This window comes from Nerophis lumbriciformis, linkage group LG32 (genome assembly GCF_033978685.3).
Source record: "Nerophis lumbriciformis linkage group LG32, RoL_Nlum_v2.1, whole genome shotgun sequence".
In the NCBI taxonomy this organism is placed as follows: domain Eukaryota; kingdom Metazoa; phylum Chordata; class Actinopteri; order Syngnathiformes; family Syngnathidae; genus Nerophis; species Nerophis lumbriciformis.
Window position 1 is genome coordinate 4,300,422 of NC_084579.2, and position 72,089 is coordinate 4,372,510.

Here is a 72,089-nt window from a genome sequence, read left to right on the forward strand (position 1 = left end):
TATGATGACGCCGGCTGGAAAGGTCTCTTTTGGCAAGGTCTTCCTTTTGAATATCACCATGGGTGGAAGTTAGCATGGCAAGCTAGAACCACAGTGAAGGATGACTTCTCATTCCCTGTGGTGCGAATATTCACCGTACGTGCTCCCGTTCCACAGTGCGGGTCACAGGAATATCAGTTGCTGTGAAATACGGTAGTAATCCGTGTGCGGATGGAGAGATTGCGTCTTTTTATGAACCGGATCGCTTAGTAGGAGCCATTTTGTGGTCTTTACAGATGTAAACAGGAAATGAAACGTACGGTGATATCCGCGCGTTTTTTCTTCTTCTTCCGGGGGCGGGTGGTTGCTTAAAGCGCTTCCTGTTCTATGGGGGCGGGTGCTTTCCTTGGCGGTTGCTTGCGTAGAAGAAGAAGCGCTTCCTGTTCTACCGGGAAAAAAGATGGCGGCTGTTTACCGAAGTTGCGAGATCGAAACTTTATGAAAATGAATCGTAATAAAGCGCACCGGGTTATAAGGCGCACTGTCAGCTTTTGAGAAAAATTGTGGTTTTTAGGTGCGCCTTATAGTGCGGAAAATACGGTACTATTAATGTTGTAAATACACATATTTATTTATATATATATATATATATATATATATATATATATATATATATATATATATATATATATATATATATATATATATATATATGTATATATATGTATGTATGTGTGGGGAAAAAAAAATCACAAGACTACTTCATCTCTACAGGCCTGTTTCATGAGGGGGTTCCCTCAATCATCAGGAGATTTATAGGAGATATATATATATATATATGTATATATACAAGACTCTGCAGCATCGCGTGGACATCGGGGGCGGTACCTCTGGATTGGCAGACCGGGGTGGTGGTTCCTCTCTTTAAGAAGGGGAACCGGAGGGTGTGCTCTAATTATCGTGGGATCACACTCCTCAGCCTTCCCGGTAAGGTCTATTCAGGTGTACTGGAGAGGAGGCTACGCCGGATAGTCGAACCTCGGATTCAGGAGGAACAGTGTGGTTTTCATCCTGGTCGTGGAACTGTGGACCAGCTCTATACTCTCGGCAGGGTCCTTGAGGGTGCATGGGAGTTTGCCCAACCAGTCTACATGTGTTTTGTGGACTTGGAGAAGGCATTCGACCGTGTCCCTCGGGAAGTCCTGTGGGGAGTGCTCAGAGAGTATGGGGTATCGGACTGTCTGATTTTGGCGGTCCGCTCCCTGTATGATCAGTGTCAGAGCTTGGTCCGCATTGCCGGCAGTAAGTCGGACACGTTTCCAGTGAGGGTTGGACTCCGCCAAGGCTGCCCTTTGTCACCCATTCTGTTCATAACTTTTATGGACAGAATTTCTAGGCGCAGTCAAGGCGTTGAGGGGATCTGGTTTGGTGGCTGCAGGATTAGGTCTCTGCTTTTTGCAGATGATGTGGTCCTGATGGCTTCATCTGGCCAGGATCTTCAGCTCTTGCTGGATCGGTTCGCAGCCGAGTGTGAAGCGACTGGGATGAGAATCAGCACCTCCATGGTTCTCGCCCGGAAAAGGGTGGAGTGCCATCTCCGGGTTGGGGAGGAGATCTTGCCCCAAGTGTAGGAGTTCAAGTACCTCGGAGTCTTGTTCACGAGTGATGGAAGAGTGGATCGTGAGATCGACAGGCGGATCGGTGCGGCGTCTTCAGTAATGCGGATGCTGTATCGATCCGTTGTGGTGAAGAAGGAGCTGAGCCGGAAGGCAAAGCTCTCAATTTACCGGTCGATCTACGTTCCCATCCTCACCTATGGTCATGAGCTTTGGGTTATGACCGAAAGGACAAGATCATGGGTACAAGCGGGGGGTGGGGCTCTCCCTTAGAGATAGGGTGAGAAGCTCTGCCATCCGGGGGGAGCTCAAAGTAAAGCCGCTGCTCCTCCACATCGAGAGGAGCCAGATGAGGTGGTTCGGGCATCTGGTCAGGATGCCACCCGAACGCCTCACTAGGGAGGTGTTTAGGGCACGTCCGACCGGTAGGAGGCCGCGGGGAAGACCCAGGACACGTTGGGAAGACTATGTCTCCCGGCTGGCCTGGGAACGCCTCGGGGTCCCACAGGAAGAACTGGACGAAGTGGCTGGGGAGAGGGAAGTCTGGGCTTCCCTGCTTAGGCTGCTGCCCCCGCGACCCGACCTCGGATAAGCGGAAGAAGATGGATGGATGGATGGATGGATATATATATATTAGAATAACCACAGTCAGACCCTGGACTAATGAGTGATAAACAAAGGTTAGGCACTCTTACTTTTTTGGATTAAAATAGTATAAAGGGGACAATGTGGGTGTTATTTCATGTCTGAAAGACTCACATAATGCTAAAAATTGTATTTACAAGTTCGTAAAAACTTTTTTTAATGTTTTAGCTATGAATATATTTGAATTAGAATGAGAACGGTCAGGCCCCGAACTAATTAAGAGCGATAAACAACGTTTAATCAATGCCAGTGTATTGGATTAAAAGAGTGTAAAGGAGACAACGTGGGTGTTATTTCATATCTACAAGACTCACATAATGTTACAAAGTGTATTTAGAGAGTTGGAAATGCTTTAACTATGAAAATATTTGAATTAGAATAACCACGGTTAGTCTCGGAACTAATAAAGAGCGATTAGGTTTACCGACTTGACTTTTCTCTTGTTGCTGACGTTGCCCGTGCAGACAAACATTTTTATGATGATGTATTTGGTCTTCAACAAATCAACACAAATGTTTGCACTTTAGTTGATATTTCCAAAGAGTTTGAAATAGATGACAATATTGTTGGCTAACAGTAGTTAGCGTAAATGATCAAACACTTGATGTGGGTGTGTCCCCCCCCACACACTCACACACCGTGAGAGATAACAAATGAGGCCGTAATACGTGTGTGCAAATGGCGCTGAGGTGACTCCATTTAGCCTTTAAAGGATTAATAGCATCAATGACGACCCGCTCGCTTTAATAAGAAAAGGACGCCCTGACACTTCCCCCTCCACCGCCGCCCCTAATAGATTATTATATGTTCAAAGGACACGCCAATAATGTGTCCTTTTTCTGCACTGAAATGTTTGAAAATAAATGTTTTTAAAAGCTTAGATTCACAACTTCGAGACCAGGAGTGTCCAAACCTTTTCCACTGCACACTGAATGTCCAGTGGAATATATATATATACAGGTAAAAGCCAGTAAATTAGAATATTTTGAAAAACTTGATTTATTTCAGTAATTGCATTCAAAAGGTGTAACTTGTACATTATATTTATTCATTGCACACAGACTGATGCATTCAAATGTTTATTTCATTTAATTTTGATGATTTGAAGTGGCAACAAATGAAAATGCAAAATTCCGTGTGTCACAAAATTAGAATATTACTTAAGGCTAATACAAAAAAGGGATTTTTAGAAATGTTGGCCAACTGAAAAGTATGAAAATGAAAAATATGAGCATGTACAATACTCAATACTTGGTTGGAGCTCCTTTTGCCTCAATTACTGCGTTAATGCGGCGTGGCATGGAGTCGATGAGTTTCTGGCACTGCTCAGGTGTTATGAGAGCCCAGGTTGCTCTGATAGTGGCCTTCAACTCTTTTGCGTTTTTGGGTCTGGCATTCTGCATCTTCCTTTTCACAATACCCCACAGATTTTCTATGGGGCTAAGGTCAGGGGAGTTGGCGGGCCAATTTAGAACAGAAAAAGCATGGTCCGTAAACCAGGCACGGGTAGATTTTGCGCTGTGTGCAGGCGCCAAGTCCTGTTGGAACTTGAAATCTCCATCTCCATAGAGCAGGTCAGCAGCAGGAAGCATGAAGTGCTCTAAAACTTGCTGGTAGACGGCTGCGTTGACCCTGGATCTCCGGAAACAGAGTGGACCGACACCAGCAGATGACATGTTGGTTTGCATTTCCTTTGGAAATCGAGGTCCCAGAGTCTGGAGGAAGACAGGAGAGGCACAGGATCCACGTTGCCTGAAGTCTAGTGTAAAGTTTCCACCATCAGTGATGGTTTGGGGTGCCATGTCATCTGCTGGTGTCGGTCCACTCTGTTTCCTGAGATCCAGGGTCAACGCAGCCGTCTACCAGCAAGTTTTAGAGCACTTCATGCTTCCTGCTGCTGACCTGCTCTATGGAGATGGAGATTTCAAGTTCCAACAGGACTTGGCGCCTGCACACAGCGCAAAATCTACCCGTGCCTGGTTTACGGACCATGGTATTTCTGTTCTAAATTGGCCCGCCAACTCCCCTGACCTTAGCCCCATAGAAAATCTGTGGGGTATTGTGAAAAGGAAGATGCAGAATGCCAGACCCAAAAACGCAGAAGAGTTGAAGGCCACTATCAGAGCAACCTGGGCTCTCATAACACCTGAGCAGTGCCAGAAACTCATCGACTCCATGCCACGCCGCATTAACGCAGTAATTGAGGCAAAAGGAGCTCCAACCAAGTATTGAGTATTGTACATGCTCATATTTTTCATTTTCATACTTTTCAGTTGGCCAACATTTCTAAAAATCCCTTTTTTGTATTAGCCTTAAGTAATATTCTAATTTTGTGACACACGGAATTTTGGATTTTCATTTGTTGCCACTTCAAATCATCAAAATTAAATGAAATAAACATTTGAATGCATCAGTCTGTGTGCAATGAATAAATATAATGTACAAGTTACACCTTTTGAATGCAATTACTGAAATAAATCAAGTTTTTCAAAATATTCTAATTTACTGGCTTTTACCTGTATATCTAAGGTAACACGCAAGGACATTAACACTTCCGACACATATGTAGGATTAACCGAGGGAGAGTTCAAAACCAGATGGAACAATCACAAGGCTTCTTTCAGGAACCAAAACCTGCGGAATACCACAGAACTCAGCAAACACATTTGGGACCTCAAAGACAATAATGTTGAATATTCAATAACATGGCAAATTCTTGCATCCAGCACACCTTACAATAGTGATGATAAAAGATGCAACCTATGCTTGAAAGAGAAACTGTTTATTATATACCGTCCAGACCTGTCATCCCTTAACAAGCGCAGCGAAATTGTATCAGCATGCCGCCACAGACGGAAACACCTCCTAGGTAACACATGAGCCAATCACCACGCCCCTACGCCAGCCTGTACCCACCCACTCTGTGCCCTATATAAACCATGGTATGTGAATGCTCCCATTAAAATCCCCTGATGATTGAGGGAACCCCTCATGAAACAGGCCTGTAAAGATGAAGTAGTCTTGTGATTTTTTTCCCCACACACATATATATATATATATATATATATATATACATATATATATATATATATATATATATATATACATATATATATATATTAAAAAATATATATAAATTTAAGTCTCCCCTCATGTTTGGTCCAATGGACCCTGAAGGGGTCTCAGTCATAAAAATAAAAAAAACCGAGTCATAAATTATTTTAAACTCACCATATTTGACCCACACATCAGGACCTGCGAAAATTGTCTTTTAATAAAAAATCCGAACCCCAAAACTCAAAATTGCGCTCTAGCCCCCCCTAGGAAGTAAAAAAAATAGACTGGCTGTAACTCCCACTAGGAAGGTCGGAGAGACATGAAACAAAAACCTCTATGTAGGTCTGACTTAGACCTAGTTCTCATAATTGTATATTCTCGGGCAAAAATCAACAGGAAGTTGGCAATTCCCCCTTCAAGACAAAAAAGTACTAAAAACAGTCACTTTTGCCTCTTTGAGCTGTAATTTGACCCCCTTAACATGTTTCAAAACTCACCAAACTGAACGCACACATCAGGACTGGCAAAAAGTGTGATCTAATAAAAAAACCTAACCCCAAATCTCAAAATTGTACTCTAGCGCAATTTTTTAATAAAACGCACAAAAAACTGCTCCTCGGATGAAAAAACGGACAAAACTGCCTGTAACTCCCACTGGGAAGGTCGGAGAGACATGAAACAAAAACCTCTATGTAGGTCTCACTTAGACCTACATTTCATTAATTGACAACCCCCAGCAAAAATCAACAGGAAGTTTGCTGTTCCCCCTTCAAAACAAATTTTTTGTAAAAACCGGTCACCTTCCTTCAAAAACTATTTCCTCTGAGCGCGTTTGTCGTTTCGGCTTCAAACTAACACAGGAGAGAGATTAAACCCTTGTGATTAAAAGTATAGATGGGATTTTTAATAACTGCTCCGGTTTTGATTTTATGACCCTTCAAAGACCCGCTGCGCTGATGCTGCTGCGCTGCTGTTTTTTTAAGATGGCTGCTTAAAAGCAGGAAGCACCAACATGCCCACACAATGCAGACAAGGTAGGTACACTAGACAAAAGTCTTGGGACACTTCAGACTAAAAGTAGACAAAAGTATTGGGACACTTAGGACTAGCACCTGCCAAATACGCGGGCCCGACCAATGCTGCTTGCAGCTTTAATCTTATATCTCTCAAAACACTTTGTGTTTAATCTTATATCTCTAGATCAACTTCAGGTCTTTCTGTCGATGTAAAGTTAAAAAACGTTTGTTTTGTTATATGCCATTTTAGTCAAAGAAAACCTTGTTTTTTTTTTCACAGCAAAAGGAGATGCATATATTCTTCCTAAATATTTAATGTGAAGTAATTGGAGCTTTATAAATAAGTCAAAAATTCATAACATTCATTTTGATTCATTGTTATTTTTTTGAGCAATGACATTTAAAAAAAAACAAAAACCACAAACTCTTAGGGATCCAAAGTGTTTCATGTCAACACTTAAGTGGCTAGATCACTTCAGATCTATCAGTCAATTGTTATTGTTATTTTCAAATGTGTTAGTTTTATGCCATTTTTGTCAAAGAAAACAAAATGTGCAATGTTTCCCCCCCCAAAAAATGTTTCAAAGTGGAATGTTTGCTGTGAAGTAATTGCAGCCCTGAATATGTTATTAATTCTTAACAACATTAATTTTGATTCATTATTTTTTTTTTTTTAGCAATGACAGTTTTAAAAAAAAAAACAGCTTGCACGGCAGCTGTGTCATTAGAGTCAACAATGCAACTTTTTCTTGTTACATTTCACCTGTTTGCCGTTTTATTCCACTTTTTTATTTATATTTTTTGAAGTATTTTTAGAGTGTGCTGTGGGCCATTAGAAAATAGCCACACCTTGGAAACATTGTTCTAGACAACAGTGATGCTGTTTTCCCTGGTAATCAAACTTTATTGAATACACACACACACACACACACACACACACACACACACACACACACACACACACACACACACACACACACACACACACACACACACACACACACACACACACACACACACACACAAAGTACAACGCTAGTGAGTCCTACTGTAGTCACCAATAATCAATATAACGATAAAAGAAAAACAAAATTCAATAAGAAAGCAGTTATTGACAATATCTGTCATTTTAAATCACAACACAATGCAATTTAATATACTAATATATTATTAGTATATTAAATTATATTAATTAATGTATTAGTATATTCAATAATACTAATAATATTTTAGTATATTGAATTGTACTAATTAATGTGTTTGTATATATTAAATTATACTAATAATGTATTAGTATATTAAATTATACAATCTAATTTAATATACTAGTAATCTATTAGTATATTAAATTAGATTGTATAATTTAATATATGTATAATTTAATACAATCTAATTTAATATACTAATAGATTATTAGTATATTAAATTAGATTGTATAATTTAATATACTAATACATTAATAAGTATAATTTAATATACTAATACATTATTAGTATGATTTAATATATACTAATACGTTAATTAGTACAATTCAATATACTAAAATATTATTAGTATTATTGAATATACTAATACATTAATTAATATAATTTAATATACTAATACATTATTAGTATATTAAATTGTACAATCTAATTTAATATATTAATACGTTATTAGTATATTAGATTGTATAATTTAATATATATATAATTTAATACAATCTAATATACTAATAATGTATTAATATATTAAATTAGATTGTATAATTTAATATACTAACAATGTATTAGTATATTTTACTAATAATGTATTAGTATATTAAATTATACTAATTGATGTATTAGTATATTAAATTATACTAATTAATGTACTACTATATTCAATTATAATGTACTACTGTATTCAATTATACTAATAATGTATTAGTATATTAAATTATACTAATTAATGTATTAATATATTAAATTATACAATCTAATATACTAATGTATTAGTATATTAAATTAGATTGTATAATTTAATATACTAACAATATATTAGTATATTCAATTATACTAATTAATGTATTAGTATATTAATTATACTAATTAATGTACTACTATATTCAATTATACAAATAATGTATTAGTATTTTAAATTATACTAATGTATTAGTATATTAAATTATACTAATTAATGTACTACTATATTCAATTATACAAATAATGTATTAGTATTTTAAATTATACTAATGTATTAGTATATTAAATTATACTAATAATGTATTAGTATATTAAATTATACAAACAATGTATTAGTATATTCAATTATACTAATTAATGTATTAGTATATTAATTATACTAATTCATGTACTACTATATTCAATTATACAAATAATGTGTTAGTATTTTAAATGATACTAATGTATTAGTATATTAAATTATACTAATAATGTATTAGTATATCAAATTATACAATCTAATTTAATATACTGATAATGTATTAGTATATTAAAATATACTAATACATATGAGTATATTAAATTACATTGTGTTGTGATTTAAAATGACATATATTGTCAATAAATGATTTCTTATTGAATTTAGTTTTTCTTTTATCATTATGTTGATTATTGGTGACTGCAGTAGGACTCACTAGCGTTGTACTTTGTATGTAATCTGTGTGTGTGTGTGTGTGTGTTTATTCAATAAAGTTTGATTACCACGGAAAACGGCATCACTGTTGTCTAGAACAGGGGTTTCCAAAGTGCGGCTCGGGGGCCATTTGCAGCCCACAGCACACTCTTAAAATACCCCAAAATTTATTTTTTTTAAATAAAAAAGTAATACTTAACTGATATAACTAATGTAATACTACTATCTATGTAGAAAAGATTGACAGTAGCTGTAATTGTAAATTATACAACCAAATAAGAACATTATTTACAGCAATAAATGATGTAATTTTACATCAATGATGTAATAAACAACAATGATGTCATGGTTAGTCCGGAACATGAATATAGGGAGGTTACATTGAAGTCAATGTTGTCCTGGTTGATGAAACACAACGGCTGAGGGATGGCTTGTCAATAATTGGATGAGGAAAGTGTTGATTGTTTAACCTGGGACTTTAATCCACTTTAATCCGGGATGATCCTCACCTTGATCCACTCAGCACTCGTTAGTCCTCAAATGCTTCGGTCCATATTGCTCACGCCGCGGAGACGCTCCGTCAGGATGTGGAGTATTTTACAGGGGGGGTGTGCGCGGGCTGAGGTGTGCCCATTATCTTTGAGGAGGCAGGAAGGTGGTGGGGGGGGTCCAGACTGAGTGGAGCCATGGTGGAACAGCCTCATTGAGGAGGAGGTGGGGGTGTCGGGGAGGGGACGTGGGCTTTGATGTGCCTCGAGGTGGGACGTGGCCTATAAAGTACGGGGAACCTCTTGAGGAACGCCACTTACCTGCACGCCAACCGGACTCAGCACCCTCCAGAAACCTCCTGAGGATTATTCACGCCATGAGGGGACACTTCTCCATCGAGTGGATGGCCCAAAGCAGCCAGCCCGCCGCCACCGCGGCCGCGGCCTGCGGGACCGACGCCGAAAGCCTGCCCGGTTTTTATCGCCGACCGAAGAGCAAGAGCGGACCCCAGTTGGAGCGCAGAGATGACCTCCATGGAGCGTCCGTGCAGCAGCGAGGTGAGCAAATATATAACTTGACCACTAGGGGGCGGTACTTTACACCAAGTGTAAATCATAATGTGTTTCGGAAAATCCACAAAATGGCTGGTGGGGTACATTGTTGTGGTCACATGTGTTAGTGTTCATGTACACAAGATGCCAGGTGGGCTACATGGTGCTTGTGCGTTCTTCCAGGGTTGGAGGCGGGTTTCAGCAGCGGGACTGAGGAGGAGACGTCAGGTTACGAGAGCGAGGGCGAGCGTGGCGTCTCGCCGCCGGCCGCCTCGCCGCCGACCCCCCCCTCGGGGAGGAGGCCCCGTACGGCCTTCACGGCGGAGCAGGTGAGCAGCTTGGAGCGAGCCTTCAAGAGGAACGCCTACCTGGGGACGCAGGACAAGGCGGAGCTCTGCAAGAAGCTCAACCTGTCGGACAAACAGGTGGGAAACTTTTATTTGGAGCCCCGGGAGGTCCGGGAGGTCCTTGTCCGTCGTCTGACCGCGTGTCCTCCTTTGTTTCCCAGATCAGAAACTGGTTCCAGAACCGGCGCATGAAGCTGAAGAGGACGGTGCAGGACGCGCTGGCACACGCCTGCCAGGCCAACGCCGCCTCCCACTTCACGCACTACCCCGAAATGCAGGCGTTCAGGCCGGCGCCGTATCCCAGGTACCACTCGCCGCAAGACGCCGCCTTGGCTCACCCTCACTGCCTTCAGTACGCCTCGCCTCTGCCGCCCGCCATGCCCTCGCTGCCTCTGGACTCTCTCTACCTGCCAGGCGCCATGTTGCCCGCCGCCACGCCCCCTCCTCTCATAGGCTCCTACCCAACCTACCCTCAGTACTACTGACCAATGGCCGAAATATGCTTTTATTTTGGAACAGGAAGTGTTTATTTTTTAAATCCGAATAGTTTAATAATTATGTCCGTAAAATTGAAGGGTTGTGTGCAATAATGATTGCAAATAAATCGATTGACACTGGCCGTTTACTTGTTCTTTTATGTCAAAATAAAACGGCACAAAAAGCTATAATTAAATGGATAAAAAATGATATAAGTATACATATATTTATATGTGTCACTGTTGGTGACGTCTATTTATAATAAATGATATAAGTGTACAAATGTTTATATGCGTTACTGTTGGTGATCTCTAAAAATATACAGTTCAATTTTTGTCCAAATATTGGGACATTTTTTTAATTTATTAAAATTCCGGTTGCAAATAATAATCTGTGATTAATCATGATTAATCCAAATTCCAAAGTCTGATTCACCTGATTTAAAGAAATTATTCAATTGACAGCACTATTGACTTTTCAAACATTCTCTGAAATATACAGTGCATTTTTGCATAAATATTGGTGTCTTTTTTTAAGTGATTTTAAATTACGTTGCAATTAATAATAACCTGTGATTAATCATGATGAATCCAAATTCAAATGTGTGATTAATCTGAAAAATGTATCAATTGACAGCACTTATATTCATTTTTAAATGTGTCACACATATGCAATATACAGTGCATATTAATAACTAATATTAATCTTTAAAGGTGTCAGTTTTCAAACAATCTCTGAAAATATAGTTCAATTTTTGTCCAAATATTGGGAAGTTTTTTTAAGTTTATTAAAATTCCGGTTGCAAATAATAACCTGTGATTAATCATGATTAATCCAAATTCAAAAGTCTGATTCATCTGATTTAAATAAAAATTGGCCCTACCGTGTGAGTGTGAATGTTGTCTGTCTATCTGTGATGAGATGGCGACTTGTCCAGGGTGTACCCCGCCTTCCGCCCGAATGCAGCTGAGATAGGCTGCAGCGACCCCAAACGGGACAAGCGGTAGAAAATGGATTCAATTGACTGTTGGTGACGTCTGTGGAAATGCTTATTTATTTGATGTCAAAACAAAACAGCAACAAACGCGAGAATAAAATGGATTAAAAACATGTTTAGAAATGTTTATATGTGTTACTGTTAGTGACGTCTGTTGAAGGTAAAAAAAAAAAAAAAGAAGCTTTTTAGCTGACGAGCATCGGAAACCTGCTTAAAGTCCACGTAGGACTCCGCCCACCGCCATCACGTGACCAGCGGCACTTCCTCAAACTTGAGGCAGCGCGTGGTCTTCTGCGTTTTCTTCATTTGGCTCGTGAGTCCGAAGGTTCGACGATGTTCGGTACCGTGAGTGTCGTCCTGCTCGCGGTGCTGCTTACCGGCTGCTGCGTCGACGGCTCCGGGCCCAGCAACATCCTCCTCATCGTCACGGACGACCAGGACCTCCAGCTGGGGGGCATGGTGAGACACTTTTTCTTCAACTTCCGGTCTGTACTTTGTGTACTTTTTGTTCCGACTCTTGACTTTGTGTTCAGTAATAATTCATAACGTCTACTTTTTGTTCCAAAGCGAGACAATTCACTCTTGACTTTGTGTTCAGTAATAATTCATAACGTCTACTTTTTGTTCCAAAGCGAGACAATTCACTGTTGACGTTGTGTTGAGTAATGATTCAAAATAACAACAACCTCTATCCACTTCCGGTCTACGCGATGCCGCCAACTTTGTTAGGATTCCAAACATGTCCTCATTTAATTGGGAATTACTGTTGTTTTAATTGTTATTGGCTACCACCAATGTAACCGAGGGTTTATATATGTCGCTTATACTGTATAAAACTACAAAATAACAAACACGGAGGCTCCGGTTTTACACGAGGACCACTTTATTTCGTTTGTTTTCAAAACTCCCGTCACCACTTCCGCTCTTAGCGCCTTCAAAATAAGAGCTCAAGGCAGATTGATTGAGACTTTTATTAGTAAATTGCAAAGTACAATACATATTCCGTACAATTGACCACTAAATGGTAACACCCGAATAAGTTTTTCAACTTGTTTAAGTCGGGGTCCACTTAAATTGATTCATGATACAGATACAGGTAAAAGCCAGTAAATTAGAATATTTTGAAAAACTTGATTTATTTCAGTAATTGCATTCAAAAGGTGTAACTTGTACATTATATTTATTCATTGCACACAGACTGATGCATTCAAATGTTTATTTCATTTAATTTTGATGATTTGAAGTGGCAACAAATGAAAATCCAAAATTCCGTGTGTCACAAAATTAGAATATTACTTAAGGCTAATACAAAAAAGGGATTTTTAGAAATGTTGGCCAACTGAAAAGTATGAAAATGAAGTGCTCTAAAACTTGCTGGTAGACGGCTGCGTTGACCCTGGATCTCAGGAAACAGAGTGGACCGACACCAGCAGATGACATGGCACCCCAAACCATCACTGATGGTGGAAACTTTACACTAGACTTCAGGCAACGTGGATCCTGTGCCTCTCCTGTCTTCCTCCAGACTATGGGACCTCGATTTCCAAAGGAAATGCAAAATTTGCATTGTTGGGTGATGGTTTGGGGTGCCATGTCATCTGCTGGTGTCGGTCCACTCTGTTTCCTGAGATCCAGGGTCAACGCAGCCGTCTACCAGCAAGTTTTAGAGCACTTCATGCTTCCTGCTGCTGACCTGCTCTATGGAGATGGAGATTTCAAGTTCCAACAGGACTTGGCGCCTGCACACAGCGCAAAATCTACCCGTGCCTGGTTTACGGACCATGGTATTTCTGTTCTAAATTGGCCCGCCAACTCCCCTGACCTTAGCCCCATAGAAAATCTGTGGGGTATTGTGAAAAGGAAGATGCAGAATGCCAGACCCAAAAACGCAGAAGAGTTGAAGGCCACTATCAGAGCAACCTGGGCTCTCATAACACCTGAGCAGTGCCAGAAACTCATCGACTCCATGCCACGCCGCATTAACGCAGTAATTGAGGCAAAAGGAGCTCCAACCAAGTATTGAGTATTGTACATGCTCATATTTTTCATTTTCATACTTTTCAGTTGGCCAACATTTCTAAAAATCCCTTTTTTGTATTAGCCTTACACAATATTCTAATTTTGTGACACACGGAATTTTGGATTTTCATTTGTTGCCACTTCAAATCATCAAAATTAAATGAAATAAACATTTGAATGCATCAGTCTGTGTGCAATGAATAAATATAATGTACAAGTTACACCTTTTGAATGCAATTACTGAAATAAATCAAGTTTTTCAAAATATTCTAATTTACTGGCTTTTACCTGTATATACTATCATCAGAGGTGGGTAGTAACGCGCTACATTTACTCCGTTACATCTACTTGAGTAACTTTTGGGATAAATTGTACTTCTAAGAGTAGTTTTAATGCAACATACTTTTACTTTTACTTAAGTATATTTATAGAGAAGGAACGCTACTTTTACTCCGCTACTTTTATCTACATTCAGCTCGCTACTAATTTTTATCGATCTGTTAATGCACGCTTTGTTTGTTTTGGTCTGTCAGACAGACCTTCAAAGTGCCTGCCTTACTGGTGACGTTTCACTTCGTTCCACCAATCAGATGCAGTCACTGGTGACGTTGGACCAATCAAACAGAGCCAGGGGTCACATGACCTGACTTAAACAAGTTGAAAAACTTATTCGGGTGTTACTATTTAGTGGTCATTTGTACGGAATATGTACTGTCCTGTGCAATCTACTAATAAAAGTTCCAATCAATCAAAAGTGTTAAGGAAAAAAGACCCATTTTTATTCCAACCGTACATCCCGTCAAAAGCCTAAAGACTGACTGCACAGTTCCTGTCTTCACAATAAAAGTGCCGCTCCATCGCGCCTGCGCTTTCAAAATAAGAGTCTCCGAAAGCCAGCGCAAACAAGCTAGCAAGCTACGGAGTTTGCCGCCAATGTATTTCTTGTAAAGTGTATAAAAACGAATATGGAAGCTGGACAAATAAGATGCCAAAAACCAACCACTTTCATGTGGTATTAGACAGAAAGGAGGAACTTTTTTTCTCCTCTATTTGAAAACGTGGACGTTATCAGCACTACTGTCTGATTACAATCAATGCAAGTCATCAGAATCAGGTAATACACCAACTTATATTCTTGTCTTCATGAAAGAAAGGAATCTATAGGTGTTAAACATGCATGTATATTCATTAAAACACCTTTAACATGCAAACAAAAACGGCTAAATAAATATAAATGATATACTGTATATATCAATGTATATATATATATATATATATATATATATATATATATATATATATATATATATATATATATATGATATGATGTGTGTGTATGTTACTCATCAGTTACTCAGTACTTGAGTAGTTTTTTCACAACATACTTTTTACTTTTACTCAAGTAAATATTTGGGTGACTACTCCTTACTTTTACTTGAGTAATAAATCTCTAAAGTAACAGTACTCTTACTTGAGTACAATTTCTGGCTACTCTACCCACCTCTGCTAAATGGTAACACCCGAATAAGTTTTTCAACTTGTTTAAGTCAGGGTCCACTTAAATTGATTCATGATACAGATATATACTATCATCATAATACAGTCATCACACAAGATAATCATCAGAGTATAAACATTGAATTATTTACAATCCGGGGTGTGGGATGTGGAGGGTTTGGTTGATATCATCACTTCAGTCATCAACAATTGCATCATCAGAGAAATGGACATTGAAACAGTGTAGGTCTGACTTGGTAGGATATGTACAGCAAGTAGTGGACATAGAGAGAGAGATCAGAAAGCATAAAAACAAGTATCTACATTTGATTATTTACATTTGATTATTTACAATCCGGGGGGGAGGGTGTTAGTTTAGGGTTGAAGTTGCCTGGAGGTGTTCTTTTAGTGCGGTTTTGAAGGAGGATAGAGATGCCTGTTGGGAGTGCATTCCATATTGATGTGGCATAGATACCGCTTATAAGAGGAACTTAACATCACAAAGAGGCAAGCCCATAAAAATAGCTTACATAAATGTTTCCTCAATCATATCACACGACTTTGACACGAACAAGCATGTTCACAAATCAGTCTTGAGCGAAATCATTAATTTACTTTAAAGTAATTCAGCATTTTAATGCCGACACTTTGGAAGCTAGCTTGCCTTTTAAAGGTGAGGTTTATGAGTCGGATCACAAGGAACCGTTCCTTTCGGCTTGTTATTATATTATCTTTTTAGAATTGACTTGTTTTTACCACGCAAACAATTGTTAGCCAGCAGACACAACATTGAGAACTTGTTGAAATAGGTCCTGACCATGAGGAACTCAAACCTAACGTTGAAACAACATGCTTTTTGACGACATTTAATCATACCTGCCAACTACTCCGGTTTTCCCGTAATTAGTACGGTTTTCATCAACCTATTCCGGGTTACGGTTGCAGTGATTAAAAATACGGTTTTTCATTAGTTAAATTTTTTTTTTTTTTTTTTAAGTTTTATTCACGAAATCGCGTAACAACAATGACAATCGACACTGCTTCCCGTAACTTCCTATCGAGCCATTCCGAATGCCATGCGCGAGGCTATTTATAGCACCGCTGCCAAGCACGAGGCACCAGTTGCCATTGTTTCCAAACGAGCGAACGATCATGGAATCAGCCGGAGAAAAATCGCATACGAGTCTTAAACCGAAAAGAAAACTGCAGTCATTCCGTGAAGAATATTCAAAAGCCTATCCGGGAATAATTATCCGTTCCAAAAAGGGTGAAAACTACGCGAATTGCACCTTGTGCAGACAAGATTTTTCGATCGGACACGGAGGAATTAGCGATGTAAAAGACCACGTTGGGACAAAAAAACACAAGTCTAATGCCGTTGGACCACGTTGGGACAAAAAAACACAAGTCTAATGCCGTTGCTAGCGATACAAGTGGAAAACTTTCAACGTTTTTCGTCGCCCAAACAGATTCTTTGGATGTGATAAATGCCGAAGTTTTATTTACGGAGGCAATAATTGAGCAAACAAAAAGGTAATGACACCAATGTTATCTATTGGAATTGTTTAGTACTGTTATACTGTTAAAAGTGTTTATACTATTTATGCTTTCAAGTCCAAGTTGAAGAAATCTTGTTAAATGTTGACAGCATAACTACCAAAATACAGAAGTATGTCCTTAATATTTTTGCAGTGCTATTTCTGTTGAAAAGTTCAAATGATTACATTAGAGATGTGATGTGCCACTTTTCAAGTGTCTGATGGCTTAAATTAATTTTCATTAATTTTTCATATTTGGAAGGCTTACAAAAAAACTACATTTGAATTGTAATTCCATAATAATAATAATAAGGGACGGCGTGGCGCAGTGGAAGAATGGCTGTGCGCGACCCGAGGGTCCCTGGTTCAATCCCCACCTAGTACCAACCTCGTCATGTCCGTTGTGTCCTGAGCAAGACACTTCACCCTTGCTCCTGATGGGTGCTGGTTAGCGCCTTGCATGGCAGCTCCCTCCATCAGTGTGTGAATGTGTGTGTGAATGGGTAAATGTGGAAGTAGTGTCAAAGCGCTTTGAGTACCTTGAAGGTAGAAAAGCGCTATACAAGTACAACCCATTTATCATTTATTTATTTAATTGTGATAGAAATGTGAATTTTAGGCACAGAATATTTTTTACAATTGAACAAGGCAGTAGATTATACAAGCTTGGACAGAAAGTTAATAATGACACCAATTTTTTTTTAATGGAATTGTTTAGTACTGTTTTACCATTTGTTTACTGTAAAAAGTGTTTATACTGTTTATACTTTCAATTAACAAATTGAAGTCTTGTGAAAGGTTGACAGGATAACTGGCATTAACTGTCAAAATAATTTCAAACTATTGAAGTTAGCTTACAGAATAAACATGTCAATCAACCCATATGATTTTTGCTGTAATATTTTTGTTTTGAAAAGTCACTGTGACTGATAGAAAAGTGATGGTTTTAGCAACATTTTAACCTGTCTGAATGCTAATAATCATTTTGCGTCGGGGGGCGAAGGAACCCCCCACCAGGACTTTGTCCTGGACGTACCGGGGCCTGCGTCCCTGGACCCTGGCTACTAGGTTTTTCTGATTTCAAAAGTTGGTAGGTATGTTTAATCAATGTTGGGTTCTGACGTTGATTCGACCGTTGAAATATGGTCATTTTCCAACCAATATTCTACAACACAAATACGACGTTGAAGCAAAATTCTTTTTGACAACGTTTATCCAATGTCAGGTTGTGACGTTGATTTGACCGTTGAAATTTGGTCATTTTTTCAACCAGTATTTTACAACGCTGAAACAACGTGCTTTTTGACGACGTTTATTCAATGTCAGGTTCTGACGTTGATTTGACCGTTGAAATTGGGCCATCTCCCAAACAACAACGTTGGACATCAACGTTGTCTCAATTTACAAATGCAACGTTGTTTCAAAGTCAGTTTTAAAGGACATGTACGTATAATCAACGTTGTATCCACGTCTTGTGTCTGCTGGGTATAAGATATGAGTTGGACCAGAATAATTCAACCCATTATGGACACTATTGGTAGGAATTATTCTGACACAATAATAAGAGGAAACTAAATATTAGTTAAAGTTAACTATGTTAAAATTTTTTAATAAAATATAAAAAAAAAGGGGGGGGGGGTTCAAAAGGTTTATATTTCTTCCCATTACCCTTTTGAGATATGTTTAATTTTAATTAAATTTTCTTTTTTTGTGAAATAATAATATTGCCATTGAGCACACGACTGTTCTCTAAAGATTATGTATGTATATTATGTACTACATATAGAATATAGCAGTGTTTTTCAACCTTTTTTGAGCCAAGGCGCATTTTTTTCATTGAAAAAATGTGGAGGCACACCACCAGTAGAAATCATTAAAAAATTAAACTCTGTAGACAATAAAAAGTCATTGTCACAATTGTTGGATATGACTTTAAAGCATAACTCTTGTCTCAAAGTAGGTGTACTGTCACCACCTGTCACATCACGCCCTGACTTATTTGGACTTTTTTGCTGTTTTCCCGTGCGTAGTGTTTTAGTTCTTGTCTTGCGCTCCTATTTTGGTGGCTTTTCCTGTATTGTCGGTATTTTCCTGTAGCAGTTTCATGTCTTCCTTTGAGCCATATTCCCCGCATCTACTTTGTTTTAGCAATCAAGAATATTCCAGTTGTTTTTATCCTTCTTTGTGGGGACATTGTTGATTGTCATGTCATGTTCGGATGTACATTGTGGACGTCATCTCTGCTCCACATGCTGTAAGTTTTTGCGGTCGTCCAGCATTCTGTTTTTGTTTACTTTGTAGCCAGTTCAGTTTTAGCTTCATTCTGCATAGCCATCCCTAAGCTTTAATGCCTTTTCTTAGGGGCACTCACCTTTTGTTTATTTTTGGTTTAAGCATTAGATACCTTTTTACCTGCACACTGCCTCCCGCTGTCGTCTGCATATTATGATCACGACAAACCATCGTCGTCTCACACGACGTGTTTCCGACATCTACAAAGCAATTAGCTACCGGCTGCCACCTACTGATATGGAAGAGTATTACACGGTTACTCTGCCGAGCTCTAGACAGCACCGACACTCAACAACACATTATTTTCGGATTATAATTACTGGTTTGGAAAAAAATATTTTTAACCCAAATAGGTGGAACTACATAATGTCCCACGGCACACCAGACTGTATCTCACGGCACACTAGTTGGAAAAACACTGGGATATAGAACTGACTATGACATTCTCAATAAACAATTCAATTTAATTTGGCATGTTTTCATTGTAAACATTTAATGAGGTGCCAATATGCACTGACAATGAGGTGACATTTTGTAAAACAAAATAAAAAATTGTGCAGTACATAAAGATATACCAATAACAGATAGGAATAATGTCTGTATGTATATAAATTATAATAGGAATTAAAGCTGCAAGCAGCATTGGTCGGGCCCGCGTATTTGGCAGGTGCTAGTCCTAAGTGTCCCAATACTTTTGTCTACTTTTAGTCTGAAGTGTCCCAAGACTTTTGTCTAGTGTACCTACCTTGTCTGCATTGTGTGGGCATGTTGGTGCTTCCTGCTTTTGAGCAGCCATCTTAAAAAAACAGCAGCGCAGCAGCATCAGCGCAGCGGGTCTTTGAAGGGTCATAAAATCAAAACCGGAGCAGGTATTAAAAAGCTGTTCTATACTTTTATACACAAGGGTTCAATCTCTCTCCTGTGTTAGTTTGAAGCCTAAACGACAAACGCGCTCAGAGGAGATAGATTTAGAAGGAAGGTGACCGGTTTTTACAAAAATGTTGTTTTGAAGGGGGAATAGCAAACTTCCTGTTGATTTTTGCTGGGGAATGTAGGTCTAAGTGAGACCTACATTGAGGTTTTTGTTTCATGTCTCTCCGACCTTCCCAGTGGGAGTTACAGGCAGTTTTGTCATTTTTTTCTTCCGAGGAGCAGTTTTTTCTCCGTTTTATTAAAAAATTGCTCTAGAGCGCAATTTTTAAATTTGGGGTTCGGTTTTTTATTAGATCGCAATTTCTGCTAGTCCTGATGTGTGTGTTCAGTTCGGTGAGTTTTGAAGCATGTTAAGGGGGTCAAATTACAGCTCAAAGAGGCAAAAGTGACTGTTTTTAGTAAATTTTTGTCTTGAAGGGGGAATTGCCAACTTCCTGTTGATTTTTGCCCTACATAGAGGTTTTTGTTTCATGTCTCTACAACATACAATATGGTGAGTTTTGAAGCATGTTAAGTGGGTCAAATTAGTGCTCAAAGAGGCGGCGGAATAATAATAAAACCTTAGAAAAACAATAGGTCCTTATGTCCCATTGTAAAAGGACTCCCGTTGGGATTCCTTTTACAATGGGCCATGCGGGCCCTAATTATAACTAGGTAATTGTAATGCCCTACTTGGTGTGTTTACACCTGAACTACTTTGCAAACCCACAGCAGAACAATTGACTACAAATGCTGCTCTCTTTAAAATCCAACTCATTTTCTTGTCGATTCAGGTACATTTTACTCAAATGGTTTGCAACTTGAGCCGCTCAAAAGACTCGACTCGTTTGTGAACTTCCCAGCTCTGATTTTTTGTTGTTGACAAGGACGCACTCTCACTTCCTGTTTTGCCTTCCTCAGACACCAATGAAGAAGACAAGGTCGCTGATCGGGGAGGCGGGAGCGACCTTTGTCAACTCGGTGAGTAATCTGGGATCCTTCTGGCTTCTGCATAATTTTTTTTTTTTTTAAATCCTTGTTTTTTCTCACTTCCCGTCGGCGTCTAGTTCACGGCGACGCCGCTGTGCTGTCCGAGCCGGAGTAGCATCCTGACGGGCCGCTACCCCCACAACCATCGGGTGAGGAACAACTCGCTGGCCGGGAACTGCTCCAGCGCTCTGTGGCAGAGCGGTGCCGAGGCGGACGCCTTCCCCGTCTACCTCAACAAGCTACAGTACCAGACCTTCTTTGCTGGGAAGTACCTCAACCAGGTCTGGACCTCATTCACTCTGGTTCCTTACAACATGGGCTGAGTCTTACATTAAGGAGGATAATATGTGCTAAACTGTGTACCCCGCCTTCCGCCCGATTGTAGCTGAGATAGGCTCCAGCGACTCCGAATGGATTAATCGGTAGAAAATGGATGGATGGATATGTGCTAAACTTGTGTTAATGTGGCAAAGCAAATGTGTGTAATATAAGATCAAATATTCTGTGTTTATATAATATATAAACACAGAAAGAAATGCAATACAAAATTAAAGCTGCAAGCAGCGTTGGTCGGGCCCGCGTATTTGGCAGGTGCTAGTCCTAAGTGTCCCAATACTTTTGTCCAGTTTTAGTCCCAAGTGTCCCAATACTTTTGTCAAGTTGTAGTCCTAAGTGTCCCAATACTTTTGTCAAGTTGTAGTCCCAAGTGTCCCAATACTTTTGTCCAGTTTTCGGCCTAAGTGTCCCAATACTTTTGTCCGGTGGTAGTCATAAGTGTCCCAATACTTTTGTCTAGTGTACCTACCTTGTCTGCATTGTGTGGGCACGCTGGTGCTTCCTGCTTTTAAGCAGCCATCTTAAAAAAACAGCAGCGCAGCAGCATCAGCGCAGCGGGTCTTTGAAGGGTCATAAAATCAAAACCGGAGCAGGTATTAAAACGCTGTTCTGTTATTTTATACACAAGGGTTTAATCTCTCTCCTGTGTTAGTTTGAAGCCGAAACGACAAACGCGCTCAGAGGAGATAGATTTTGAAGAAAGGTGACCGTTTTTTCCAAAAAATTTTGTTTTGAAGGGGGAATAGCAAACTTCCTGTTGATTTTTGCTGGGGGTTGTCAATGTATGAAATGTAGGCCTAAGTGAGACCTACATAGAGGTTTTTGTTTCATGTCTCTCCGACCTTCCCAGTGGGAGTTACAGGCAGTTTTGTCAGTTTTTTCATCCGAGGAGCAGTTTTTTGTGCGTTTTATTAAAAAATTGCGCTAGAGCACAATTTTGAGATTTGGGGTTAGGTTTTTTTATTAGATCACAATTTTTGCCAGTCCTGATGTGTGTGTTCAGTTTGGTGAGTTTTGAAGCATGTTAAGGGGGTCAAATTACAGCTCAAAGAGGCAAAAGTGACTGTTTTTAGTACTTTTTTGTCTTGAAGGGGGAATTGCCAACTTCCTGTTGATTTTAGCCCGAGAATGTACCATTATGAAATGTAGGTCTAAGTCAGACCTACATAGAGGTTTTTGTTTCATGTCTCTCCGACCTTCCTAGTGGGAGTTACAGGCAGTCTATTTTTTTTCCCTAGGGGGCGCTAGAGCGCAATTTTGAGTTTTGTGGTTCGTTTTTTTTTTTTAAAAAGGCAATTTTCGCAGGTCCTGATGTGTGGGTCAAATATGGTGAGTTTTGAAGCATGTTAAGTGGGTCAAATTACAGTTTAATGTGGCGGCGGAAGAATAAAGAATAAAGAATAAAACCTTACAAATTCAATAGGTTCTTATGTCCCATTGCATAAGGACTCCCTGTGGGAGTCCTTATGCAATGGGCCATGCGGGCCCTAATAATCACAACATTTAGACGAGACTTAAATGCATTTTATTGTCACTAGAGTCACCACGTCGCTCTTCAAATATTAGTCTTCAGATTAGTTTTTTTTATTAAAGCCTATTCTAGGTATCGTTGGCCTAAGTTAAAGGGGAACATTATCACCAGACCTATGTAAGCGTCAATATATACCTTGATGTTGCAGAAAAAAAGACCATATATTTTTTAAACCGATTTCCGAACTCTAAATGGGGTGAATTTTGGCAAATTAAACGCCTTTCTATTATTCGCTCTCGGAGCGATGACGTCACATCGGGAAGCAATCCGCCATTTTCTCACTTTCGTCGGTGTGTTGTCGGAGGGTGTAACAACACGAACAGGATTCAAGTTGCACTAGTGACCCAAAGATGTGAAAGTGGCAAGAAATTGGACGAAATTTGTTCAAAATACGGAATTTGTTCAAAATACGAAATTTGTTCAAAATACGAGGCTGTGGGGAAAGCCGACGAAATGGCCAGTCGTTTGTTCCGCACACTTTACCGACGAAAGCTATGCTACGACAGAGATGGCAAGAATGTGTGGATATCCTGCGACACTCAAAGCAGATGCTGACATCAACTCCAAAACTGGACAGATCAGCTTTCAGGAAAAGAGAGCGGATGAGGGTATGTCTACAGAATATATTAATTGATGAAAACTTTATTCATTACTCGCGGTTTTACGTAAATGATTATACATAAACTGTGTTTACCAGTAATTTAGCTTAAAAACATTTATTTTTTTCAATCATTCGAGTACATTCGGGTAGTCTTGTGTAATGCAGTATTTTGTGTCTATTTAGGTATGGTTAACCTGAGTGCTGAAATCGTGGAAAAATATATGTTCTTAGCGCGCCTGAAATGGGCTGTCTGCACTCTCAAAGTGCATGTTGTTGCCAAATGTATTTCATATGCTGTAAACCTAGTTCATAGTTGTTAGTTTCCTTTAATGCCAAACAAACACATACCAATCGTTGGTTAGAAGGCGATCGCCGAATTCGTCCTCGCTTTCTCCCGTGTCGCTGGCTGTCGTGTCGTTTTCGTCGGTTTCGCTTGCATACGGTTCAAACCGATATGGCTCAATAGCTTCAGTTTCTTCTTCAATTTGGTTTTCGCTACCTGCCTCCACACTACAACCATCCGTTTCAATACATGCGTAATCTGTTGAATCGCTTAAGCCGCTGAAATCCGAGTCTGAATCCGAGCTAATGTCGCTATAGCTTGCTGTTCTATCCGCCATGTTTGTTTGTGTTGGCTTCACTATGTGACGTCACAGGAAAATGGACGAGTGTTTATAACGATGGTTAAAATCAGGCACTTTGAAGCTTTTTTTAGGGATATTGCATGATAGGTAACATTTTGAAAAAAACTTTGAAAAATAAAATAAGCCACTGGGAACTGATTTTTAATGGTTTTAACAATTCTGAAATTGTGATAATGTTCCCCTTTAAGCACAAAATTGGCTGAAAGAATTAAAAATATAAATACTACAGTAGTATTGGCCACTAGATGCTAAAATTGTTGCCCTTCTCACGTGCTTTTGTCCATAAACCTTGTTTTACCAGCCCCACTTTTCGGTGTACGACCTTTTAGGTTGTGCCAAATTTGCCTTTGTGTGCCAACCACGTTTCTGCGTAAGTACGCTTCATCCGTTCATTTTGTGCTTGCTCGTATAAAAGAGTTTGAGGACGCCGGCTTCGTACCACAGCAAGTCTTTTTTGCACTTATCCGAAAAAAAGATGCCAAAGCTGACTTATTTCACAGCGGAGAAGAGGACTGTAAATACATCACAACATTTAGACAAGACTCGAATGCATTTTATTGTCACTGCAGTCACCACGTCGCTCTTCAAATATTAGTGTTCAGATTAGGTTTTTTTTATTAAAGCGTATTATATGTATTGTTGGCCTAAGTTAAGCACAAAATTGGCTGAAATAATTGAAAATATCAATACTACAGTAGCATACCTGCCAACTACTCCGGTTTTCCCGTAATTAGTACGGTTTTCATCAACCTATCCGGGTTACGGTTGCAGTGATAAAAAATACGGTTTTTCATTAATTAAAAATATTTTTTTTTTCTTTAAGTTTTATTCACGAAATCGCGTAACAACGACAATCGACACTGCTTCCCGTAACTTCCTATCGTGCCATTCCGAATGCCGTGCGCGAGGCTATTTATAGCACCGCTGCCAAGCACGAGGCACCAGTTGCCATTGTTGTTGAGCGAACGATCATGGAATCAGCCGGAGAAAAATCGCAAACGAGTCTTAAACCGAAAAGAATATTCAAAAATAATTATCCGTTCCAAAAAGGGTGAAAACTACGCGAATTGCACCTTGTGCAGACAAGATTTTTCGATCGGACACGGAGGAATTAGCGATGTAAAAGACCACGTTGGGACAAAAAAACACAAGTCTAATGCCGTTGCTAGCGATACAAGTGGAAAACTTTCAACGTTTTTCGTCGCCCAAACAGATTCTTTGGATACATTTGGATTTTAGCCACAAAAAGGTAATGACACCAATGTTATCTATTGGAATTGTTTAGTACTGTTATACTGTTAAAAGTGTTTATACTATTTATGCTTTCAAGTCCAAGTTGAAGAAATCTTGTTAAATGTTGACAGCATAACTACCAAAATACAGAAGTATGTCCTTAATATTTTTGCAGTGCTATTTCTGTTGAAAAGTTCAAATGATTACATTAGAGATGTGATGTGCCACTTTTCAAGTGTCTGATGGCTTCAATTAATTTTCATTCATTTTTCATATTTTGAATTCTTTTGAAAGGCTTACAAAAAAACTACATTTGAATTGTAATTCCATGCTATTGACAGGACTATTAATTTAAATGAAGTTAGCTTACCATGTTTACAGTATGATAATTGTGATAGAAATGTGAATTTTAGGCACATAATATTTTTTACAATTGAACAAGGCAGTAGATTATACAAGCTTGGACAGAAAGTTAATAATGACACCAATTTTTTTTTTTAATGGAATTGTTTAGTACTGTTTTACCATTTGTTTACTGTAAAAAGTGTTTATACTGTTTATACTTTCAATTAACAAATTGAAGTCTTGTGAAAGGTTGACAGGATAACTGGCATTAACTGTCAAAATAATTTCAAACTATTGAAGTTAGCTTACAGAATAAACATGTCAATCAACCCATATGATTTTTGCTGTAATATTTTTGTTTTGAAAAGTCACTGTGACTGATAGAAAAGTGATGGTTTTAGCAACATTATAACCTGTCTGAATGCTAATAATCATTTTGCGTCGGGGGGGCGAAGCCTGAACCCCCCACCAGGACTTTGTCCTGGACCTACCGGGGCCTGCAACCCCTGGACCCTGGCTACTAGGTTTTTCTGATTTCAAAAGTTGGCAGGTATGCAGTAGTATCGGCCACTAGATGAGACCTAACTAATCAGAGCGCGCTGTTCAGTATCGTGGCCTCTGATTGGCTCAGCATCAGGAAGCATTACTATATTGCAGCGGTTCTGAAACTTTTTTTTCCGCCCAAAGAGCCACCTCAGAAAAAACTTGTCTCTCCAAGTACCACCATAACGAGCAACATTAAAATACAGTAGCATAGTAGGCCTAAGTATTCATTAAAAAACAAGGCAGAGGTTTTTTTTATTTTAACAAGTATATTTAATATTTTTGGCCACAGTTTGAAGAGTAACACTTTGTTTTAATATAGGAAAATAACCACAGTTTTGGAATCTCTGCTATATTGGATGAAAAGGGTGTACCGTATTTTTCGGAGTATAAGTCGCACCGGAGTATAAGTCGCACCTGCCGAAAATGCATAATAAAGAAGGAAAAAAACATATATAAATCGCACTATGAAAAAAAACTGCAACTTATAGTCCGAAAAATACGGTAAATGTGGGACAGGGATGTTAAAAATGTATTTAATAGGTCGTGAACAGCTTTTTCATGTTCTAGCTGTGAAAAATTTGACTTCTGATTCCTACTCGGCGTACATCCGTGAACCAGCGACAAACGAGGGGTGACTGTGTAAAGCTCCTTTCTCAGTGCAAACACGCTTGTAGACTATTCACAACTTGGATCAAACGTCAAAATGAATTACAAAATGTATTAGAATTGTAAGAAATAGTCCAAGAAGGATACAAGTATCAAGGAATGAAGGTTTTATGTACAGTCTGGGTCTTATTGCACATCATAAAAGTATGGAAGGTACTAGTGCTTTTATTTTGAAGCCGCCTTCAAAGTAGTTTGGCCCCGCCCCTTTTATTATGTAACCAGGAATTCCTGTAGATGTACATGCATACTTAGACTGTGTGTCAAATGGAACACATCTAAATATAAACTGTAAATACTTAACTGTTATTGTACACTTACTGTATTGACCTTGTTTTGTTTACTACTTTTTGATTGCTACGCTTTGAGTCGCCATTTTTGATAGTTAGCCCCTCCCCTCATGTTTTGATAGTATTATGTCTCATTTTTGCACACCCATCATATTTTTTAAGTAAATACTTAACTGTTATTGTACACTTACTGTGGACAATATTGACCTTGTTTTGTTTACTACTTTTTGACTGCTACGCTTTGAGTCGCCATTTTTGATAGTTAGCCCCTCCACTCATGTTTTGATAGTATTATGCCTCATTATTGCACACATCATTTTTTTTTTTAAGTACAGCATCCGGTTACTGATGGTGTAGTGCAGTGGTTTCCAAAGTGCAACCCGGGGGCCATTTGCAGCCGGCAGCAGTGTAAACGGAAAAAAGTTATATAATGAATGAAAACGCATATATATATATATATATATATATATATATATATATATATATATATATATATATATATATATGAAAAAGGAAAAAATGTTAACTTCTACTATAGGGATGTCCCGATCCAGGTTTTTGCACTTCCGATCCGATACCGATACTGGCCTATCCGAGCATGTATTAAAGTTATTTAGCCTACTTAGTTGTCAGAATCATGTTGAAAAGGGTTTTAGTACTCTTGATAACAACTAGCCAGCTGAATTAGGGGACTTTGAATAATACCCAATGGTTGGTAACAAGAAACTGACCTGTTCATTCAAGGATAAACACAAAATAGACAAAGCTATACATGACAAACAGAAATGGCATCATTGAAACTAGGGCTGGGCGATATGGCCTTTTTTTAATATTGCGATATTTTAAGGCCATATTGCGATACACGATATATATCTCGATATTTTGCCTTAGCCTTGAATGAACACTTGATGCGTATAATCACAGCAGTATGATGATTCTATGTGTTTTGATTGATTGATTGAGACTTTTATTAGTAGGTTGCACAGTGAAGTACATATTTCGTACAATTGACCACTAAATGGAAACACCCGAATAAGTTTTTCAACTTGTTTAAGTCGGGGTCCACTTAAATTGATTCATGATACAGATATATACTATCAGATATATACTATCATCATAATACAGTCATCACACAAGATAATCACATTGAATTATTTACATTATTTATAATCCAGGGTGTGGAGGGGGGCGCCGGATGTAAGTGTCAAAAAGACAGCCAAAAGAGTTTAATATGAGAATAAATCTAAAGTTAAAATATAGGGTAGAAATGCACCCATTTGCAGGAAATGTAGTCTTGATTTTCAAAATGTTCTTTCAAGACTTGCATGTCTACATTAAAACAGTCTTCTTCATACTGCATTAATATATGCTACTTTTAAACTTTCATGCAGAGAAGGAAATCACAACTAAAAAAATCACTAATTTTCTCATACGGTGTTGATGTGGAAATGTTTGCCTCGGCATTTTGATGGTGTGGACGTGTGGCACCGAATGGAGATAAGCGTCTCGACAGACGTTACAATATTTGAACAATGATGACGAAAACTGTTTTCTCTGTCGTGTCCGTGTGTCAAAAATTGTTATGCGCTTATTTTTTAATTTGATTTTGTGCGTGGCATATAATTGCTATGCGCAGAGGACGCTTGAGCAGTGCGTAATTGCACAGGCGCGCACCTTTTAGAGGGAACGTTGGTCACACGGCTGCGCTAGCATCACAGCTAACGTTAGCCATGCTGCTACCTCTCTGCTGGGAGAGGGCGTATGACGTGACAGTATGTGACGTATGACGTGACAGTATGTGACGTATGACGTGACAGTATGTGACGTGTGTAAGAAGGTGCGCTTGCTGTCTGTGAGAGGGAGACACAGAACAGAGAGTGAGAAGAGTCTGTCGTGTAATGCCAGCAGCTAAAAGCAACTGTGTGATAATCCACAGACCTGTGGATGTGTTGAAGGTGTGCTGGAAAATGCGGAACGGAAATTAGGGAGCAGCAGAAAAGTGGAATGTATTATTTAAATCGGTGCGTTGGAAAACACGGACCGGAGTTTTTTTTAAAAACTGGATCTGGATCGGCATTTTCCCATGCCTTGCCGATACGCATTTTTCGGCAAATATCGGCGGCCGATCCGATCCAAATATCGGATCGGGACATCCCTATTCTACTACACAGATTTCACTTAAATTGGGTATTTTTTGGAACGTAACCCCAGCGTTAATGGAGAGAACACTGTATTGTATTGGTTTTGAAATGAAAAAATATGAAAATGGCCCCGCGTGCTTTAGTTTTTCAGTGTGCGGCCCTCAGTGCAAACAGTTTGGACACCCCGGGTGTTGTACTTTTTACTTTACTCCTCAGTGTGAACACACTTAGTACTCATAAGACTAAGTGTAAGTAAGCAAGAATGCCAAATGAGACCTAACACTGACACGTGACATACAAAGGACCCCTGGTGGACGTTCAGTCACATTGCAGCCGTACTTTCTTCTGTCAACAGTACGGCAAGAAGGAAGCGGGCGGTGTCGGCCATGTTCCCCCGGGCTGGGACCAGTGGCACGCACTGGTAAGGTTTGCACACACACACCCCTACACACTTGCACACACACTTAAATTGGCTGACGTCATTGCTCCTGAGTGCTCTTTTTTTTTTTTTTTTTTTTTGCCACAGGTGGGGAACTCGCGTTACTACAACTACACGCTCTCCAACAACGGAAAAGAGGAAAAGCATGGTGACGATTATAACCTCGACTACCTCACCGACCTCATTGTAAGCACACACACACACACACACAGACTTACAGTAGAGGTTTACGATGGGAAAGGTCGGAACCAGCAAGGGAATGAAATGTGTGGTTAGTCAGCTGACTGGTTAATCATCAACACGAGGGGCCTGGAAGTTGACATCCTTTACTGACATCCCTCTGACGCCTCTCTCGCCAGGCCAACAGGTCACTGAACTTCCTGGATAACAAGAGCCCGCTGCGGCCCTTCTTCCTCATGTTGGCGCCGCCGGCTCCCCACTCCCCCTGGACCGCCGCGCCGCAGTACCAGAAGCACTTTGAGGACATCAAAGCCCCCCGAGATGGAAGCTTCGACAAAGCCGCAAAGGTGAGTCGTACGTTTTGTTTTTTTGCAATCGTCGCGGCCTAAAATGATCCAATTTGCAGCTTTTTAAAGAATGTTGCGATGTTTTGAGGCTCTTTTTTTTTTCAATAACATTGAATCTAAGGGTGTAACGGTACCGTATTTTCCGCACCATAAGGCGCCCTGGGTTATAAGCCGCGCCTTCAATGAACGGCATATTTCAAAACTTTGTCCACCTATAAGCCGCCCCGTGTTGTAAGCCGCATCTAACTGCGCTAAAGGAATGTCAAAAAAACAGTCAGATAGGTCAGTCAAACTTTAATAATATATTAAAAACCAGCGTTCTAACAACTCTGTTCACTCCCAAAATGTACGCAAATGTGCAATCACAAACATACGTATATCAACATGGACAGAGCTGCGTGAAAAAAGCCACCCGGCCTCTTCGCGTAAACTTAAACTTACCTTAACCACTCGCTCATCTTTTCTTCATCCATCCCTTCGAGTTAGCTTTTATGATGACGCCGGCTGGAAAGGTCTCTTTTGGCAAGGTCTTCCTTTTGAATATCACCATGGGTGGAAGTTTCATTAGCATGGCAAGCTAGAACCACAGTGAAGGATGACTTCTCATTCCCTGTGGTGCGAATATTCACCGTACGTGCTCCCGTTGTATCCACAGTGCGGTTCACAGGAATATCAGTTGCTGTGAAATAGTAATCCGTGTGCGGATGGAGAGATTGCGTCTTTTCATGAACCGGATACCTGTCGCTTAGTAGGAGCCATTTTGTGGTCTTTACAGATGTAAACACACAAAGGAAATGAAACGTACGGTGATATCCGCGCGCTTTTTCTTCTTCTACGGGGGCGGGTGGTTGCTTACAGTAGAAGAAGAAGCGCTTCCTGTTCTATGGGGGCGGGTGCTTACCTTGGCGGTTGCTTGCGTAGAAGAAGAAGCGCTTCCTGTTCTACCGGGAAAAAAGATGGCGGCTGTTTACCGAAGTTGCGAGACCGAAACTTTATGAAAATGAATCTTAATATTTATCCATATATAAAGCGCACCGGGTTAAAAGCCGCACTGTCAGCTTTTGAGTAAATTTGTGGTTTTTAGGTGCGGCTAATAGTGCGGAAAATACGGTACGTGTAGTTGTACTGAACCGTTTCGGCACGGGGGTTTCGGTTCGGAACGGAGGTGTACTGAACAAGTTTCCACACGGACATATTAAGTAGCATAACACACGTTGTGTAAACAATGCACACCGAGGCACAACACACAGCATGCTAGCAACGACCGGGCTACGACAACATGCAAAAGCCAGAGCTGGAAGACCCTCCTGCCTCGTTAAGATCTCATGTTTGGGAACATTTCGGCTTCGCGGTGCGATACAACAATGGAGGACGAGAGCGGTTTGCCGACATTGTTCAGCAGCAGTAGGCAGAGGTGGGTAGAGTAGCCAGAAATTGGACTCAAGTAAGAGTACTGTTACTTTAGAGATTTATTACTCAAGTAAAAGTAAGGAGTAGTCACCCAAATATTTACTTGAGTAAAAGTAAAAAGTATGTTGTGAAAAAACTACTCAAGTACTGAGTAACTGATGAGTAACATACACACACATATCATATATATATATATATATATATATATATATATATATATATATACAGTATATAATTTATATTTATTTATTTTGCCGTTTTTGTTTACATGTTAAAGGTGTTTTAATGAATATACATGCATATTTAACACATATAGATTCCTTTCTTTCATGAAGACAAGAATATAAGTTGGTGTATTACCTGATTCTGATGACTTGCATTGATTGTAATCAGACAGTAGTGCTGATATCGTCCACGTTTTCAAATGGAGGAGAAAAAAAGTTCCTCCTTTCTGTCTAATACCACATGAAAGTGGTTGGTTTTTGGCATCTTATTTGTCCAGCTTCCATATTCGTTTTTATACACTTTACAAGAAATACATTGGCGGCAAACTCCGTAGCTTGCTAGCTTGTTGCGCTGGCTTTCGGAGACTCTTGTTTTGAAAGCGCAGGCGCGATGGAGCGGCACTTTTATTGTGAAGACAGGAACTGTGCAGTCAGTCTTTAGGCTTTTGACGGGATGTACGGTTGAAATAAAAAAGGGTCTTTTTTCCTTCACACTTTTGATTGATTGATTGAAACTTTTATTAGTAGATTGCACAGTACAGTATATATTCCGTACAATTGACCACTAAATGGTAACACCCCAATAAGTTTTTCCACTTGTTTAAGTCAGTTCATGTGACCGCCTGGCTCTGTTTGATTGGTCCAACGTCACCAGTGACTGCATCTGATTGGTGGAACGGAGTGAACGTCACCAGTGACTGTATTTGTTGAAACGCAGGCACTATGAAGGTCTGTCTGACAGACCAAAACAAACAAAGCGTGCATTAACAGATCGATAAAAATTAGTAGCGAGTAGCGAGCTGAATGTAGATAAAAGTAGCGTTTCTTCTCTATAAATATACTCAAGTAAAAGTATGTTGCATTAAAACTACTCTTAGAAGTACAATTGATCCCAAAAGTTACTCAAGTAGATGTAACGGAGTAAATGTAGCGTGTTACTACCCACCTCTGGCAGTAGGGTATGCTTCTGGCAACACGTCAAACATGCTAACCCATTTGAAGTGACACCACCCCCAAGTGAACATCGCTTCAACGAAGAGAAAGACGTACAAACACAGCTCACCACCGCATTCAAGCAGCCTCTCCTCGGCGAGTCAGGCAGGGCTAAAGCAATAACAAATGTTTTTATAGCAGCAGATTTAAGACCATATTACATTAAAAACTAGATTTTGAGCGCACCTGGGCACGATTGCGGCGTCGCTCCCGGCGCGCCCCGCCTCGCCTCACCGCTTGCTCGCCGGCCCCGCCTCTCCACAGCGTTAAACACTGAACAGGCACGCCAAACGCGCCTCTCAGAGCGAAACGGTGCTTTAGTTTATGAATTTACAACGCAGATACAAATGACACATTCATGATTTTGTGTAATGATGACAACGTATACTCACGCGGACGATTGACTAGTTGATGGTGATGGCAAGAACGCTGTCGGGTGTTTTCTTTTCAAATGTTCTTTCATAGCCGTTGTGCTGCTATGATAGGCCATTTCCGCTCGACACAGTGTGCATTAGAGATGCGCGGTTTGCGGGCACAACCGCGGAGTCCGCGGATCGGGCGGATGAAATTTAAAAAAATTTGATTTTATCCGCGGGTCGGGTCGGGCGGTTGAAATAAAAAAAAAAAAAGATTTTAAATAGATTCAGGCGGGTGGCAGTTAAACCAATTCGGAAATATATATACATAGTTAAATGTTGTTACCCACATACGAAAAACGAGCAGGCACCTGCAGCATATGCCACAACAGAAGAAGAAAAAAAAAAAGAGATGGACACTTTTACGGAGCGAAGAAGGGACGCCTCGCCGGGGTCCGGGACCGAGGCCCCTTCCCCCGAGAGGGTCTCACCGGGAGCCGTAGCTGAGGCGATCCGCGAGAAGGGCCCGACGCACGTCCAGGGTCACCACCGCGCCCACCGCACCGACACCCCGCCTCGTCCGCCTTCGCCGCGGCCGGCGTCACGCGCAGCAGGTAAGCAGCTTACCTGCCCGCCACCCCCGTGGCCGGGGGCTCGTAACAGGGTTCACTCCGCGCGCTCCGCCCGCGCAGCTTACCTGCCCGCCACCCCTGTTGCCGGGGGCGCGTAACAGGGGTCACTCTGCGCGCAGTGCGCTCACGAAAGGGGTGGGGCTCACCCTGGTTGATATAGATAGCAGGACGGTGGCCATGGAAGTCGGAACCCGCTAAGGAGTGTGTAACAACCCACCTGCCGAATCAACTAGCCCTGAAAATGGATGGCGCTGGAGCGTCGGGCCCATACCCGGCCGTCGATGGCAGCGAGACGCGCTTGGAGGTGCGCTCAGCGCGGCTCCCATATGATTGCGCACTGGTGTGCGTCTGGGTCGTGACAGCGTGGCACTCGAATGTCTGTGCTGCATTGGATCAGTCTCCTTTCTTTAACAGGCAAAAGCTTTATAACCTCACTAATGCCTTGCATCGTCTATATTAGATATATAACAACGGGCGGGTGCGGGCGGATGCGGTTCTGATTAAATGTTAGATCGGGTGGATGGCGGATGGTTGACGACTTTCTGATGCGGTTGCGGATGAAATAATTGCCTATCCGCGCATCTCTAGTGTGCATACAACAACATTATTAGGCCGTTTATTGAAATACTCCCACACTTTTGATGACTTTTGGCGTGCTTTTTTTCCCTCGCTCGCACCGCTCGCATCGTCTGCTTTGCGCTCCGCCATGACGGTAGTGTGACGTAAATATGCGACGCGTGGACGCACAAAAACGGCGTCAACGTATTTACGTAACCGATGACGTCGACGCGTCGTTTCAGCCTTAGACTAAATTGGCTTTGTGTGTGTGTGTTGTTGTTTTTTTTTTCAGGACAAGCACTGGCTGCTCCGCCAGCCCGTCAATCCCATGCCCAACACCTCGCTCACCTTCCTGGATGACGCGTACAGGAAGAGGTGTGTCACTCCCCGCTACTGGCGAGGGCGCCATCACTGACCCCTGTGTGTGTGTGTGTGTGTGTGTGTGTGTGTGTGTGTGTGTGTGTGTATCAGGTGGCGGACGCTGCTGTCGGTGGACGACATGGTGGAGAAGCTGCTGAAGAAGCTGGAGGCCACCAAGGATCTGAACGACACTTACGTCTTCTTCACGTCCGACAACGGCTACCACACAGGTCAGAGGCCGCCTCCTGTCGCCGTGACGACCGTGACCAGCTCACGCCGGATCCTTCTGTCTCGGTGACAGGTCAGTTCTCGCTGCCCATCGACAAGCGTCAGCTGTACGAGTTTGACATCCGGACGCCGCTGCTCGTCCGCGGCCCCGGCGTCAAGCCCAACCAGACGCTGAAGGTCCGGAACGTTCCCCTGACGGTCCAACCCGCAACGTCCTCAATCTTCCCGCTCCTTCACAGGCTCCCGTGCTGAACATCGACCTGGCCCCCACCATCCTGGACATCGCCGGCGTCAACGTGTCCGCCGTCAACGTGGACGGCCAGTCCTTCCTCTCGCTCATGGTCGGTCCTGATGATGTCATCGTCCTAAAACGCCTCTTGACGCGTCTTCTGTTGTCAGGCGCCGTCGCTGAGGAACGGCTCGGCGCGGCCCTTCTTCCTGGTGGAGCACACGGGGGAGGGGCTAACCAGCGGGGTCCCCGCCTGCCCCAAACTGGGCCCCGGCTTGTCGGTGAGTCCACCGCCAGGATCAATCAATCAGTGGGTTGATGAATGTTGTCGCCGTCAGCATTGTTTCCCCGACTGCGTGTGCGAGGACGCCGTCAACAACACGTACGCCTGCGTGCGAACGCTCGACGGCCGCGACGACCTTCAGTACTGCGAGTTTGCAGACAGCGAGGTAACAAGCGTTTTATTTTTGCGCCCAACGTTGGAAGAGAAACAGGAAGTGACGCCGCCCCTTTGTGCCCTCAGTCCTTTGTGGAGGTGTACAACTTGACCTCTGACCCCCACCAGCTGGAGAACGTGGTCAAGAAGGTGGACCCCAGCGTGCTGCAGACCATGAACCAGCGGCTCATCAAGCTCCAGTCCTGTCAGGGCGCCGGCTGTCGCTCCGTCACGTAGACGCCAGCTTCCTGTCCCTTCTGTTGTCATGACAACGTGCACAAACCTGCCATTTTGTTTGCACTAACAGATCTTTTAAAAAAAAAAGAAAAAAAGACATGAAGCTCGAGGGACGTACATCTAAAAGTCCACTCTTCACGGTGAGTCCGATTCTTCCCACTCCGCTTTTATTCTGAAAATGTTGTATGTGACGATGTGAAACATTTGATTTTACTCCTCAGGTTAAGCTCCACATTTAGCTCCGCCTCCTCACTTTTACTGATCATGTTGATTTTGTTGTTCAGACACTTAAAAAAAAAAAGAAAAAAAAAAAAAAAAAATCCTACCTATTTCAAGATTTTTTATGTTCATATTTTTTTTTTCCTGTAATTTTGCAGCCTTTTTGCACTGCTGAGGTGTTGACTGTGAACATTTAAACTGTGATCAAAGCAATCCAAGGGAATATAAATCCTCATGTTTACGTTTTGTCTTCGTCTTACCATACCATACCCATACCTGCCAACTTTTGAAATCAGAAAAACCTAGTAGCCAGGGTCCAGGGGCCGCAGGCCCCGGTAGGTCCAGGACAAAGTCCTGGTGGGGGGTTCAGGCTTCGCCCCCCGACGCAAAATGATTATTAGCATTCAGACAGGTTAAAATGTTGCTAAAACCATCACTTTTCTATCAGTCACAGTGACTTTTCAAAACAAAAATATTACAGCAAAAATCATATGGGTTGATTGACATGTTTATTCTGTAAGCTAACTTCAATAGTTTGAAATTATTTTGACAGTTAATGCCAGTTATCCTGTCAACCTTTCACAAGACTTCAATTTGTTAATTGAAAGTATAAACACTTTTTACAGTAAACAAATGGTAAAACAGTACTAAACAATTCCATAAAAAAAAAAAATTGGTGTCATTATTAACTTTCTGTCCAAGCTTGTATAATCTACTGCCTTGTTCAATTGTAAAAAATATTCTGTGCCTAAAATTCACATTTCTATCACAATTATCATACTGTAAACATGGTAAGCTAACTTCATTAAAATTAATAGTCCTGTCAATAGCATGGAATTACAATTCAAATGTAGTTTTTTTGTAAGCCTTTCAAAAGAATTCAAAATATGAAAAATTAATGACAATTAATTTAAGCCATCAGACACTTGAAAAGTGGCACATCACATCTCTAATGTAATCATTTGAACTTTTCAACAGAAATAGCACTGCAAAAATATTAAGGACATACTTCTGTATTTTGGTAGTTATGCTGTCAACATTTAACAAGATTTCTTCAACTTGGACTTGAAAGCATAAATAGTATAAACACTTTTAACAGTATAACAGTACTAAACAATTCCAATAGATAACATTGGTGTCATTACCTTTTTGTGGCTAAAATCCGAAAAACGTTGAAAGTTTTCCACTTGTATCGCTAGCAACGGCATTAGACTTGTTTTTTTTGTCCCAACGTGGTCTTTTACATCGCTAATTCCTCCGTGTCCGATCGAAAAATCTTGTCTGCACAAGGTGCAATTCGCGTAGTTTTCACCCTTTTTGGAACGGATAATTATTCCCGGATAGGCTTTTGAATATTCTTCACGGAATGACTGCAGTTTTCTTTTCGGTTTAAGACTCGTATGCGATTTTTCTCCGGCTGATTTCATGATCGTTCGCTCGTTTGGAAACAATGGCAACAGGTGCCTCGTGCTTGGCAGCGGTGCTATAAATAGCCTCGCGCATGACATTCGGAATGGCTCGATAGGAAGTTACGGGAAGCAGGTCGAATGTCATTGTTGTTACGCGATTTCGTGAATAAAACTTTTAAAAAAATATTCTTTTTTAATTAATGAAAAACCGTATTTTTTATCACTGCAACCGTAACCCGGAATAGGTTGATGAAAACCGTACTAATTACGGGAAAACCGGAGTAGTTGGCAGGTATGCATACCATACCATACCAACTTTATTTATAAAGCCCTTTAAAAACAAGCACAGTTGAAAAACAAAGGGCTGTACACCACAAAGAAATAGAGGCAAAGGACAGACTAAAAAATAACATTTAAAACAGAAATAAAAATACACAATTTAAAAAGCAAATATAAATTAAAGCTGCAAGCAGCATTGGTCGGGCCCGCGTATTTGGCAGGTGCTAGTCCTAACTGTCCCAATACTTTTGTCCAGTGATAGTCATAAGTGTCCCAATACTTTTGTCTACTTTTAGTCTGAAGTGTCCCAAGACTTTTGTCTAGTGTACCTACCTTGTCTGCATTGTGTGGGCACGTTGGTGCTTCCTGCTTTTAAGCAGCCATCTTAAAAAAACAGCAGCGCAGCAGCATCAGCGCAGCGGGTCTTTGAAGGGTCATAAAATCAAAACCGGAGCAGTTAGGAAAAAAGCGCTTCTGTCGTTGTAATCACAAGGGTTCAATCTCTCTCCTGTGTTAGTTTGAAGGCGAAACGACAAACGCGCTCAGAGGAGTTCGTTTTTGAAGGAAGGTGACCGGTTTTTACAAAAAAATTGTTTTGAAGGGGGAATAGCAAACTTCCTGTTGATTTTTGCTGGGGGTTGTCAATCTATGAAATGTAGGTCTACGGAGAGGTTTTTGTTTCATGTCTCTCCGACCTTCCCAGTGGGAGTTACAGGCAGTTTTGTCATTTTTTTCTTCCGAGGAGCAGTTTTTTTCTCCGTTTTATTCAAAAATTGCTGTAGAGCGCAATTTTTAAATTTGGGGTTAGGTTTTTTTATTAGATCGCAATTTTTTGCCAGTCCTGATGTGTGCGTTCAGTTTGGTGAGTTTTGAAGCGTGTTAAGGGGGTCAAATTACAGCTCAAAGAGGCAAAAGTGACTGTTTTTAGTACTTTTTTGTCTTGAAGGGGGAATTGCCAACTTCCTGTTGATTTTAGCCCGACAATGTACTATTATGAAATGTAGGTCTAAGTCAGACCTACATAGAGGTTTTTGTTTCATGTCTCTCCGACCTTCCTAGTGGGAGTTACAGGCAGTCTAGTTTTTTTTTTTCCTAGGGGGCGCTAGAGCGCAATTTTGAGTTTTGTGGTTCGGTTTTTTTTTTTTAAAAAGGCAATTTTCGCAGGTCCTGATGTGTGGGTCAAATATGGTGAGTTTTGAAGCATGTTAAGTGGGTCAAATTACAGTTTAATGTGGCGGCGGAAGAATAAAGAATAAAACCTTACAAATACAATAGGTCCTTATGTCCCATTGCATAAGGACTCGAAGGGAGTCCTTTTGCAATGGGCCATGCGGGCCCTAATTACCCTAAGAACAGTTTGTTAGATAAAAACAGTTTAAAAGTTGAAAACAGTTCAAAGTCTCATGCTGGGTTAAAAGCCAGTGAATAAAAATGGGTTTTAAGAAGGGTCTTGAAAATAGCCAAAGAAGGGGCCTGTCTCACATGGAGAGGGAGATCGTTCCAGAGTTTGGGACCCGCAACAGAGAAAGCTCTGTCCCCTCTGAGCTTGCGCTTTGTTTTGGGTACCTCCAGGATCAGCTGACCTGAGGGACCGGGTGGGGGCATAGAGATGGAGCAGCTCAGAGAGGTAAGGTGGGGCAAGACCACGTAAGGATTTACAGGTAAAAGCCAGTAAATTAGAATATTTTGAAAAACTTGATTTATTTCAGTAATTGCATTCAAAAGGTGTAACTTGTACATTATATTTATTCATTGCACACAGACTGATGCATTCAAATGTTTATTTCATTTAATTTTGATGATTTGAAGTGGCAACAAATGAAAATCCAAAATTCCGTGTGTCACAAAATTAGAATATTACTTAAGGCTAATACAAAAAAGGGATTTTTAGAAATGTTGGCCAACTGAAAAGTATGAAAATGAAAAATATGAGCATGTACAATACTCAATACTTGGTTGGAGCTCCTTTTGCCTCAATTACTGCGTTAATGCGGCGTGGCATGGAGTCGATGAGTTTCTGGCACTGCTCAGGTGTTATGAGAGCCCAGGTTGCTCTGATAGTGGCCTTCAACTCTTCTGCGTTTTTGGGTCTGGCATTCTGCATCTTCCTTTTCACAATACCCCACAGATTTTCTATGGGGCTAAGGTCAGGGGAGTTGGCGGGCCAATTTAGAACAGAAATACCATGGTCCGTAAACCAGGCACGGGTAGATTTTGCGCTGTGTGCAGGCGCCAAGTCCTGTTGGAACTTGAAATCTCCATCTCCATAGAGCAGGTCAGCAGCAGGAAGCATGAAGTGCTCTAAAACTTGCTGGTAGACGGCTGCGTTGACCCTGGATCTCAGGAAACAGAGTGGACCGACACCAGCAGATGACATGGCACCCCAAACCATCACTGATGGTGGAAACTTTACACTAGACTTCAGGCAACGTGGATCCTGTGCATCTCCTGTCTTCCTCCAGACTCTGGGACCTCGATTTCCAAAGGAAATGCAAAATTTGCATGGTTGGATGATGGTTTGGGGTGCCATGTCATCTGCTGGTGTCGGTCCACTCTGTTTCCTGAGATCCAGGGTCAACGCAGCCGTCTACCAGCAAGTTTTAGAGCACTTCATGCTTCCTGCTGCTGACCTGCTCTATGGAGATGGAGATTTCAAGTTCCAACAGGACTTGGCGCCTGCACACAGCGCAAAATCTACCCGTGCCTGGTTTACGGACCATGGTATTTCTGTTCTAAATTGGCCCGCCAACTCCCCTGACCATAGCCCCATAGAAAATCTGTGGGGTATTGTGAAAAGGAAGATGCAGAATGCCAGACCCAAAAACGCAGAAGAGTTGAAGGCCACTATCAGAGCAACCTGGGCTCTCATAACACCTGAGCAGTGCCAGAAACTCATGGACTCCATGCCACGCCGCATTAACGCAGTAATTGAGGCAAAAGGAGCTCCAACCAAGTATTGAGTATTGTACATGCTCATATTTTTCATTTTCATACTTTTCAGTTGGCCAACATTTCTAAAAATCCCTTTTTTGTATTAGCCTTAAGTAATATTCTAATTTTGTGACACACGGAATTTTGGATTTTCATTTCTTGCCACTTCAAATCATCAAAATTAAATGAAATAAACATTTGAATGCATCAGTCTGTGTGCAATGAATAAATATAATGTACAAGTTACACCTTTTGAATGCAATTACTGAAATAAATCAAGTTTTTCAAAATATTCTAATTTACTGGCTTTTACCTGTATGTGACGATGTGAAACATTTGACTTTACTCCTCAGGTTAAGCTCCACATTTAGCTCCGCCTCCTCACTTTTACTGATCATGTTAATTTTGTCTCAGAGACTTAAAAAAAAAAAATCCTACCTATTTCAAGATTTTTAATGTTCATATTTTTTTTTTCCGTAATTTTGCAGCCTTTTTGCTGCGGTGTTGACTGTGAACATTTAAACTGTGATCAAAGCAATCCAAGGGAATATAAATCCTCATGTTTTGTCTTCGTCTTAGACGCACGCCGGAGCCACTTTGAGAAAGTCAATAAAACATTAACAACCCTCGAGTTCTTTATTACGCACACAAAGATTGTGTGACCGTTCACCGCCCACGATGTTCCAAATATCATGTGAGCGGACACACACGAGTTGCAGAAAAGAACAGCAAGCGTTAGCGTTTCGTGACAGCAAACAGGAAGTGAAGAAATAAAGTCTCTCGATCACAGATACTTGTAGACTTGCGTCTGCTGCAGCGTCTGAATTTCCATGGTGACGGGACATTTGTAGAAGTGCGACAGCATCGCCTCCGAGTAGCTGAGTAAAAAGTAGAATTTATGCGGCGGCATCTTTTGTAGCATTAAGGCGCACACGATCAGCATGTTGCCCCGCCTCTTGATCACCACCTCGTTGGCCAGGCAGCCGTGGAAAGTCCCGAACATGAACCTCCTTATGAACATGTCCTCCACGGCCCGGTCTGCTGCTCCGTCTTCTTCTTTCAGGTTACCTGGAAGAGGCACAGGTGTCGGGAAAAAAATGTGGCAATAAAGTATCCTCTCTTTTCTTACTAAATGTTTCCTTTTTTGACAGAAAAAAAAAGATCATGTCCAGCATTTTTAGCTTTAATGTTATCCAATAAAATGTTTTGTTAAAATAAAAATATCTGCTTGACTTGAGGTTTTAAAGCAAATTATTCATGAAACAGTACATTGTAAAAATGACAAATACAATTTAAAGTGCTATTTACAGCATATTACTGAAAATTAAAAAAAAACCAAACACTTTACTGTAAAATTCTGCCGACTAAGCTGCATTTTTTTTACTGTAAATTCTACAGTTGTTTGTTTTACATTGTGTTAGTGTAAATGGAAAAGATCTACCAGTTTTTTATTTATATGTTGTAACAATTCTGCCGACTAAGCTGACAGTTTTTTCCCGTATAAAAACCAGCCGGATTGATTTCCATTTACAGTAAGACTACATTTTACAGTAAAATTCTAGCAACTAAGCTGCCAGTTTTTTTTAACCAAAAACAAACAATGGGACGGTTTTTCCATTTACATTAACATTAAATTTTACAGTAAAATTGGAGCGACTAATCTGCCAGTTTTGTACTGAAAATTCTGGTAACTAAGCTGCCTTTTTTTTTTTTTTACAGAAAAACAAACAATGGGACTGTTTTTCCATTTACAGTAACTCTAAATCTTACATTAAAATTGTGGCGACTAAGCTGCCAGTTTTTTCCGTAAAAAAACCCCAATTTTTCCATTTACAGTAAGACTAAATTTTACAGTATAATTCTAGTGACTAAGCTGCCAGTTTTTTTACTGAAAATTCTGGCAACGAAGCTGCCATTTTTGTTTTATTACCAAAAACAAACAATGGGACTGTTTTTCCATTCACAGTAATATGTTTTAAAAACCACTGTAAAATTCTGGCAACTAAACTGACAGTTTTTTTTACTGTAAAAAAAGTGGGACTGTTTTTCCATTTACAGTAATATTTTGTAAAAATTTTACAGTAAAATTCTGGCATTTAAGCTGCCAGTATTTTGGCATAAAAAACAGAGGTACAGTTTTTCTATTTACAGTAATGTTGTCAAAACTACTGCACATTGTACAGTCAAATTCTGGCGACTAAGCTGCATTTTTTTTACTGTACAGTTGTTGGTTTTATATTGTATTACTGTAAATGGAAAAGATCTACCAGTTTTTTATTACCGTAAAAAAAAAAAGTCGCTCAGTTGTCAGAATTGACAAATATAGTGGTGCTGTTTTTCATTTATATGTTGTAACAATTCTGCCGACTAAGCTGCCAGTTTTTTCCCGTAAAAAAAACCCCCAGCCGGATTGATTTCCATTTACAGTAAGACTACATTTTACAGTAAAATTCTAGCAACTAAGCTGCCAGTTTTTTTAACCAAAAACAAACAATGGGATGGTTTTTCCATTTACAGCATACTTGCCAACCCTCCCGGATTTTCCGGGAGACTCCCGAAATTCAGCGGCTCTCCCGAAAACCTCCCGGGACAAATTTTCTCCCGAAATTCAGGCGGAGCTGGAGGCCACGCCCCCTCCAGCTCCATACAGACCTGAGTGACGTGTTGACAGCCTGTTCTCACGTCCGCTTTCTCACAATATAAACAGCTAATGATGGAGGGCGAGTTCTTGGTTTCTTATGTGTGTTTATTGTTAGGCAGTTTCATTAACGTCCTCCCAGCGTGGCAACAACACACAACAACAGCAGTCAAGTTTTCGTCTACCGTGAAGCAGTTCGTCTGCCGTAAACAGCAATGTTGTGACACTTTTAAACAGGACAATACTGCCATCTACTGTACATGCATGTGTCACATTTTTGTGTTGATTTATTTATTTTATTTTGTGGTTTGAATTCGTTTTTTGGAGCTGTCATTACACATTTATCAGTATTCACATTGGTCAGTAGGGGGCAGTAGGGCGTTTCTTCCCAATTGAATGCTATCACTTGCAGACCGGAAATGTCTTGTCATTCTGATGAGCGCGACCAGTCTGTGAACAATTGAAACATCCTGTGTGCTTTTTCCTCCTGTATAACAGGTTAGTTTTGGTGAATCAACTCACTGAATAATATCCATGTGATCTTTATAAGTTTCAGTACACATTCTGATGGTGGAGCCTAACTCTAAAGTGTTTGTGAGTTGTAGTTTGTATTTGTGAATGAATCCAATGCACAGCTGCAGTAATCAATACAAAATGGCGACGTGAGTACGCAATGTTTATATAGGAACTTCTGATCCTAATTCAGACTCCCAAATTAGAGCACCCGTTTTCTTATTGATTTTATAATGTATATTTGTATAATGTGTGTGTTCTGAAATAGTGACAGAGAATAGAACAAGGATGGACAATTCAACCCTTAACTCAAAAATGAGTAGAGGAGTGTTATGTGTGTGTATATGTGTAAATAAATGAACACTGAAATTCAAGTATTTATTTTATATATATATATATATATATATATATATATATATATATATATATATATATATATATATATATATATAGCTAGAATTCACTGAACGTCAAATATTTCTTATATATATTTATATATATATATATATATATATATATCTTAACCACGCCCCCCACCCCCCACCTCCCGAAATCAGAGGTCTCAAGGTTGGCAAGTATGATTTACAGTAACATTAAATTTTACAGTAAAATTGTAGTTGACTAAGCTGCCAGTTTTGTACTGAAAATTCTGGTAACTAAGCTGCCATTTTTTTTAATTTATTTTTTTTACCAAAAACAAACAATGGGACTGTTTTTCCATTTACAGTAACTCTAAATTTTACATTAAAATTGTGGCGACTAAGCTGCCAGTTTTTTTTACCGTTAAAAAAAACAGTGGGACTGTTTTTCCATTTACAGGAAGACTACATTTTACAGTACAATTCTAGTGACTAAGCTGCCAGTTTTTTATTGAACTTTCTGGCAACTAAGCTGACAGTTTTTTTTTATACCAAAAACAAACAATGGGACTGTTTTTCCATTCACAGTAATATGTTTTAAAAACCACTGTAAATTTCTGGCAAATAAACTGCCAGGTTTTTTTTAATACCATAAATAGTTGGACCGTTTTTCCATTTACAGTAACTCTAAATCTTACATTAAAATTGTGGCGACTAAGCTGCCAGTTTTTTCCGTAAAAAAAACAAACAGTGGGACTATTTCTCTATTTACAGTAAGACTAAATTTTACAGTAAAATTCTAGCGACTAAGCTGCCAGTTTTTTACTGAAAATTCTGGCAACGAAGCTGCCATTTTTGTTTTATTACCAAAAACAAACAATGGGACTGTTTTTCCATTCACAGTAATATGTTTTAAAAACCACTGTAAAATTCTGGCAACTAAACTGCCAGTTTTTTACTGTAAAAAAGTGGGACTGTTTTTCCATTTACAGTAATATTTTGTAAAAAATTTTACAGTAAAATTCTAGCCACTAAGCTGCCAGTTTTTTACTGAAAATTCTGGCAACGAAGCTGCCATTTTTGTTTTATTACCAAAAACAAACAATGGGACTGTTTTTCCATTCACAGTAATATGTTTTAAAAACCACTGTAAAATTCTGGCAACTAAACTGACAGTTTTTTTACTGTAAAAAAAGTGGGACTGTTTTTCCATTTACAGTAATATTTTGTAAAAATTTTACATTGAAATTCTGGCATTTAAGCTGCCAGTATTTTAGTATATAAAACAGCGGTACAGTTTTTCTATTTACAGTAATGTTGTCAAAACTACTGCACATTTTACAGTAAAATTCTGGTGACTAAGCTGCCAGTATTGTACAGTACAAAATACAGTGGGTACTGTTTTTCCATTTACTGTAATATATTGCAAAACAACAAAATTTACAGTAAAAAAAACTAGCAACTCAGTAATCAGAATTGTACTGTAAAATACACAGATTTTTTTTTATAAAGTATGAAAAATACAGTGTCAAACATCCCTGCGGTTGCACCAGTGAGAGCGGGACTTACTGGTATGCTGCGACAGCCATCCTTTGCGGTGGCCGATGTGATGCGGTTTCAGAGCCCGCTCGTAGGTCACAGGTCGGTCTCCTTTCCCCACTCGGGCCCGAGCAGCTTGGTTCTACAGAAAGTCCAAGAAGGAGTGTGAGGGCGCGCGTGTGTTCGCCGCTGCCTGGATCCACGCGGTGGTCATTGCGGAATGCGATTAGCGACAAATCAGACGGCTGTTTTCAAAATGTAACTGCCTTCGCTTTGTTTTCATCAGCACTGTACTAATACTAATATCCTCCATTATCCACAACCTTTTCAGATCGAACAAGTACTCGCGCCGCTAAGCTTTGACAACATTTGGCAAGTTTACGATCTTTAAATCAGACCTGGGCAAATTAAGGCCCGGGGGCCACATGCGGCCAGTGTTGGGTTAGTTACTGAAAACCAGTAACTAGTTACAGTTACTTTATTTCAAAAGTAACTTAGTTACTAACTCAGTTACTTACACCAAAAAGTAATGCGTTACTGTGAAAAGTAACTATTTAGTTACTTCTTTTTTCCCCCTTTTATTTAAGGCTCCCATTAATGCCCTTTTAGCCTTCATGTCAGTACTGTTATTGCACTGGAGAATAATACAATGTGTTGATCAACTTGACATGCATTTGCATCACTGAACTCTGCTAAGCAATGTGCTCTACATACAACACACAAAGACAAAGATATGTTTCAAAAGGCCAATTTATTTCAGGCCAGAACAAATTGACAAAACTATTTTAAATAGCTGCAACATAATGGCACTTTAACTTTAAGTAGATAGGATCTTTGATCCAAGACACAACTTACATTTAACTAAAATGTTATTTTCTTTGTGCTCGACAAAAGAAAAGTATTGAGAATGTCTCCATGTTAAAAAACTCGACTTCTGGCTTCTCCATGATGTCTTGTTAGTTGTTATGAGAGTAGCGTATGTGTGTGTGTGTGTGGCCCTTTAAGATATGACAGCATGTGAGGTGAGTGACGTCAGTGAGTGAGTTGGCGAGAGAGGTGAGGGACCGGCGACAGTGAGTGCGTGCAGGTGCTCTAGCTTGGTGAATGGCTGCGTCCAATAAAGTCACAAAGTTGCAACAAACCGCCCGTCTTATCATTCACCCTCAGCTGTAAAGACCCACTTCCGGGTAAAGTGAAGGTTGTTAGCCCCGAAGACGTACATACGCCCTGGAGGAACGTCTCCCCTGCGCTCCTCAACTGCGGTATGGGAGTCCCCTCTGCCCCCACCCACACAAAGCACGCCTTTTCTTTTCCACCGCAGCGCTGCAATAAAACACACTCAGATCTTCTGTTTCTAGCCGATACTACATGAAAAATAACGTAAAATAACACAGTAACGCATCATGTAGTAACGGTAACTGAGTTACTGAATATAAAAAATAACGCGTTAGATAACTAGTTACCGCCGAAACTAACGGCGTTAGTCCCAACACTGCATGCGGCCCGTTAAACTTTTCAATCTGGCCCGCTGGACATTCCCAAATAATTTTTTTAGATGTTTAAGATGTAAAGTGTAGCTGCCATTATGATGTGCACTCATGTTTTCTAATGACCGTAAGTCTTCAACTATACTAAGTATATCAATGGTTGGAATCTATGCTTTTACATGGAATACTAGTTACTATGGTAACCTACTGAGTTACTATGGTCATCTACCGTATTTTCCGCACTATTAGCCGCACCTAAAAACCACAAATGTACTCAAAAGCTGACCGTGCGGCTTATAACCCGGTGCGCTTTATATATGGATTAATATTAAGATTCATTTTCATAAAGTTTCGGTCTCGCAACTACGGTAAACAGCCGCCATCTTTTTCCCCCGTAGAAGCGGAAGTGCTTCTTCTTCTACGCAAGCAACCGCCAAGGTAAGCACCCGCCCCCATAGAAGAGGAAGCGCTTCTTCTTCTACTGTAAGCAACCACCCGCCCCCGTAGAAGAAGAGCGCGGATATTACGTTTCATTTCCTTTGTGTGTTTACATCTGTAAAGACCACAAAATGGCTCCTACTAAGCGACAGGTTTCCGGTTCATGAAAAGACGCAATCTCTCCATCCGCACACGGACTACTATTTCACAGCAACTGCCTAAAGACTTTCAAGAAAAGCTGGCTACTTTCCGTGCATATTGTAAAAACAAGATAGCTGAAAAAAAGATCCGGCCAGAGAACATTATCAACATGGACGAGGTTCCACTGACTTTTGATATTCCTGTGAACCGCACTGTGGATACAACGGGAGCACGTACGGTGAATATTCGCACCACAGGGAATGAGAAGTCATCCTTCACTGTGGTTCTAGCTTGCCATGCTAATGGCCAGAAACTTCCACCCATGGTGATATTCAAAAGGAAGACCTTGCCAAAAGAGACCTTTCCAGCCGGCGTCATCATAAAAGCTAACTCGAAGGGATGGATGGATGAAGAAAAGATGAGCGAGTGGTTAAGGTAAGTTTACGCGAAGAGGCCGGGTGGCTTTTTTCACGCAGCTCCGTCCATGTTGATATACGACTCCATGCGCGCCCACATCACGCTGGTTTTTAATATATTATTAAAGTTTGACTGACCTATCTGACTGTTTTCGACATTCCCTTTAGCGCAGTTAGATGCGGCTTATAACACGGGGCGGCTTATAGGTGGACAAAGTTTTGAAATATGCCGTTCATTGAAGGCGCGGCTTATAACCCAGGGCGCCTTATGGTGCGGAAAATACGGTAATTAATTACTATGGTCATCTTAGTCACAGCAGCTCAGACGAGGCACCAAGCAGTGTGGTTGGGGAGCGTTTCCACAGAGTTTTTCCAGAACGAGCCTGAAATTTGGGTGTCAGGGACAGACGCGGAAAGAGATTTTTACAACAAAGTCCTAAAGCTTAGTGATATATCACATGTATCAGATTGTAGGTGTTTTTTTTTGTTTTTTTTTACCCTTTGCGTTCATATTTCGCTGTGTTTTTTGCATTTTTGTTGCGTTTCGCTTGATTGTAAAATATGTGGATTGAGAGGTGTGACGTTCATATGTTGTCAATATTCACTGTTTTATCCTTCATAGTTAATATTGTAAATCTGGGTGTCTCATTCAGTAAAAAATGTTTTATTCCATTCTGTTATTTAAGGAGGTCTGTCATAACGTTTTTAATCATTCAATCAGACATTATTGTGAGGTTTTATATTAGAGTTCCTAAAAATAGATATACCGGCCCCCAGACAAATGTTTTTCTCCAAATTTGGGCCCCCGTGGCAAAATAATTGTACTGGCCTGCTTTAAACTGTGCTGCAAAAAATCTACTGTTAGTAAAATGTTCATTGGAATCCCTGTCATAATATAAGTTATAGATTTATCTGAGAGTCTGCCAAATAACCTTTAAATTTATCGATTCGCACACTGATTTTTTGTAGCTGAAGTTTTCCTGGTTGTGGACGTGACTCACAAGTCAAGTCCAAACATGCGTGTATAGAGATTATTTGTCACTTACAACATTAATTGCATGAATTTAATCAATAAAAAATAAATAAAAATGTGTGTGTCTTTGTTTAACAAGCGTTACAATATTAACCTTGTATGGTTTCATTGACAAAAATGAACGTTTTTAACACCTATTTGTCAGAATAATAATGTGTATGTTATCACACAACTCTTATGCTTAAAGGCCGTTGCTATAGTTATTATCAATTGTGCTGAAGTTGTACTTTTCTATCTGGGCAAAGGGACAACTGGCAATCTCGCATTGCGAGTTGTCTCGTATCAGTGTTTGTTTCCAGACCCGGCCTGCTGACAGCCAAGGACGGACATCGAGTACCTCGACGCAGACAAAACAGAGACAGGGCGAAATCACGAGTGTCAGCACATTTACATTCTGAATAATCATCCATCCATCCATCTTCCGCTTATCCGAGGTCGGGTCGCGGGGGCAGCAGCCTAAGCAGGGAAGCCCAGACTTCCCTCTCCCCAGCCACTTCGTCCAGCTCCTCCCGGGGGATCCCGAGGCGTTCCCAGGCCAGCCGGGAGACATAGTCTTCCCAACGTGTCCTGGGTCTTCCCCGTGGCCTCCTACCGGTCGGACGTGCCCTAAACACCTCCCGAGGGAGGCGATCGGGTGGCATCCTGACCAGATGCCCGAACCACCTCATCTGGCTCCTCTCGATGTGGAGGAGCAGCGGCTTTACTTTGAGCTCCTCCCGGATGACAGAGCTTCTCACCCTATCTCTAAGGGAGAGACCCGCCACCCGGCGGAGGAAACTAATTTAGGTCGCTTGTACCCGTGATCTTGTCCTTTCGGTCATAACCCAAAGCTCATGACCATAGGTGAGGATGGGAACGTAGATCGACCGCTAAATTGAGAGCTTTGCCTCCCGGCTCAGCTCCTTCTTCACCACAACGGATCGATACAGCGTCCGCATTACTGAAGACGCCGCACCGATCCGCCTGTCGATCTCACGATCCACTCTTCCCTCACTCGTGAACAAGACTCCGAGGTACTTGAACTCCTCCACTTGGGGCAGGGTCTCCTCCCCAACCCGAAGATGGCATTCCACCCTTTTCCGGGCGAGAACCATGGACTCGGACTTGGAGGTGCTGATTCTCATCCCAGTCGCTTCACACTCGGCTGCGAACCGATCCAGCGAGAGCTGAAGATCCTGGCCAGATGAAGCCATCAGGACCACATTATCTGCAAACAGCAGAGACCTAATCCTGCAGCCGCCAAACCAGATACCCTCAACGCCTTGACTGCGCCTAGAAATTCTGTCCATAAAAGTTATGAACAGAATCGGTGACAATAATAATAATCATGTATTGTGTCTAACTGGGGCTGCTAGCATCACCCCTCCCTTCAGAAGCAGCCTCAGTGATGTAACTAGGGACCTCCCGAATAAATAGGGGAGCACGCGGGCTGTGCCTTGGAGCGTAGGGCGGAACTGTAACTGAGAAGCACAGCCCCATACGTCTCTCCTCATGAGTAAAATTTAACTCGGTCTCTGCCCGATTCCTTCTTCTTGTCTTGTGTAATATATAGCTTGGTGTTTGAACCTGACACTATTTGACTTTGAATTAAAGAAGTTGACCGGAAGTGAATGCAATTTCGCCAGGTTTTAAAAACGCCATAACTTTCTAAATATTGTTCAATGTCAATGGAAGTTTACTCACCTTGCAGCAGACTGCAGTCACATGAAGAGATCTGCTTGATGGAGAAATCCTCAAAGTATTAAACCTGCTAAAGACTGCCTGCAAAGAAACCCAACATTACAGTTTCATAAGGGACAAGCGGTAGAAAATAGATGGCTGAATGGTGTGACTTTTGAGTAAAATACAAGCCACTAAGACGTACCAACTAAACGGTATGAAATGGCAACAAAGCAACTACCAACCACGACTCACTAGTTTACAAAAAGTATTCTGTCCACGAAACACATTTATATCATTTTATTCATCATTCTATGTTTGATTTGACTCACCAGAAGCCTGACGCACTCCGCACTGAGCAAGGACACCGCCATCTTTGTTTGAATAAAACTAACAATACAGTCACCACCTCTTTTTTTATGATATATGTTCAAAGGTTTCGATTTTAAACCATCATGGAAGACCTGGTGAATGTTAAAGAAATCATATCTGAAACTTTACCATTATTTTGGACAAACTTAGACATTAAAATGGAACCATTAATTGGAACCACTGTTCCCAGCAGTTGACAAAAAAAATGTAACAACCGGATATAGACAAAATAGTAAGCTTTGTACGTTTTTAAATATGGCACAAAAAAAGAGTGAACTACATGTATTGAAGAAGTCATCATTTTATCAAAATATAAATGATATATGATGAGGGTTTTGATGTTTTTTATACAGTCCGAAAAGGCACGTGCTCTTGTTTTGAAAGTTTCTAACCGGTGACAAAAACTAGACATCGATATGGAACTATTAATTAGCTACTGTTCCCAGCAGTGGACTAAAAAAATGTAACAACCGGATATAGACAGATTAGTAAGCCTTGTACGTTTTTAAATATGGCACAAAAATGAGTGAACTCCATGTATTGAAGAAGTCATCATTTTATCAAAATATAAATGATATATGATGAGGGTTTTGATGTTTTTTTATACAGTCCGAAACGGTATGTGCTCTTGTTTTGAAAGTTTCTAACCGGATATGTGGAATTGTTCTAGAAGGAAGCTCACATACATCAATATATGCAAACTTGCTGTCCCAAACATTGACGTTTTATCATTAAAGACACTTTCTTAATTCTCGACCCGACTTGTGGTCGACTCGGAAGATAGTTTGACGGCTCGAACGGCGAGTTTTGTCATGTATACAATCCGAAAAGGGACGTGCTCTTGTTTTGAAGGTTTCTAACCGGTGACAAAAACTAGACATCGATATGGAACTATTAATTAGCTACTGTTCCCAGCAGTGGACTAAAAAAATGTAACAACCGGATATAGACAGAATAGTAAGCCATGTACGTTTTTAAATATGGCAAAAACAAAAAAAGAGTGAACTCCATGTATTGAAGAAGTCATCATTTTATCAAAATATAAATGATATATGATGAGGGTTTTGATGTTTTTTATACGGTCCGAAAAGGGATGTGATCTTGTTTTGAAAGTTTCTAACCGGTGACAAAAACTAGACATCGATACGGAACTATTAATTAGCTACTGTTCCCAGCAGTGGACTAAAACATTTAACAACCGGATATAGACAGAATAGTAAGCCATATGCGTTTTTAAATATGGCAAAAAAAAGTGAACTCCATGTATTGAAGAAGTCATCATTTTATCAAAATATAAATGATATATGATGAGGGTTTTGATATTTTTTTATACAGTCCGAAAAGGGACGTGCTCTTGTTTTGAAAGTTTCTAACCGGTGACAAACCTCGACATCGATATGGAACTATTAATTAGCTACTGTTCCCAGCAGTGGACTAAAAAATGTAACAACCGGATATAGACAGAATAGTAAGCCATATACGTTTTTAAATATGGCAAAAAAAGTGAACTCCATGTATTGAAGAAGTCATCATTTTATCAAAATATAAATGATATATGATGAGGGTTTTGATGTTTTTTATACGGTCCGAAAAGGGATGTGCTCTTGTTTTGAAAGTTTCTAACCGGTGACAAAAACTAGAAATCGATACGGAACTATTAATTAGCTACTGTTTCCAGTAGTTGACTAAAAAATGTAGCAACCGGATATAGACAGAATAGTAAGCCATGTACGTTTTTAAATATGGCAACAACAAGTGAACTCCATGTATTGAAGAAGTCATCATTTTATAAAAATATAAATGATATATGATGAGGGTTTTGATGTTTTTTATACAGTCCGAAAAGGGATGTGCTCTTGTTTTGAAAGTTTCTAACCGGATATGTGGAATTGTTCTAGAAGGAAGCTCACATACATCAAGATATGCTAACTTGCTGTCCCAAACATTGACGTTTTATCATTAAAGACGCTTTCTTAACTCTCGACCCGACTTGTGGTCGACTCGGAAGATAGTTTGACGGCTCGAACGGCGAGTTTTGTCATGTATACAATCCGAAAAGGGACGTGCTCTTGTTTTGAAGGTTTCTAACCGGTGACAAAAACTAAACATCGATATGGAACTATTAATTAGCTACTGTTCCCAGTAGTTGACTAAAAAATGTAACAACCGGATATAGACAGAATAGTAAGCCATGTACGTTTTTAAATATGGCAAAAAAAAGTGAACTCCATGTATTGAAGAAGTCATCATTTTATCAAAATATAAATGATATATGATGAGGGTTTTGATGTTTTTTATACAGTCCGAAAAGGGATGTGCTCTTGTTTTGAAAGTTTCTAACCGGTGACAAACCCAGACATCGATATGAAACTATTAATTAGCTACTGTTCCCAGCAGTGGACTAAAAAATGTAACAACCGGATATAGACAGAATAGTAAGTATTGTACGTTTTTAAATATGGCAAAAAAAGTGAACTGCATGTATTGAAGAAGTCATCATTTTATCAACATATAAATGATATATGATGAGGGTTTTGATGTTTTTATACAGTCCGAAAAGGGACGTGCTCTTGTCTTGAAGGTTTTTAACCGGATATGTGGAATTGTTCTAGAAGGAAGCTCACATACATCAAGATATGCTAACTTTCTGTCCCAAACATTGACGTTTTATCATTAAAGACACTTTCTTAATTCTCGACCCGACTTGTGGTCGACTCGGAAGATAGTTTGACGGCTCGAACGGCGAGTTTTGTCATGAGTTTTGTCATGTATACAATCCGAAAATGGACGTGCTCTTGTTTTGAAAGTTTCTAACCGGTGACATATCTCGACATCGATATGGAACTATTAATTAGCTACTGTTCCCAGCAGTGGACTAAAACATTTAACAACCGGATATAGACAGAATAGTAAGCCATGTACGTTTTTAAATATGGCAAAAAAAGTAAACTCCATGTATTGAAGAAGTCATAATTTTATCAACATATAAATGATATATGATGAGGGTTTTGATGTTTTTTATACGGTCCGAAAAGGGATGTGCTCTTGTTTTGAAAGTTTCTAACCGGTGACAAAAACTAGACATCGATATGGAACTATTAATTAGCTACTGTTCCCAGTACTTGACTAAAAAATGTAACAACCGGATATAGACAGAATAGTAAGCCATATACGTTTTTAAATATGGCAAAAAAAAGTGAACTCCATGTATTGAAGAATTCATCATTTTATCAACATATAAATGATATATGATGAGGGTTTTGATATTTTTTATACAGTCCGAAAAGGGGCGTGCTCTTGTTTTGAAAGTTTCTAACCGGTGACAAAACCAGACATCGATATGGAACTATTAATTAGCTACTGTTCCCAGCAGGTGACTAAAAATGTAACAACCGGATATAGACAGAATAGTAAGCCATGTACGTTTTTAAATATGGCAAAAAAAGTGAACTCCATGTATTGAAGAAGTCATCATTTTATCAAAATATAAATGATATATGATGAGAGTTTTGATGTTTTTTATACAGTCCGAAAAGATACGTGCTCTTGTTTTGAAAGTTTTTAACCGGTGACAAACCTCGACATCGATATGGAACTATTACTTAGCTACTGTTTCCAGCAGTGGACTAAAAAATGTAACAACCGGATATAGACAGAATAGTAAGCCATGTACGTTTTTAAAAAGGGCGAAAAAAGCGAACTCCATGTATTGAAGAAGTCATCATTTTATCAACATATAAATTATATATGATGAGGGTTTTGATGTTTTTTATACAGTCCGAAAAGGGATGTGCTCTTGTTTTGAAAGTTTCGAACCGGATATGTGGAATTGTTCTAGAAGGAAGCTCACATACATCAAGATATGCAAACTTGCTGTCCCAAACATTGACGTTTTATCATTAAAGACACTTTCTTAATTCTCGACCCGACTTGTGGTCGACTCGGAAGATAGTTTGACGGCTCGAACGGCGAGTTTTGTCATGAGTTTTGTCATGTATACAATCCGAAAAGGGACGTGCTCTTGTTTTGAAGGTTTCTAACCGGTGACAAAAACTAGACATCGATATGGAACTATTAATTAGCTACTGTTCCCAGCAGTTGACTAAAACATTTAACAACCGGATATAGACAGAATAGTAAGCCATGTACGTTTTTAAAAATGGCAACAAAAAAAAAAGAGTGAACTCCATGTATTGAAGAAGTCATCATTTTATCAAAATATAAATGATATATGATGAGGGTTTTGATGTTTTTTTTATACAGTCCGAAAAGGGATGTGCTCTTGTTTTGAAAGTTTCTAACCGGTGACAAAAACTAGACATCGATATGGAACTATTAATTAGCTACTGTTCCCAGCAGTGGACTAAAAAAATGTAACAACCGGATATAGACAGAATAGTAAGCCATATACGTTTTTAAATATGGCAACAACAAAAAAAGAGTGAACTCCATGTATTGAAGAAGTCATCATTTTACCAAAAAATAAATGATATATGATGAGGGTTTTGATGTTTTTATACAGTCCGAAAATGGATGTGCTCTTGTTTTGAAAGTTTCTAACAGGATATGTGGAATTGTTCTAGAAGGAAGCTCACATACATCAATATATGCTAACTTGCTGTCCCAAACATTGACGTTTTATCATTAAAGACACTTTCTTAATTCTCGACCCGACTTGTGGTCGACTCGGAAGATAGTTTGACCGCTCGAACGGCGAGTTTTGTCATGAGTTTTGTCATGTATACAATCCGAAAAGGGACGTGCTCTTGTTTTGAAGGTTTCTAACCGGTGACAAAAACTAGACATCGATATGGAACTATTAATTAGCTACTGTTCCCAGCAGTGGACTAAAAAATGTAACAACCAGATATAGACAGAATAGTAAGCCTTGTACGTTTTTAAATATGGCAAAAAAAGTGTACTCCATGTATTGAAGAAGTCATCATTTTATCAGAAATATAAATGATACATGATGAGGGTTTTGATGTTTTTTATACATTCCGAAAAGGGACGTGCTCTTGTTTTGAAAGTTTCTAACCGGTGACAAAAACTAGACATCGATATAGAACTATTAATTAGCTACTGTTCCCAGCAGTGGACTAAAACATTTAACAACCGGATATAGACAGAATAGTAAGCCATATGCGTTTTTAAATATGGCAAAAAAAGTGAACTCCATGTATTGAAGAAGTCATCATTTTATCAAAATATAAATGATACATGATGAGGGTTTTGATGTTTTTTATACAGTCCGAAAATGGATGTGCTCTTGTTTTGAAAGTTTCTAACCGGTGACAAAAACTAGACATCGATATGGAACTATTAATTAGCTACTGTTCCCAGCATTGACTAAAAAATGTAACAACCGGATATAGACAGAATAGTAAGCCATGTACGTTTTTAAATATGGCAAAAAAAGTTGAAGAAGAAGTCATAATTTTATCAAAATATAAATGATATATGATGAGGGTTTTGATGTTTTTTTATACAGTCCGAAAATGGACGTGCTCTTGTTTTGAAAGTTTCTAACCGGTGACAAAAACTAGACATCGATTTGGAACTATTAATTAGCTACTGTTCCCAGTAGTTGACTAAAAAAATTTAACAACCGGATATAGACAGAATAGTAAGCCATTTACGTTTTTAAATATGGCAAAAAAAAGTGAACTCCATGTATTGAAGAAGTCATCATTTTATCAAAAATATAAATGATATATGATGAGGGTTTTGATGTTTTTTATACGGTCCAAAAAGGGATGTGCTCTTGTTTTGAAAGTTTCTAACCGGTGACAAAAACTAGACATCGATATGGAACTAATAATTAGCTACTGTTCCCAGTAATTGAATACAAAATGTAACAACCGGATATAGACAGAATAGTAAGCCATATACATTTTTAAATATGGCAACAACAACAAAAAAGTGAACTCCATGTATTGAAGAAGTCATAATTTTATCAAAATATAAATGATATATGATGAGGGTTTTGGTGTTTTTTATACGGTCCGAAAAGGGATGTGCTCTTGTTTTGAAAGTTTTTAACCGGATATGTGGAATTGTTCTAGAAGGGAGCTCACATACATCAAGATATGCTAACTTTCTGTCCCAAACATTGACGTTTTATCATTAAAGACACTTTCTTAGTTCTCGACCCGACTTGTGGTCGACTTGGAAGATAGTTTGACGGCTCGAACGGCGAGTTTTGTCATGAGTTTTGTCATGTATACAATCCGAAAAGGGACGTGCTCTTGTTTTGAAAGTTTCTAACCGGTGACAAACCCAGACATCGATATGGAACTATTAATTAGCTACTGTTCCCAGCAGGTGACTAAAACATTTAACAACCGGATATAGACAGAATAGTAAGCCATGTACGTTTTTAAATATGGCACAAAAAAGAGTGAACTCCATGTATTGAAGAAGTCATCATTTTATCAAAATATAAATAACATATGATGAGGGTTTTGATGTTTTTTAATACGGTCCGAAAAGGGATGTGCTCTTGTTTTGAAAGTTTCTAACCGGTGACAAAAACCAGACATCGATATGGAACTATTAATTAGCTACTGTTCCCAGCAGTGGACTAAAACATTTAACAACCGGATATAGACAGAATAGTAAGCCATGTACGTTTTTAAATATGGCAAAAAAAAGGTGAACTCCATGTATTGAAGAAATCATCATTTTATCAAAAATATAAATGATATATGATGAGGGTTTTGATGTTTTTTATACAGTCCGAAAAGGGATGTGCTCTTGTTTTGAAAGTTTCTAACCGGATATGTGGAATTGTTCTAGAAGGGAGCTCACATACATCAAGATATGCTAACTTTCTGTCCCAAACATTGACGTTTTATCATTAAAGACACTTTCTTAATTCTCGACCCGACTTGTGGTCGACTCGGAAGATAGTTTGACGGCTCGAACGGCGAGTTTTGTCATGAGTTTTGTCATGTATACAATCCGAAAAGGGACGTGCTCTTGTTTTGAAAGTTTCTAACCGGTGACAAAAACTAGACATCGATATGGAACTATTAATTAGCTACTGTTCCCAGCAGTGGACTAAAAAATGTAACAACCGGATATAGACAGAATAGTAAGCCATGTACGTTTTTAAATATGGCAAAAAAAAGTGAACTCCATGTATTGAAGAAGTCATCATTTTATCAAAATATAAATGATATATGATGAGGGTTTTGATGTTTTTTATACAGTCCGAAAAGGGACGTGCTCTTGTTTTGAAAGTTTCTAACCGGTGACAAAAACTAGACATCGATATGGAACTAATAATTAGCTACTGTTCCCAGTAGTTGACTAAAAAATGTAACAACCGGATATAGACAGATTAGTAAGCCATATACGTTTTTAAATATGACAACAACAAAAAAAGAGTGAACTCCATGTATTGAAGAAGTCATCATTTTATCAAAATATAAATGATATATGATGAGGGTTTTGATATTTTTTTATACAGTCCGAAAAGGGACGTGCTCTTGTTTTGAAAGTTTCCAACCGCTGACAAACCTCGACATCGATATATAACTATTAATTAGCTACTGTTCCCAGCAGTGGACTAAAAAATGTAACAACCGGATATAGACAGAATAGTAAGCCATATACGTTTTTAAATATGGCCCAAAAAAAGTGAACTCCATGTATTGAAGAAGTCATCATTTTATCAAAATATAAATGATATATGATGAGGGTTTTGATGTTTTTTTATACAGTCCGAAAAGGGACGTGCTCTTGTTTTGAAAGTTTCGAACCGGTGACAAAACCAGACATCGCTATGGAACTTTTAATTAGCTACTGTTCCCAGTAGTTGACTAAAAAATGTAACAACCGGATATAGACAGAATAGTAAGCCATATACGTTTTTAAATATGACAACAACAAAAAAAGAGTGAACTCCGTGTATTGAAGAAGTCATCATTTTATCAAAATATAAATGATATATGATGAGGGTTTTGATGTTTTTTATACGGTCCGAAAAGGGACGTGCTCTTGTTTTGAAAGTTTCTAACCGGTGACAAACCCAGACATCGATATGGAACTATTAATTAGCTACTGTTCCCAGTAGTTGACTAAAAAATGTAACAACCGGATATAGACAGAATAGTAAGCCATGTACGTTTTTAAATATGACAACAACAAAAAAAGAGTGAACTCCATGTATTGAAGAAGTCATCATTTTATCAAAATATAAATGATATATGATGAGGGTTTTGATGTTTTTTATACGGTCCGAAAAGGGACGTGCTCTTGTTTTGAAAGTTTCTAACCGGTGACAAACCCAGACATCGATATGGAACTAATAATTAGCTACTGTTCCCAGCACTTGACTAAAAAATGTATCAACCGGATATAGACAGAATAGTAAGCCTTGTACGTTTTTAAATATGGCCAAAAAAAGTGAACTCCATGTATTGAAGAAGTCATCATTGAATCAAAATATAAATGATATATGATGAGGGTTTTGATGTTTTTTATACAGTCCGAAAAGGGATGTGCTCTTGTTTTGAAAGTTTCTAACCGGATATGTGGAATTGTTCTAGAAGGAAGCTCACATACATCAATATATGCTAACTTTCTGTCCCAAACATTGACGTTTTATCATTAAAGACACTTTCTTAATTCTCGACCCGACTTGTGGTCGACTCGGAAGATAGTTTGACGGCTCGAACGGCGAGTTTTGTCATGAGTTTTGTCATGTATACAATCCGAAAAGGGACGTGCTCTTGTTTTGAAGGTTTCTAACCGGTGACAAAAACTAGACATCGATATGGAACTATTAATTAGCTACTGTTCCCAGCAGATGACTAAAAAATGTAACAACCGGATATAGACAGATTAGTAAGCCATGTACGTTTTTAAATATGGCAAAAAAAGTGAACTCAATGTATTGAAGAAGTCATCATTTTATCAAAATATAAATGATATATGATGAGGGTTTTGATGTTTTTTATACAGTCCGAAAAGGGACGTGCTCTTGTTTTGAAAGTTTCTAACCGGTGACAAAAACTAGACATCGATATGGAACTATTAATTAGCTACTGTTCCCAGCAGTGGACTAAAAAATGTAACAACCGGATATAGACAGAATAGTAAGCCTTGTACGTTTTTAAATATGGCACAAAAAAAAGTGAACTCCATGTATTGAAGAAGTCATCATTTTATCAAAAAAATAAATGATATATGATGAGGGTTTTGATGTTTTTTTATACAGTCCGAAAAGGGATGTGCTCTTGTTTTGAAAGTTTCTAACCGGTGACAAACCTCGACATCGATATGGAACTATTAATTAGCTACTGTTCCCAGCAGTGGACTAAAAAATGTTACAACCGGATATTGACAGAATAGTAAGCCATGTACGTTTTTAAATATGGCAAAAAAAGTGAACTCCATGTATTGAAGAAGTCGTCATTTTATCAAAATATAAATGATATATGATGAGGGTTTTGATGTTTTTTTTATACAATCCGAAAAGGGATGTGTTCTTGTTTTGAAAGTTTCTAACCGGTGACAAAAACTAGACATCGATATGGAACTATTAATTAGCTACTGTTCCCAGTAGTTGACTAAAAAAATGTAACAACCGGATATAGACAAAATAGTAAGCCTTGTACGTTTTTAAATATGGCACAAAAAAAGAGTGAACTCCATGTATTGAAGAAGTCATCAATTTTTCAAAATATAAATGATATATGATGAGGGTTTTGATGTTTTTTTATACAGTCCGAAAAGGTACGTGCTTTTGTTTTGAAAGTTTCTAACCGGTGACAAACCTCGACATCGCTATGGAACTATTAATTAGCTACTGTTCCCAGCAGGTGACTAAAACATTTAACAACCGGATATAGACAGAATAGTAAGCCATATACGTTTTTAAATATGGCAAAAAAAAGTGAACTCCATGTATTGAAGAAGTCATCATTTTATCAAAATATAAATGATATATGATGAGGGTTTTGATGTTTTTTTATAAAGTCCGAAAAGGGACGTGCTCTTGTTTTGAAAATTTCTAACCGGATATGTGGAATTGTTCTAGAAGGAAGCTCACATACATTAAGATATGCTAACTTTCTGTCCCAAACATTGACGTTTTATCATTAAAGACACTTTCTTAATTCTTGACCCGACTTGTGGTCGACTCGGAAGATAGTTTGACGGCTCGAACGGCGAGTTTTGTCATGAGTTTTGTCATGTATACAATCCGAAAAGGGACGTGCTCTTGTTTTGAAGGTTTCTAACCGGTGACAAATACTAGACATCGATATGGAACTATTAATTAGCTACTGTTCCCAGCAGTTGACTAAAAAATGTAACAACCAGATATAGACAGAATAGTAAGCCATATACGTTTTTAAATATGGCAACAACAAAAAAAAGAGTGAACTCCATGTATTGAAGAAGTCATAATTTTATCAAAATATAAATGATATATGATGAGGGTTTTGATATTTTTTATACAGTCCGAAAAGGGACGTGCTCTTGTTTTGAAAGTTTCTAACCGGTGACAAAAACTAGACATCGATATGGAACTATTAATTAGCTACTGTTCCCAGTAGTTGACTAAAAAATGTAACAACCGGATATAGACAGATTAGTAAGCCATATACGTTTTTAAATATGACAACAACAAAAAAAGAGTGAACTCCATGTATTGAAGAAGTCATAATTTTATCAAAATATAAATGATATATGATGAGGGTTTTGATGTTTTTTATACAGTCCGAAAAGGGATGTGCTCTTATCTTGAAAGTTTCTAACCGGTGACAAAAACTAGACATCGATATGGAACTATTAATTAGCTACTGTTCCCAGCAGTGGACTAAAAAATGTAACAGCCGGACATAGACAGAATAGTAAGCCATGTACGTTTTTAAATATGGCAAAAAAAGTGAACTCCATGTATTGAAGAAGTCATAATTTTATCAAAATATAAATTATTTATGATGAGGGTTTTGATGTTTTTTTATAAAGTCCGAAAAGGGACGTGCTCTTGTTTTGAAAGTTTCTAACCGGTGACAAACCTCGACATCAATAAGGAACTATTAATTAGCTACTGTTCCCAGCAGTGGACTAAAAAAAGTAACAACCGGATATAGACCAAATAGTAAGCCTTGTACAAAAAAAGAGTGAACTCCATGTATTGAAGAAGTCATAATTTTAACAACATATAAATAATATATGATGAGGGTTTTGATGTTTTTTTATACAGTCCGAAAAGGGACGTGCTCTTGTTTTGAAAGTTTCTAACCGGTGACAAACCTCGACATCAATAAGGAACTATTAATTAGCTACTGTTCCCAGCAGTGGACTAAAAAATGTAACAACCGGATATAGACAGAGTAGTAAGCCTTGTACGTTTTTAAATATGGCGCAAAAAAAGAGTGAACTACATGTATTGAAGAAGTCATCATTTTATCAAAAAATAAATGATATATGATGAGGGTTTTGATGTTTTTTATACAGTCCGAAAAGGTGCTCTTGTTTTGAAAGTTTCTAACCGGATATGTGGAATTGTTCTAGAAGGAAGCTCACATACATCAATATATGCAAACTTGCTGTCCCAAACATTGACGTTTTATCATTAAAGACACTTTCTTAATTCTCCACCCGACTTGTGGTCGACTCGGAAGATAGTTTGACGGCTCGAACGGCGAGTTTTGTCATGTCGTCGCCACTGGAGATGACGGAAATGTACGACAACGCTCTGCTGGGCATCCTGCAGCACGCTGGAAACATTCAAGACTTTCTCCAAGTCTACTTTGGATTTTTGTACCGAAAGACGGACTTCTATCGCCTTCTTTCCGGTCCCGGGGACAAGATGGGCTTCCCGCCAGGTGTCGCCGAAAAGATGGTGGTCAAGGTAGCGCGCGTTAGCAAGCCGTGCTACATTAAACATAATCAAAACAGCTTAACAGTCTACTATATGTTCTCGTCACCAACTTGTCTTCAACATGTTTAGTAACATCTAGAAGACTTTGGAATGTGAAACATATCAATAACTTTATTGTTAAAGCGCCATTCGGTTATTGCATTGCTACATGCTAATAACAACAACACAGCAGTACGACCTTAACTTACGATCATAATTGGCTTAACCCTTAACTCTCACAGAAATGAAATAAAAATTAATTTAATAAAACGTTTTAATTCAAACATTAAAACAATGCAATAGAATGTTTTACAAACAACTACAGTCGTTTTTTTTTTAAAGTAATAATGTACAGCATTTACGTTGGAGTGCAGACTTCTACATCAGTGTTTTTCAACCACTGTGCCGCGGCACAATAGTGTGCCGTGAGATACAGTCTGGTGTGCCGTGGGAGATTATGTTATTTCACCTAATTGGGTTATAAATATTTTTTGCAAACAAGAAATTATAATCCGCAAATGTGCCGTTGTTGAGTGTCTGTGCTGTCTAGACATACTTGCCAACCTTGAGACCTCCGATTTCGGGGGGGCGTGGCTAAGATATATATATATATATATATATATATATATATATATATATATATATATATATATATATATATATATAAGAAATACTTGACTTTCAGTGAATTCTAGCTATATATATATATATGTATATTTTATTACATATATATATATTAGGGCTGCAGCTAACGATTATTTTTCTATCGATTAATCTATAGATTATTTTTTTTTTTCGATTAATCGGTTAATCTATAGATTATTTTTTCGATTAATCTATAGATTATTTTTCCTTTTACCGATTTTTTTTTAATTTAAAATGAAGAGGAAAAAAATAAATGTAGGCCAGTTTTTTCAAAAGGCATGGCTTTTATTTACAAAAAAAAAAGTATGGCCACTAGTCAGTCAACATTGACAACAACATGACAAAATATTCTGTAACAATGTAAACATTTAAAACTTTTAACATTTAACAAAATTAAAAGTAGCTTATTTGCTTTTTAATGTGCAAATATAAAAGTAAACATCCAGTGCAAATCTTAATATTCTGGAATAGTATAAGCATTTCAAAAGTATAAGTATTGCCTATTTTGCTTTAAAATGTGCAAAAATAAAGATAAACATCCAATACAAAAAAGTGCAAAACGGAAATATTCTGTAACAAGTGTAAACATTTCAACAAAAGTAAAAGTATTGCTTATTTGCTAAAATGTGCAAAAATAAAGCTAAACATCCAATACAAAAAAGTGTACAGTGTAAACATTTCAACAAAAGTAAAAGTATTGCTTATTTTGCTTAATAACACAACAATGATAGTATGATTAAAGTGAAAGTTAATTGTTCGTTTGTACATAGTATATGTAACTGTTAATGTTGTAAAAGGTATTTGCACAACTAATTAACGTTAGCGTTTGTGACACGTCTTGTGCCGTGGGGTTCTTTCAGGACCGACAGACCGAACGCCAGACGGCTTTGCCAGGTTTACAATCTTTTAATTTTACACAAAGTCTTTTCTCTTCCAACTGCGCGGATCGCGCACCTGGGCACGTTTGCGGCGTCGCTCCCGGCGCGCCCCGCCTCGCCGCTCGCTCGCCGCCGCCGCCTCTCCACAGCGTTAAAGAGGAGCGCGTCTTTGTAAACACTGAACAGGCACGCCAAACGCGCCTCTCAGAGCGAAACGGTGCTTTAGTTTATGAATTTACAACGCAGATACAAATGACACATTCATGTTTTTGTGTAATAATGACAACGTATACGCACGCGGACGATTGACTTGTTGATGGTGATGGCAAGAACGCTGTCGGGGGTTTTCTTTTCAAATGTTCCTTCATAGCCGTTGTGCTGCTATGATAGGCCATTTCCGCTCGACACAGTGTGCATACAACAACATTATTAGGCCGTTTATTGAAATACTCCCACACTTTTGACGACTTTTGGCGTGCTTTTTTCCCCTCGCTCGCATCGTCTGCTTTGCGCTCCGCCATGACAGTAAAGTAGTGTGACGTAAATATGCGACGCGCCGACGCACAAAAACGGCGTCGACATATTTACGTAACCGATGACGTCGACTACGTCGACGCGTCGTTTCAGCCTTAATATATATATATATATATATATATATATATATATATATATATATATATATATATATATATAAATAAAAGAAATACTTGAATTTCAGTGTTCATTTATTTACACATATACACACACATAACACTCATCTACTCATTGTTGAGTTAAGGGTTGAATTGGCCATCCTTGTTCTATTCTCTGTCACTATTTCGGAACACACACATCATACAAATATACATTATAAAATCAATAAGAAAACGGGAGCTCTAATTTGGGAGTCTGAATTAGGATCAGAAGTTCCTATATAAACATTGCGCACTCACGTCGCCGTTTTGTATTGATTACTGCAGCTGTGCACTGGATTCATTCACAAATACAAACTACAACTCACACACACTTTAGAGTTAGGCTCCACCATCAGAATGTGTACTTAAACTTATAAAGATCACGTGGATATTATTCAGTGAGTTGATTCACCAAAACTAACCTGTTATACAGGAGGAAAAAGCGCACAGGACGTTTCAATTGTTCACAGACTGGTCGCGCTCATCAGAATGACAAGACACTTCCGGTCTGCAGGTGATAGCATTCAATTGGGAAGAAACGCCCTACTGCCCCCTACTGACCAATGTGAATACTGATAAATGTGTAATGACAGCTCCAAAAACGAATTCAAACCACAAAATAAAATAAATAAATCAACACAAAAATGTGACACATTATGGGTGGGTCACATATGCATGTACAGTAGATGGCAGTATTGTCCTGTCTAAAAGTGTCACAACATTGCTGTTTACGGCAATGTTGTGAACAGGCTGTCAACACGTCACTCAGGTCCGCATGGAGCTGGAGGGGGCGTGGCCTCCAGCTCCGCCTGAATTTCGGGAGATTTTCGGGAGAAAATTTGTACCGGGAGGTTTTCGGGAGAGGCGCTGAATTTCGGGAGTCTCCCGGAAAATCCGGGAGGGTTGGCAAGTATGTGTCTAGAGCTCGGCAGAATAACTGTGTAATACTCCTTCATATCAGTAGGTGGCAGCAGGTAGCTAATTGCTTTGTAGATGTCGGGAACATGGTTTGTCGTGATCACGATATGCGGAAGGCAGTGTGCAGGTAAAAAGGTATCTAACACTTAAACAAAAGGTGAGTGCCACTAAGAAAAGGCATTGAAGCTTAGGGAAGGCTATGCAAAACGAAACTAAAACTGAACTGGCTGCAAACTAGGCAAAAACAGAATGCTGGACGACAGCAAAGACTTACAGCGTGTGGAGCAGACGGCGTCCACAAAGTACATCCTTACATGACATGACAATCAACAATGTCCCCACAGAGAAGGATAGCGTCCGCACAATTGAAATAGTCTTGATTGCGAAAACAAAGCGGGTGCGGGGAATAATGTTCAAGGAAGTCATGAAACTGCTACCAACAAAAGAGGAAAAGCCACCATAATAGGAGCGCAAGACAAGAAGTAAAACACTACACACAGGAAAACAGCAAAAAAGTCCAAATAAGTCAGGGCGTGATGTGACAGGTGGTGACAGTACACCTACTTTGAGACAAGAGCTATATTGATGCATGCTGGGTTATGCTTTAAAATCATATCCAACAATTGCGAGAACAACTTTTTATTGTTAATATCGGCTGCAGAGTTTCATTTTATTATGTTTTCCGCTGGTGGTGTGCCTCAAAATTTTTTCAATGAAAAAAATGATGAAAAACAGTTCTACAGTATCTCCTTCCAACTGCTTCTCCGTCAAACACACCATCAGCAGCTTTTCCATATATTCATGGGCATATGTCTGTTGTTTATAGTTATAATTTTAACACTCTCGAACTGTGATACGCTCAAATTGTTTCGCCCAGTTAATGATACCTTTTTGATCATTCCTTACTTCAATTCAATGAATATCATCCACTTCTTCTTCTCAACTCACACACTCACTTTCTTCCTTCCCGCAGTTGGAAAGCAAAGTTATCTTGATCTCTAGCTGTAAGCTAATGCTAGCGAGTAAAACCGGATGTTTTGGTCGGATCACTGTGACATTTGCTATGCTAACTGATGGTTGGGATTAGGTATGGCTAATGTTCACATGTGAACTGATACAGTCCCGATTACCCGTGCCTGGCTATCGATAACGGTACAAAGTTTCTGTACTTTTATATCATTTTACATTTTGATGTAAAATGTATTAAATGAGTTGCTCTCCAGTTATATCTTGTTTTATGATTACATTATAGTCTCATTTGCAATGCATTTGCACTTCCAAGACATTAGATGGCAGTATAACTAGGAAGTCGATTTTTCCAGGAAGTTCAATGTGTTATGTTGCACCCTACAAAGTGTTTATACTGTAAGTATTGTGATTACCGTATTTTCCGCACCATAAGGCGCCCTGGGTTATAAGCCGCGCCTTCAATGAACGGCATATTTCAAAACTTTGTCCACCTATAAGCCGCCCCGTGTTGTAAGCCGCATCTAACTGCGCTAAAGGAATGTCAAAAAAACAGTCAAATAGGTCAGTCAAACTTTAATAATATATTAAAAACCAGCGTGATGTGGGCGCGCACGGAGTCGTATATCAACATGGACGGAGCTGCTGAAAAAAGCCACCCGGCCTCTTCGCGTAAACTTAAACTTACCTTAACCACTCGCTCATCTTTTCTTCATCCATCCCTTCGAGTTAGCTTTTATGATGACGCCGGCTGGAAAGGTCTCTTTTGGCAAGGTCTTCCTTTTGAATATCACCATGGGTGGACGTTTCTGGCCATTAGCATGGCAAGCTAGAACCACAGTGAAGGATGACTTCTCATTCCCTGTGGTGCGAATATTCACCGTACGTGCTCCCGTTGTATCCACAGTGCGGTTCACAGGAATATCAGTTGCTGTGAAATAGTAATCCGTGTGCGGATGGAGAGATTGCGTCTTTTCATGAACCGGATCTCTGTCGCTTAGTAGGAGCCATTTTGTGGTCTTTACAGATGTAAACACACAAAGGAAATGAAACGTACGGTAATATCCGCGCGCTTTTTCTTCTTCTACGCGGGCGGGTGGTTGCTTACAGTAGAAGAAGAAGCGCTTCCTGTTCTATGGGGGCGGGTGCTTACCTTGGCGGTTGCTTGCGTAGAAGAAGAAGTGCTTCCTGTTCTACCGGGAAAAAAGATGGCGGCTGTTTACCGTAGTTACGAGACCGAAACTTTATGAAAATGAATCTTATTATTAATCCATATATAAAGCGCACCGGGTTATAAGGCGCACTGTCAGCTTTTGAGAAAATTTGTGGTTTTTAGGTGCGCCTTATAGTGCGGAAAATACGGTATTACACATCTGCTGTTTGATTGCAACAGTAATCTCAGTTGAAGCTCCTTTACCAAATGTGTAGATGTTGAAATCACCATGTACATTTGTTAATGCTAATAGTAGCCTGTCTATGGCAAATCCAATGTAAATTAGCATCAAGCTAGCACATTTTGAAATCGTGGAGCATTACTTTGCTCCCAAGCTTTTTCTACCAAGCATACTTGCTTGGTTGGTGTTGAAAATTGCAACATTGCTTAGAGGGAGTTTGGCTGAGTCGTCCTTAAGAGTGATCGTTTTACGTGATCCGGCGTTTAGTCTGCAGCCGGACTTGACGGGTCTAAAACCGGACGTGACGTCACATGCAACAAAAGTATCGGAATATGGCACCGTTTGATTTGACGTAGATTGATACCTGGTAGTACTGACGGAATTCGGTCGGTGCCGAATTAGGTACCTATTCCTAGGGATGCTTGTGACTTAAAGAATTAGCCAAGAGACAGCTTTTGTCTCAAAACACTCGTAGTTTGAAGTACCACTAACTTTTGCAATTCACCTTTTTAGTAATAACCCTAATTCAGGGGTGCTCACACTTTTTCTGCAAGCGAGCTACTTTTCAATTGATCAAGTCGTGGGGCTCTACCTCATTCATATATATAATTTATATTTACTTATTTATGAAATATATGTTTTTGTTAACAAGTTAAAGGTGTTTAATGATAATGCAAGCATGTTTAACACATATAGTTAATATTGTTAACAAGTTAAAGGTGTTTAAAGATAATGCAAGCATGTTTAACACATATAGTTAATATTGTTAACAAGTTAAAGGTGTTTAATGATAATACAAGCATGTTTAACACATATAGTTAATATTGTTAACAAGTTAAAGGTGTTTAATGATAATACAAGTATTGTTAACAAGTTAAAGGTGTTTAAAGATAATGCAAGCATGTTTAACACATATAGTTAATATTGTTAATAAATTAAAGGTGTTTAATGATAATACAAGTATGTTTAATACATATAGTTAATATTGTTAACAAGTTAAAGGTGTTTAAAGATAATGCAAGCATGTTTAACACATATAGTTAATATTGTTAATAAATTAAAGGTGTTTAATGATAATACAAGAATGTTTAATACATATTGTTAATATTGTTAACAACTTAAAGGTGTTTAAAGATAATACAAGCATGTTTAACACATATAGTTAATATTGTTAACAAGTTAAAGGTGTTTAATGATAATACAAGCATGTTTAACACATAGTTAATATTGTTAACAAGTTAAAAGTGTTTAATGATAATACAAGCATGTTTAACATATAGATTCCTTTCTTTCATGAAGACAAGAATATAAGTTGGTGTATTACCTGATTCTGATGACTTGCATTGATTGGAATCAGACAGTGGTGCTGATAATGTCCGCATTTTCGAATGGAAGAGAAAAAAGTTCTCCTTTCTGTCCAATACCACATGAAAGTGGTTGGTTTTTGCCATCTTATTTGTCCAGCTTCCGTACTCCTTTGTATACACTTTACAAGAAATACATTGTCGGCAAACTCCGTAGCTTGCTAGCTTGTGCACGCCAGCTTTCTGAGACTCTTATTTTGTTAGCGCAACTGTGCAGTTGGTCTTTGGAGTTTTGACGACAGGTACGGCGCCAGTCTGTTGAAATAAAGTGTTTCTCGCCTTTCAGTCGGTAATTTTAATGAGCTGGCAGCAGCCAGCGTCATCTCAGAAGACCCTCGGGTGCCGTGACTGTCAATCAAGTGACGAAAGTGACGTCATAGTGAAGATTTATGATCGCCCATTTTTAGGACTATTTTTTTAATGCCTGGCTGGTGATCGACTGACACACCCTCCGAGATTGACCGGTAGCTCGCGATCGACGTAATGAGCACCCCTGCCCTAATTAAAGAGGCCCTGTTGTGCAAAAACAATGTTTCTTACCTCCTGTTGTGTATTTGCATTCATTTGTGCAACAATTTGACCAGAGAACCACTATTACGTTATGTAGTATTTTCCTATCACTAAATTAGAACCAGAGCCTGGGTTTTATCCTCTACCGAGTCCTGTACAGAACATTCATGTGGGGTTGTGTTTTCTCTCCAGACGTACAAACTGTTTGAGAAGATGGCCGACCACAACCGTGAGCTGCAGAAGAGACAGGAGGAGACTAGAACCGTCCCTGCGGCTGTCCAGGAGCTGGAGGTCACCTCTGAGCCCCAGCAGGTCAGTCTGAAGGAGGCCACGGCAGCGGCGAGCGCAGCCCCGGATCCTGTTCCTGAGACTGAACCTCAACCCGCCGGTGTTAGCACCGCTAGTCCACTGGCTCAGGCAGACCTGGCGGCGGCGGCGGCATCAAACACAGCAGAGTGAGTATTCATCTATTTCATACCAAGTGGGTATACCAGGGTGTCCAAAGTGCGGTAGATAATCTTTTAATAGCCTGCGGCACAATCGTTAGCATTCTAATGTTAACTTTTTTAGTTACCGTATTTTTCGGACTATAAGTCGCAGTTTTTTTCATAGTTTGGCCGGGGGTGCGACTTATACTCAGGAGCGACTTATGTGTGAAATGATTAACACATTAGCGTAAAATATCAAATAATATTATTTATCTCATTCACGTAAGAGACTAGACCAGGGGTCGGCAACCCGCGGCTCTAGAGCCGCATGCGGCTCTTTAGCGCCGCCCTGGTGGCTCTCTGGAGCTTTTTCATAAATGTATGAAAAATGGAAAAAGATGAGGGCAAAAAACCCAATTTTTTGTGTTAATATGGTGTCTGTAGGAGGAAACACATGACACAAACCTCCCTAATTGTTATAAAGCACACTGTTTATATTAAATATGCTTCACTGATTCGAGTATTTGGGTAGCGCCGTTTTGTCCTACTAATTTTGGCGGTCCTTGAACTCACCTTAGTTTGTTTACATCAGGGGTGCTCATTACGTCGATCGCGAGCTATCGGTCGATCTCGGAGGGTGTGTCAGTCGATCACCAGCCAGGCATTAAAAAAATAGTCCTAAAAATGAGCGATCATAAATCTTCACTATGACGTCACTTTCGTCACTTGATTGACAGTCACGGCACCCGAGGGTCTTCTGAGATGACGCTGGCTGCTGCCAGCTCATTAAAATTACCGACTGGAAGGCGAGAAACACTTTATTTCAACAGACTCTGGCGCCGTACCTGTCGTCAAAACTCCAAAGACCGACTGCACAGTTGCACAGTTGCGTTAACAAAATAAGAGTCTCAAAAAGCTGGCGTGCACAAGCTAGCAAGCTACGGAGTTTGCCGACAATGTATTTCTTGTAAAGTGTATACAAAGGAGTATGGAAGCTGGAC

The 72,089-nt window shown here is 39.4% G+C and overlaps 4 protein-coding genes across 6 annotated transcripts in view; 3 read left to right on the forward strand and 1 right to left on the reverse strand.

Annotated features, from left to right (window-relative positions):
• Positions 1 to 9,112: 9,112 nt before the first annotated feature.
• Positions 9,113 to 10,996, forward strand: ved (ventrally expressed dharma/bozozok antagonist). The gene is made up of 3 exons (XM_061927228.1): positions 9,113 to 9,975; positions 10,153 to 10,394; positions 10,478 to 10,996. The coding sequence occupies exons 1-3, from the start codon at positions 9,795 to 9,797 to the stop codon at positions 10,799 to 10,801; spliced, it is 747 nt and encodes a 248-aa protein (XP_061783212.1). The 5' UTR covers positions 9,113 to 9,794; the 3' UTR covers positions 10,802 to 10,996.
• Positions 10,997 to 12,032: 1,036 nt separating this feature from the next.
• Positions 12,033 to 36,457, forward strand: gnsb (glucosamine (N-acetyl)-6-sulfatase (Sanfilippo disease IIID), b). 2 transcript variants are annotated; one of them, XR_009811434.1, is made up of 14 exons: positions 12,033 to 12,249; positions 20,970 to 21,029; positions 21,116 to 21,319; positions 29,724 to 29,789; positions 29,895 to 29,993; positions 30,167 to 30,334; positions 34,800 to 34,882; positions 34,979 to 35,097; positions 35,169 to 35,272; positions 35,335 to 35,436; positions 35,495 to 35,605; positions 35,663 to 35,773; positions 35,848 to 36,137; positions 36,219 to 36,457. XR_009811434.1 is itself a non-coding variant. In XM_061927201.1 (13 exons), exons 1-13 carry the CDS (start codon positions 12,124 to 12,126, stop codon positions 35,995 to 35,997), a joined length of 1,503 nt encoding a protein of 500 aa, XP_061783185.1. In that variant the 5' UTR covers positions 12,033 to 12,123; the 3' UTR covers positions 35,998 to 36,457. The 2 variants fall into 2 exon arrangements, 1 of the variants encoding a protein (XP_061783185.1); XM_061927201.1 differs by having other exon boundaries at positions 35,848 to 36,457.
• Positions 36,458 to 41,447: 4,990 nt separating this feature from the next.
• mrps24 (mitochondrial ribosomal protein S24) lies at positions 41,448 to 51,606 on the reverse strand. The gene is made up of 4 exons (XM_061926914.1): positions 51,391 to 51,606; positions 51,083 to 51,160; positions 45,915 to 46,026; positions 41,448 to 41,903 (listed from the first exon to the last, which is right to left on the reverse strand). Exons 1-4 carry the CDS (start codon positions 51,430 to 51,432, stop codon positions 41,620 to 41,622), a joined length of 516 nt encoding a protein of 171 aa, XP_061782898.1. The 5' UTR covers positions 51,433 to 51,606; the 3' UTR covers positions 41,448 to 41,619.
• Positions 51,607 to 62,932: 11,326 nt separating this feature from the next.
• The window catches only part of nudcd3 (NudC domain containing 3), a 13,869-nt gene continuing 4,712 nt past the window's right edge, over positions 62,933 to 72,089 (forward strand). For both annotated transcript variants that reach the window (XM_061926949.1, XM_061926950.1), the window contains exons 1-2: positions 62,933 to 63,302; positions 70,853 to 71,115. In XM_061926949.1, the coding sequence (XP_061782933.1) occupies positions 63,105 to 63,302; positions 70,853 to 71,115 (461 nt within the window). In that variant the 5' untranslated portion in view covers positions 62,933 to 63,104. The remainder of the gene's footprint in view (positions 63,303 to 70,852; positions 71,116 to 72,089) is intronic.

Coding starts and splice junctions, on each gene's coding strand:
- ved (XM_061927228.1), top strand. CDS start 9,795: ATGAGGGGACACTTCTCCATCGAGTGGATGGCCCAAAGCAGCCAGCCC. Junction 9,976..10,152: donor AGCGTCCGTGCAGCAGCGAG/GTGAGCAAATAT, acceptor GCGTTCTTCCAG/GGTTGGAGGCGGGTTTCAGC. Junction 10,395..10,477: donor TCAACCTGTCGGACAAACAG/GTGGGAAACTTT, acceptor TTTGTTTCCCAG/ATCAGAAACTGGTTCCAGAA.
- mrps24 (XM_061926914.1), bottom strand. CDS start 51,432: ATGGCGGTGTCCTTGCTCAGTGCGGAGTGCGTCAGGCTTCTG. Junction 51,161..51,390: donor CGGAGTGCGTCAGGCTTCTG/GTGAGTCAAATC, acceptor GTTTCTTTGCAG/GCAGTCTTTAGCAGGTTTAA. Junction 46,027..51,082: donor TGACTGCAGTCTGCTGCAAG/GTGAGTAAACTT, acceptor GACTTTCTGTAG/AACCAAGCTGCTCGGGCCCG.
- gnsb (XM_061927201.1), top strand. CDS start 12,124: ATGTTCGGTACCGTGAGTGTCGTCCTGCTCGCGGTGCTGCTTACCGGC. Junction 35,606..35,662: donor AACTGGGCCCCGGCTTGTCG/GTGAGTCCACCG, acceptor TGTCGCCGTCAG/CATTGTTTCCCCGACTGCGT. Junction 35,774..35,847: donor GCGAGTTTGCAGACAGCGAG/GTAACAAGCGTT, acceptor TTGTGCCCTCAG/TCCTTTGTGGAGGTGTACAA.